Here is a 71644-nt window from a genome sequence, read left to right as displayed (position 1 = left end):
TCTTTCCCTCCACTTGTCAACCTAATTGTTTGGTCACTGCCTCAGTGATTAAAGACAAAATAGGAATTCAATTCTATGCCTCTCCTGGATTGGGACTGATGGGAAGTTAACAAACAGCCCCATCTTGAAATGTCATAATGACCTTTTTAAGGAAGGGAATTGAGTCACACATGCATGCGTTCTCACTGGAGTAATAAGAATTTTAAACTCTTGGGAACTGGAAGCAAACCCTGCACCCCCCCCCCCCCCCCCAGTCTGCGGCCTATCTCTACAGATCAGCCAGGAGTTGGAAACTCTGCTCCATTTGTTCCTGTGGCTCTGTGTCTCCTGATATAGCCACAGGGAACCTGATGGGAATCCCCACTTTGCTGCTGGTCAGCTTGTGCTCAGAAGGGATCCAGTGGAGGGTCTTTCAGGCAGGTGATTTCTCCTGTAGCCTTAATAACAACTAGCCTCAGACAGAGATTAGCTCTGGGGAAAGTAGATTTTTCCCCCCCAGATCCAAAAAGCAAAGAATGAGGTAACAGACTGCCGCAGGCATCTATTTTAGCCTCAGAGCTCTGAACAATTTGCAGTTGCAGATGTTAAAATAACCAGAATCCACGGAGAATAGAACAGATGACATTATTCCGCCCGCCTCTGCAGCTCGGGGGGCCTCCTGCAATTCACAGCATTTGATGACTCATGTGGGGAGCAACCCTGCATATGCTCCCAGCCCACAGACAATTCACTTCAGCTTATAAAATCTTTTACAGAGAATCACTGCAGGGCCAGACTTCTGCTCTGGGGATATACAAAGATGAATAAGCTCCAGGGACCCTCGGGAGCTCACAGCAGAGAAGACAGGTGGGGAAGTGCTGCACATGGTCCAGCAGGCTCTGTCCTGCACACGGGTGCCCGGGGAGGACGAGTGGGCTGAAACCCAGCCTGGGCTCCCATTGCCAAGCCACGTGCCTGGGCCTGGAGGAAGGGGTGCCTTTTTCTAACACACACAAAGGAGCAATGTATGTTCCTGGCAGCCCTGGACTGAGTTACAGACCTAGAACTTAATCACACAGGAACATAAGTCCTCTGATAGAGACAGGGATCAGTAACTGTGACAAGGGAGGAGAGAGAAAGGAATTAAGGAGAGAGACAGAGAGGGAGGAACGTTTCCAGAAGGTCTTGGAGGAGAACAGGAAGAGTAGGAATTCACCCCATAGAATCGGTGAAAGAAAGGCCAACAGGCAGGGGAAACAGAGTGAGTGAAGATGCAGAAGCTTGACAATATAAGACCTGTTTCTGGAACAGAGAGTGGTTCAACCTGGCACATGGAGGTGAGGCCAGAGGGTGGGCAGTGTTCCAAATCACACTGAGGACGCTGAGCCTCAGCCGGTAGGCTGGCTGGTGGTTCTCCATTCCACGGGTTCATTAATCTCCATTCTATAGGTTAGGAAATGATGATTGAAGGAAGTAATTTGTTTATAATCATGTGACCATCAAGGGGCATAGAGAAGGGATTTCAACTCAGGCCCTTCTAGTGCCAAAGTCTATGCTCTATTTCCCAGAGCTCACTTAACAGCCCACACAGAACGAATAACTATCAGTGACCGGTGTTTTCCTTACAGAGAAGAGCCAGTGGTTCCGAGGCCAGGCCAGGCTTCCTAGTGGAAGGACCTTAGAGGGAAGCTGAAGTCAGTTGTCTGTGTTTCCCACTAAGTTTCGGAAATTCATTCAGAATGTGCCATGAGAATAAAATCTTAAAAAAAGGGGGGGTGGTGGTGCCTGAGTGGCTCAGTCGTTAAGTGTTTACCTTCAGCTCAGGTCGTGATCCCAGGGTCCTGGGATCGAGCCCCGAATCCGGCTGCCTGCTCAGCGGGAAGCCTGCTTCTACCTCTCCCACTCCCCCCTCCTTGTGTTCCCTGTCTCTCTCTGTCAAATAAATAAATACAATCTTAAAAAAAAGAAAAGAAAAAGAAATGTTCCATGAGAACTTGTGTGTGTGCCAGGCTTACAGGAAGGACCTAAGCATACAATAGTGAGCAGACTGACCCCGGCTCTCATGGAACCTAGAGACTAGTAGGGAAGATGGATTTTTGTCAAATAATCACACTCATAGATGTGTAATTAATAATGAAGGTAATTGCTCTTAAGGAAAGAAACATGGTTAATGAAACTTAAAATAAGGAGACTTGTCCTAGATTGGGGGTCCTCAAGGGACCCTTCCTCAGGAAGTGCCGTCTGAACTGTGATCATCAGGTGGATGGAGGGGAGCAGAGGAGGAAGCCGTGAGGTTCATATGACCACAGGCAGAGAGGGTTGAACAGGAGGAGGGATCAGGATGAGGCAGCAGAGGCAGGCAGGGGCCAAGAGAAGCGTTTTGAATTTCAGCCTAAGAGTGAAGGGTCAGACTTGGGTGCTGAAACCATCATTCAAGTTTGAGCACGGATAACAGATTTTAGGTGAGGAGAGGGCGGAACTGGTGCAGAGAGAGCACTTAGGAGAAGGCTCTCCAGGTAACAAAGGCCAGACACGAATGTGACTTGGCCACTGTGGTGGCCACGGAGAAGAAAAGTGATTGGTTCTTTGTGGAAATTTGGAGGTAAAATCCATGAGGGCATGGTGAGAGTTTGAATATGAAGGCAAAGAGTGGAAGATTTCAAAGAGGAAATGATGCTTAATGGTTTACATAAACTCCATCTAGCTGCCCTACTGTTTACATTCAATTGCAGTGAAAGACTGTTGAAAGGACAAAATGCCGGCTCTTGTGTATTTTATGAGAGGCCTGATGAGAACAGCTGTCTTGCATGTGAGAGGGCTGCACATCCTCGTGAACCTCAGACATGACCATGGTGGTGGCCTCCCGAAGAAGTTTACATACCCCGGTTCAAGCCCTTGGGTGGCCAACATGGTTACCACTTTTCCCGTCAGAACCCCCTAGGAGTCTCCATCGTAGGGGGAGGGGCTGTCTCTAAACAGAACCATCAGCCAGAGCCTGCTGACCTCAGAGTGAGAGGCTTACAATAAATCGGAGCATTCTGGGAATCCAACCCCAAGAATGCTGGCCCCCTTCCCCACTTGTGACTGTCTTTCGAACTTTAGGATTTGGCAGTTGTTCAAACCAAATAACTCCGGGGTGCAAAAGGCAGTGGAGTCCAAAACAATCTCTGCCACATTGTTTCACATTAAATGTCTCAGAATCCTTGCCCTTTTCCCTTTTCAGTTAGAGTTATCCTCTGGTATAATGAGAATTTCCATAAACATTTTTTTTCTCAATATGCTTTCCGCTAACGAGGCATTTGGTTGCTTCACTGGGAGAGAATTTCTGAGATTTCAAACTTGAGTGTCTGGTCCTAAGTATTCTGGTGGCACCACCTGGACGTCCCGATTAAAGTGTAAAGTGAAGGTCACTTGTTAAAGACAGTGGGTACCTTTGGAGCAAACATGTTGTCATGTTCTACTATCCAAGAATCAGAGACCAGCCTCCCAGCTCAGCAGAGAGGCAGTGGGGGACAGGACTGTGTCCCCTGGGATGAACCTGAAGGCTCCCAAACAGGGACCACGGCCAGTGGGCTTGGATCGGGGCCATTACTTGTGTTCAATTACACGTCAGGAGAAGGGGAAGAAATAAGAAAAGCAAATTAATACTTAATAACCAGTGCACCCAACACATAACTAAGGCTCTAAAATGTTATAGCTGGGATCTATGCACACCTGAGCCCTGATTCCCACCAAACCCCCTACTTCATCATCAGCATCTGTGATTCTCAACCTGCCCTTTGAATCATGCGGACTAGGGTTAGGGGTGGAGATGAGAGTGTTAAAAAACAAACTAAGGCCTTTGGTAATGATTTCATGCATTACTGCACAATATGTAAGTCACCCAACTCACTCTATTTGGGGCCTCCATCTTACCTGATGGCCTAAAAGGCAAGCTGTGGCCACTTCTGTTCTGTCATTTCTTCTGCCTGTCCAGCACACTCCTTCCCCCAAAAGGCACACACCTCTGTTTCCTATTTGAACTCGGTCCCTGTATCATATGTTAGCATTGAAACCTTGTACTGTTAAGAACATGAACATTCACTTATCCCTCTGGCTCTCTCCTTTCTGGCCTCCTCTAATTCTGGCATCTCTGAACCAGATCTTGGTTCTGACCTGCTTGGTCAGTGCCTACCCCCCGGCCTTGGGGAATGTGGGGCAGATACTTAGATTCACATAAGCAATTTGTGAACTGGAAACTAATACATTCCTCATTTTACAGCTGGGGAAATAAACCTCAACCAGGAAGGTTAAATGATCCATGTGATACCAACCGGCTCTGGACTTCACTGCTTTTGAGTCTGTAATCCAAATAATCTATTATTCTAGTTTTAGCTGTAAAACAGGAAAAAAAAATTATGACCCACTTACTTGGATGGTGAGGATTAAAGAGATAGAGATGTAAAATTAGTGAGACTGGCATACATAAGACTCGGGTCATTGGGAGCCAACTGAATAAACTGTGGGCGTACGCACCAAATACCCAATATTTTGTATTAGTCAGCTCTGGCTTCCATAACAGAATGTCATAGACTGGATGGCTTAAACAATAGAAATTTGTTTTTTCATAGTTCTGGAATCTGAAGTCTGAGATCAATGTAGCAGCCAGGTCAGGATCTTGTGACGACCCTCTCCCTGCCTTGATCACATGGTGAGCACGAGGATACCAACCCCGTAGTATCAGATCCTCACCCCTGTGACCTCGGTTAATCGTAATTATGGCCTTACGAGCCCTATCTCCAAGGACAGTCACATTGGGGATTTAAACCTCAACTTACAAATTTTGGGGGACAGAATTTAGTCCATAGCAGGTTCCTCTAGGACTCACTAAAACTTGGAAATCACACAAAGTCTTTCTTTTCTTGCACATTCCTTCCTAGTAACTCATGGATTTGCTCAACCTTCTTTCCTGTAGTAGGGTGGAGGGAGGGGTACCTTTTGTTTAGATTCTACCCTTAGGCTCCAGGAAAGGTTATCCAAACAGATTTTAATTGTTTCTTTCAAAGGTTTTTCCTGGCCTCGGGTTACTTAGTCACACAAATATATCAGGGATTCCCAGAGAAAGTCACCTGAATTCTCAGAGGCTGGCTTCTACCCTGGATTCAATGATTTGTTCCCTTGCTCACTCAGCCAATCTTTCCATGTTAAGGAAAGAGAAAAATTAAACTGCACGTCAACTTTTCATATCCCCAGAGTCATTTTACGCTTTAGGTAAAGAGGATGTTGGAAATCAGTCCCAAGTGCAGGCCGGAAGGACTCATCCCAATGATAGTATTGGCCTCCAAAAGCATCCTCTGTAGGGCAAGGGCAAGCTTCATTCTGTAAGGTCGTACCTTCCCATTTGTGTCCTAAGAGGCTTTTTCTTATTAAGTTGTTAGAAGCTGTTAGAACCTGGGCTCACTGAGAAAATCTGAAGAGGCTCTTACTATGATACTCACAAGAAGCTTAAGTGAAGCTCTATCAGCAGGCACTCCTGTGAGAGGGAAGCTAGAACACATTACTATGTCAGGGACTTCAATCACACTTAGGAAAATCACAGTTGGGAAATTTCCAGAATGGGTGGGGACCTCTCTCAGAGATCTGTACTTTCAGAATGCAGTTAAGGGGTAAGGACCCAGGAAAGAAGCCCCAAGGTCCTTCCACTTCAGAGGATCCGCTCAGGCTTCAACTGACCGACCAGAGGGTAAACCCTGTCTCTGTGGTCTACCATTTTGTTGCCAAGTCCCCCTAGTCAGTCTCCTTTTTCCTGAGCATAAGCCTAGGACGGAGTGCCTCCTTAAATTTGCGTTAAATGAAAAAAAAAAAAAAAAAAAAGAAAGAAAAAGAAAAAAAATGGTGTTAAATGTGACTCCTTAATTTTGAACCCCAAGTGCCTTGCTTCTCTCACCCTAGCCCCGCTGTGGATAATCACATCTGCCTTGCAGGGCTTTGTGAAGATGAAATTATGGAATGTATGGAAGTGCCTGGCAGGAGGTGTACATCGACTAAATGCTAACTTTCTTTCTTGTTCTTCTTCTAAAAATATCATTGTAGGAGGGACTCTACCCTTAGTCATCACCTAAAATCTGACTAATAATAACTGCCATTCATTGAGCTCCTACATGCCAAGCATTATGCTAAGAATGATCACTTATTGAGTTCTTTCTAGGTGTCAAGAGCTTTATAAGCATGATTCTAAACAGTCCATTCAATGAGGTAGAGATTGTAATCACCTCCAATCTACAGATGAGGAGTCTGAAGCGAGAGGCTGGATAATTTAAGTTCCTCTCTCTAGGGTGGAACTAGCACTCAGGAACTGGGCTCCAGCGCCAGTCCTGAGAACAAAGTTAGGAAATAAGGCAGTTCTTGAAAGGGGAGAGAGAAGAATCAAAGAGTGAAATGCTTTTTAACATTTTCTTTTAGAAACCAAAAATGGCTGCAAACTTTCATCTCTAAGTGAATCCCTATAATAATACTGTGAGATAGGTAGATACACTCCTATTTTATGGAGGAACTTGAAGAAGTAAAATTTCTTGTCTAGGGGCACCTAAAATTTCTCAGCAGGTGGACACACGTCCGTGTGGGTTTTCCACTGATAACGAAGACATTGTCAGCATCTCTGGGCTCATGAATATTGTACCACTCTCAGCCACTAGTCAAGGGCTAATTTTCTGCTCACACTTGTCTTTTTTGAGTCAGGAATGCTTCACAGTCCTGCAGAGACAGGGATGTATTACCTGGGTTTTGTGACTCTGTACATATTCAATAGAAACCTATTGTATCTGTGGCCGTGTAACTGTTAAAAGCACAAGGAGTGTATATGTAATTCTATACTATCATATATTTAAATAGCATTCAAATAAAATTAATTTTGGCAAGCCTAGAGGTCTATAAGATACTGCCCTTTAAAGGTATATAACCGTGAACCCCAAATAACTCAAATCAACAACATCAGTTTAAAGATGTTTTGCTAGGGATGCCTGGATGGCACAATCAGTTAAGCGTCTGACTCTTGGTTTTGGCTGAGGTTGTGATTTCAGTGTCATGAGACTGAGCCCTGCGTCAAGCCCCATGTCGAGCCCCATATTGGGCTCAGGCTTAGCACCTAGTCTGAGATTCTCTCTCCCTTTTCCTCTGCTTCCCCCACCTCCTTCTCTCTCCCTACCTCTATTTAAAAAAAAGAAAGAAAAAAAAAAAAGAAAGAAACTACCATTTGTCGAATTTTGGTGTAATACCAAAGAAGAATGTCCATAACTACCTGAAAGTCTATTAAAATACTCTTTCCTTTCCAATAACATATATGTGTGAGGTCATATTTTGCTCATAAATTCAACCAAAACAATGTATCAAAATGGGTTGAATACATAAGCAAATATCAGAATGCAGCTGTCTTCTGGCTAGCCAGACACTAAATGGATTTGCAAAAATGTAAAATAATGCTACTCTTCTCACTAAAATTTTATTTTGCAAAATATATCTTCATTAAAAATGTTATGTTAACATATGAGTTATTATTGTCATTAAAAATAAATTAGTAAACAAATCCCAATTTTAATACATAATACATAAATACTGATTGATACAACTCATAAGCAAGAGGTCTTTAGGGGAGACTGAGAGGGGGTAGGGAGAAGGTGATGGAGTTGTGGACATTGGGGAGGGTATGTGCTATGGTGAGTGCTGTGAAGTGTGCAAACCTGGCGATTCACAGACCTGTAACCCTGGGGCTAATAATGCATTATATGTTAATAAAAAATTTTAAAAAAAATTTTAAAAAGCTCTTTGGGATTCTCAATAATTTTTAAGAGCGTAAATGGATTCTGAAACCCAAATCCCTGTGTGGGCCTTTGTCCCTATATGCCCTGGAAGGGAAACGCTGCTCACCTTTTTTGGGTATCTTCTCTTGACAGGGCTCTCATGTACTTGTTATGTCTGTACCCCATGAGCTGTTTGGTAACTTTGCATAACCACCAGTTTTCTGGTTGAATGACTGGGAAAGTTTTCCTCATTCTATCACAATGTTATGTGATGTCTTTGGCCTCTACTTCTTGACACTACATATATCTCTATTCTTTTTTCCTCTAGTTGTGATAATTCACACAGCATTTTTGGCCCCAATACGATCTAACGCAGTGTCTGTGGAGACACTGAAATCGTGTGGCCCAGAACCTGCAGACATTAATATTATTTTAAATAGGCATCAAATGACAGGATAAAATCTGAAAGTCCTCACAGAGCATTCACAGACACCTGAAGGGGGAGTCTGTAGCTCCCAGCTGGTGAACCCCCTGCTAGCTGGCCCAAGCACAGTGGCCAGAGCCCTGTGTTGAATGAACCTCAGAGATACTGGAAATGCTGCTGTTCTTAGCACCAATTACATAGTTACTTAGTAGTTTCTTAAAAGCTGTGCCTAAATACCATCTTAAGAACTGTTCTTATTTCTATGCCCTGGGACTCAGTTTGAAATGCTTTCCTCTCAGCCTCCTGGGTCACCAATGCACCAAGTTCTACGTCCAAGTCTGCACTTAGTTCTTCCTCCCGCAGTTTCCATCAGACACATCATATGCCTTGTCTCTCTCACAGATGCCTCCTTGTGTGCGTACAGATGTCCTGAGTCATCTTCCTTCAACCATTCCATACCCTGGCTTCCCCACCTTGCTGTTAAGCTCTCCAACAGTGTTTCCCAGGTACACTAAACCAAAACCTTCCTTTCCTCCCCAAAAGTCAATCAATATTTCCTCCATAATCCCTATACTCCACAGTTGCATGCAGCTCTTATGTCAAACGGTTCTCAAGTGTTCGGTTCCAGCTCTTCCACTTACTAGCTGGGTGAACTGGGCAAGTCACTTAGCTCTCTGAGTCTCAGTGTCCCCATCTGTAAAGTGCTCACAATACCACAGGCACTGCCTCTTGTATGGAGTTGTTATGGAACTAAATGTGATCATCTGAAGGGTGTGAAAGTAGTTTGAAAACTGTAAAGTGCTAGTCAAAGGCAGGTTGGTATAAAGACAGACACTGACAAAGTTAATAGCCACTTTATGATTCCTCTCATTGAGGCTGGACAAGAATGTCATCTCAGCACAATTGAGGTACTGAAGATTTAAGAACAAGAGATTCTTTTTTTTTAAAGATTTTATTTATTTATTTGACAGACAGAGATCACAAGTAGCCAGAGAGGCAGGAAGAGAGAGATGGGGAAGCAGGCTCCCTGCTGAGCAGAGAGCCCAATGTGGGACTCGATCCCAGGACCCTGGGATTGTGACCTGAGCTGAAGGCAGAGGCTTTAACCCATTGAGCCAACCAGGTGGTTAAAGCCCCAGAACATTAGATTCTTAAAGAGAAGATTTCTTCCCCCCGCATAGTATCTGCTTCTTATAATTGCAGTATATCGTGTTTGAATGTTGTAATGCTTGATGACATTTTTTGGCAACCTGTTACTGATGGAAATGAGAAATCATTTGCCTCTCCAAACAGATTGTAACCGCCTCCTTGTTCTAAAAAGAGGTGCTCTGTAGAGTAACTAGGTTCAATTTAGAAATAGAATATCTGCACCCTGAAAGGCCAGGTTTCTTTTTATAATGTAACCATATTTAAGACTAGTTGGAAATAAAGAAATAAAAATAACCCAGAATCCTACTCTCTGAGTACATCTTTTTGTATACTTGCCCATTACTGCCCAGTTATCACCCATAAGCACAGACAGCTTAAGATAGCTGTAATTATAATGTACACACCATTTAGTATTCTACGTTTTTTTCCTCCTTCAACATTGTAGCAAACATTTCTCCCCATTTGTACATAGTCTCCATGTTTATTACTATAATGGCAAAATAGTATTCCATGAACTTGATCCCCTTTGGGTTAATCATAATCCCCTTCTGGTCAGGATTTAGGTTGTTTCAGGTCTTTCTTTTACTACTATTAATGATGCACAATGGATAGCTTCCTAAACATAGCTTTTTGCCTTACTGAAAGATAAACTCTCAAGGGTAGAATTATTCTATTCAAAGGGTATGAAAAATCTTTAGTTTTTATATTTGCACTGCTTTCCAAAAGGATTTACCAAATTACAGTGCTATTAGGTGTATTTAACTTTTGAAAATTTCATTGCAAACATTCCACAATTGATCAATTTGTTGTAAAATTTTATGGAGTAGGTGTAAAATGCTCTCTTAGAATTGATTTGTTTTTATCTCTATAAAGGAAAGACAGCTTCCAAGGGCTACTTTTTAGAGGAGAAAGTTTGGGCACCAAGAAGAGAAATCCAGGCAGCAGACAGTATCTTCATTTAACAGTTTGTCTACTGCAAGAAGGCAGAGCGTGAGCTGGTCCCCAGTCTCTGTTTCAGAGGATGAGAACAACCAGACCTGCCCTGGAACCCACATGGCACCCAGGCCTAGAGTATGCAGCAGAGGAAGAGCCCTGCAGTAGTCTAGACATATTTGCTGGAACTCACCAATAGAGATTTTCAGTTTTGCTGAACTTCAAAACCAGCAATGCAAGTTGTTAACTATTCCAGGAAGGGATATTACATTGGCAACATGAAAGTTGATCATCACCCAACTACTGGCATCTAGACCCAGTCAGAAGGAATTTTCAGGCAAACAGAATCTGGTGTGATGTTTATTGCTACTTGGAGGGAGCCAGGCCTCTTTGCTTTGCTAGTTGGACAAATTCTGAGGGGAACTTGGGTGGCAAAAGCCCACTCTAGTTTTCTCAGTTTCATGTTCCCCATTTGCTAGATGCTTTGCCTGAAAGAAGTGCTATGAGATGTGTGAACTGGAATCTTGGAAATAACTCTGAGAGTTTCAGAAGCTACAATTTTAATTATGAAAGCTGGTTCCATTAAAGAAAAATCAGCCAACACCAAAGAAATACAAACAATTATAAGAACACATTATGAGAAACTATATACCAACAAATTAGGCAATCTGGAAGAAATGGATGCATTCCTAGAGACGTATAAACCACCAAAACTGAAACAGGAAGAAAGAGAAAACTTGAACAGATCCATAACCAGCAAGTATATTGAAGCAGACATCAAAAATCTCCCAAAAACAAGAGCCCAGGGCCAGATGGCTTCCCAGAGTAATTCTACCAAACATTTAAGGAAGAACTAATACCTATTCTTCTGAAGCTGTTTCAAAAAATCAGAATGGAAGGAAAACGCCCAAACTCTTTCTATGAGGTCAGAATTACCTTGATTCCAAAACAAGACAAAGACCCCACCAAAAAGGAGAATTACAGACCAATATCCCTGATGAACAGGGATGCAAAAATTCTCACCAAAAAACTAGCCAATAGGATCCAACAATACAGTAAAAGGATTATTCACTGCAACCAAGTGGGATTTATTCTTGGCTGCAAGGTTGGTTCAACATCCGCAAATCAATCAATGTGATACATGACATCAATAAAAGAAAGGACAAGAACCATATAATCCTCTCAACAGATGCTGAAAAAGTATTTGAAAAGGTACAGCATCCTTCCTTTATTAAAACTCTGCACAGTGTAGTGATAGTGGGAATGTACCTCAGTATCATAAAAGCCACATACAAGAAGCCCACAGTGAGTATCATTCGCCACTGGGAAAAACTAAGAGCTTTCCCTCTAAGGTCAGGAACATGACAGGGACATCTACTATCATCCCTGTTGTTCAACATAGTACTAGAAGTCCTCAGCAATCAGACAGCAAAAAGAAATAAAAGGCATCTGAATTGGCAAAGAAGAAATCAAACTTTTACTCTTTGCAGATGACAAAATACTTTATGTGGAAAACCTGAAAGACTCCACCCAAAATTGCTAGAACTCATATAGGAATTCAGAAAAGTGGCAGGATATAAAGTCAATGCACACAAACTAGTTACATTTCTATACACCAACAATGAGAAAAAAAAAAGAGAAATTAAGGAGTTGATCCCATTTATACTTGTACCAAAAACCATAAGATACTTAGAAATAAACCTAACCAAAGAGGCAAAGGATCTGTATTCAGAAAACTACAGAACACTCATGAAAGAAATTGAGGAAGACACAAAGAAATGGAAAAACATTCCATGCTCATGGATTGAAAGACCAAATATTGTTAAGACATCTATGCTACCTAGAGCAATGTAGACATTCAGTGAAACCCCTATAAAATACCATCAACTTTTTAAACAAAATTGGAACAAATAATCCTAAAATTTGTATGGATCCAGAAAGGACCTGAATAGCCAAAGGAATGTTGAAAAAGAAAACCAAAGTTGGCATCACAATTCCAGGCTTCAAGCTCTATTACAAAGCTGTCATCATCAAGACAGTATGGTACTGGCACACAAACAAAACAAAACAAAACAAAACACACATAGATCAATGGAACGGAATAGAGAGCCCGGAAATAGACCCTCAACTCTATGGTCACCTAATCTTCGACAAAGCAGGAAAGAATATCCAATGGAAAACAGTCAGTCTCTTGAACAAATGGTGTTGGGAAAAGTGGACAGCCACATGCAGAAGAATGAAACTGGACCATTTTCTTACACCACACAGAAAAATAGACTCAAAATGGATGAAAGACCTAAATGCGACACAGGAATCCATCAAAATCATTGAGGAGAATACAGGCAGCAACCTCTTTGACCTCAGCCACAGCAACTTCTTGCGAGACACATTTCCAAAGGCAAGGGAAGCAAGGGCAAAAATGAACTACTAGGACTTCATCAAGATAAAAAAGGAAAGAGCTGACAAAACCAAAAGACAACCGAAAGAATGGGAAAAGCTATTTTAAATGTCTTATCAGATAAAGGGCTAGTATCCAAAATCTATAAAGAACTTAACAAACTCAACACCCAAAGAACAAATAATTGAATTAAGAAATGGGCAGAAAACATGAACAGACATTTCTGCAAAGAAGACATCCAAATGGCCAACAGACGCATGAAAAAGTGCTCAGCGACATTTGGCATCAGGGAAATACAAATCAAAACCACAATGAGATACCACTTCACAGCAGTCAGAATGGCTAAAATTAACAAGTCAGGAAACACCAGATGTAGGCAAGGATGCAGAGAAAGGGGAACCCTCCTACACTGTTGGTGGGAATGCAAGCTGGTGCAGCCACTTTGAAAACAGTATGGAAGTTCCTCAAAAAGTTGAAAATAGAGCTACCCTACAACCCAGCGATTGCACACTAGGTATTTACCCCAGAGATACAAGCGTAGTGATCCAAAGGGGCACCTGCTCCCCAGTGTTTATAGCAGCAATGTCCATAATAGTCAACATCCATCAACAGATGAATGGATAAAGAAGATGTGGAATTTATACACATACACATAACAGAATATTACTCAGCCATCCAGAAAATGAAATCTTCCCATTTGCAATGACGTGGATGGAACTAGAGAGTATTACCCTAAGCGAAATGAGTCAATCAGAGAAAGATAATTATATGATTTCACTCATATGTGGAATTTAAGAAACAAGACAGAGGAGCATAGGGGAAAGGAGGGGAAAAATAAAACAAGACAAAATCAGAGAGGGAGACGAACCATAAGAGACTTTTTTTCATAAGAGACTCTTAATCATAGGAAACAAATGGAGGGTTGCTGGAGGGCTGGGGGTGGGGTATGGAGTAACTGGGTGATGGACATTAAGGAGGGCATGAGATGTAAGAAGCACTGGGTACTATATAGGACTGATGAATCACTGACCTCTACCTCTGAAACAAATTATACACGATATGTTAATTGATTGAAATTTAAAGAAAATTTTAAAGAAAAATCAGACACCCCTTTTCACTATTTCATATTCTGGTTCAGATATTCTTTTTAATTTTTAATTTTTTTTTTTTAAAGAGAGGGAGAGAAAGAGGTCGGGGAGGGAGCAGCAGACAGAGAGGGAGAGAGACAATCTTAAGCCCATGCTGGGCATGGAGCCCAAGGTGGGGCTCAATCTCAGGACCCTGACATCATGACCTGAGTTAATATCAAGGGTTAGACACTCAACCGACTGAGCCACGCAGGAGCCCTGGTTCAGATATTCTTTTTAATTTTTTATTTTTTAGATTTTTAAAAAACTATTGTTTTTCTGATTTAAATTCAGGTTAGTTAACAAAGAGTGTATTTTTGGTTATAGGGAGAGAATTTAGTGATTCATCAGTTGCATAGAACACCCAGTGCTCATTACATCAAGTGCCCTCCTTAATGCCCATCACCCAGTTACCCTATTCCCCAGTCACTTACCTGGTTTTCAGATATTTTTTTTTTAAGATTTTATTTATTTATTTGAGAGAGAGGGACAGAGCATGAGCAGGGGCAGGGGAGAAGGAGAAGCAGGCTCCCCACTGAGCAGGGATCCTGACATGGGGCTCCACCCCAGGACCCTGAGATCATAACCCAAGCAGAAGACAGATGCTTAACCAACTGAGCCCCCCAGGTGCCCTGTTTTTATACATTCTTTTTTTTTTTTTTAAAGATTTTATTTATTTATTTGACAGAGAGAGACATACAGAGAGACATAGAGGCAACACAAGTAGTGAGAATGGGAGAGGGAGAAGGAGGCTTCCTGCTGAGCAGGGAGACAGAACCCAGGACTCTGGGTTCCTGACCTGAGCTGAAGGCAGATGCTTAACCTAGGTGCCACCCAGGTGCCCCCATTTTCACATATTCTTAATAAAACACAGAAAATGACTTGAGCCTTAATTTTGAAAAATTCAAAAGTAGTAGCAAAATATAAAAGGGAACGCTCTATTAGAAAGAATTTTCTTTTTTGTCTTATTTTATTATTCTTAAATATTTTTATTTATTTGAGAGAGAGAAAGCGAGAGCGAGCACAAGCAGGAGGAGGGGCTGAGGCAGAGGGAGAAGCAAACTCCCCACTGAGCAGAGAGCCCAACACGGGGCTTTATCCCAGGACCCTGGAATCATGACCTGAACTAACGGCAGACGCTTCACTGACTGAGGCATGATGGTGCCCCAGAAAATGCATTTTTTCATTGTTAAAAATGTTAATGTAAGCAGAGGTGACTTCAGGCTTGTACACATGTTTACTTGTTCCCTATCCTGGCTGGTCTTTTACAGATCTAACTTTTTGTTTCTGGTAAGTAGGTAGAATGTAGAGTGGAAAAAAATCTTATCTCATCTTAAAAACAATTGTATGAAGCAGATATTACTGTTGTTTTCATTTTCAGATGAAGACACAGACTCAAAGAAGCCAAGAGCCTGATCTCCAAGGTCACACGGCTCAGAGCGCATCTCTGCTCTCCTCTTCCAGCCCTTCTACTTGGGCTAAGAGTTCACTCTTCCTGTATCTGAAATTGAGCAAAGTTTGATCTTCTACCCAGGTGCTAGAAGGGGTCTAGGAAAAGACAGTGATGAGGATCCTGAGAAGCCCTTGGACAGAGAACGTGCGAACAGCAGGTGGCAGCAGTGTCCTTGGAGTCGTGGTTATCCCCCAGTGCCTGGAAAGCAAGGATAAGCGCGCACAGAGCGGTGGCAGGTGGGAGGGCGTGGATCTGATGCCTGACTTCTGTTCTCTGACTGTCTCCCACCCTCCATCCACCTCCTCCGGAGCCAACTGGACTATCTGACACCTAGGATGTCTGACAGAGAAAGAGTTTCCCTTTCTCTGCAGTAGGTATCCCTGAGGAACCTGTGCAGAAGATTGGGGAAAATGACCCAGAAGTCATTTACACTGGAAAGTCTCCATCTAGATAATTAATGTCATGTACAGTTATGTGATCATGGCATGTTGCCCTCTCTGTTCCTTGATATCCTGTTCTGTAAAATGGGGATCATAATGGCCACCTGCTTCTCAGGGCCATTGAGATGATTGAAGAAACATGATCTATGCAAAGCCTTTAGAATAGCTACTCGTCAGTACTATCTTTTGTAGAGGGCTTTATCATTTGCAGTGGGCTTTCATACCTATCATCTCAGCCCATCCTCCCTCCATATTTTGAGATGCAGATATTATGTCCATTTAACAGAGAAGGACTCTTTGGTTGAGTCAGAAGAAATAAAACTTAACGTGAACTTTGAGGTCAGACGGAGGAAGTCAGATTCCCCTGAGGCATGGGCACACATGCAAGTTAATCCGTGGATCAGAGCCTCAGTTTCTTTGCAAAATGGTGAGAATCCTACCTATCTTGTGTGCTTGTTGTGAGGATTAAATAAAACAATGTACATGAAGCTGTGTGGTGTAGTTCCTCTTACATAAGGAACACTTAACATTATTAAAACTACATCTTAAAAATCAAACATACAGAAAAGTCATATGGAAGGCAAATTACTCATGGTCCCACCACTCAGAAATAACTCTGTTATTACTGTGGTGTGTTTTTTCCCTCGGCGTTAACGTGTAATGTGGCTGAGATTGCATCACGTGTGTAGAAATAACCCGACCAAAGTGCGGCCCCCAAGAAGGGGCAGCGCTGGGCTGGTGCACCAGACAGGCTGGCTCCAGGCTGGCACTGTCCTATGTAACCTCTTCTCTACCCTGTCTCTACAGAGTTAAAGGCTTACATGACTTTTGAGAAACTGAGGGAAAAATGTTGAACTGCTTCAAGTCTGAAAATACATACTCACATTCAAAAGCATGTAAAGGAACCAGAAGCAGCCAAAACAATCCTATTGTATAGTTAAAGGCTGGAATTTTGCCTGGAAAAAGGGTTTCGTGTGGGAAAATTTTTAAAATTTCTGCCCATTTCTATTTAGTCAACATTTTAGTAGTTAAAATATTACTGTTCAGGCTGTTGTAATTGCAATGAGTAAATTTGGCAAAACCGGTAAACTAGTCATCTGACAGATTGATTAAATTGACAAACTGCATTATTGATCATTCAGCAGACTAGGTTCTGGGGTGCACTGATCTTTGGCTAATTGGCTTGCATCTATTGGACATGGAGTTCAATATATAAACTTGTTGAGTAAACGAATACATGTAGGAATGAATGCACTGAATCTTGCTATAAACAAGATGATGTTTCTTTCTAAAATTCAACAACTTTTCAATCTACAGATTCAAAACAATCCCTCTCAAACCACCAAGAGCATTTTTTACAAAACTAGAGCAAATAATACTAAAATTTGTATGGAACCACAGAAGAGCCTGAATAGCCAAAGAAACCTTAGAAAGAACAAAGCTGGAGGTATCATAATTCCAGACTTCAAGCTATACTACCGGCTGTAGTAATCAAAACGGTATGGTATTGGCAAAGAAAGAGACACAGATCAATACAGCAGAGAGACCCCAAATATAAACCCACAATTACATGGTCAATTAATTTATGACAAAGGAGATGAGAATATAAATGGGGAAAAGACATTCTTTTTTTTAAGATTTTATTTATCAGAGCAAGAGCAAGAACAAGCAGGCAGAGGGAGAAGCAGGCTCCCTGCGGAGCACGGAGCCAGATGCGGGGCTTGATCCCAGGACCTTGGGATCATGACCTGAGTGGAAGGCAGTGGCTTAACCAGCTGAGCCACTCAGGTGCCCCAAGACAGTCTTTTCAATAAACAATGCTGGGAAAACTGGACAGCTACAAGCAAAAGAATGAAACAGGACCACTTTCTTATACCATACACAAAAATATACTCAAGATGGATTAAAGATCTAAATGTGAGACCTGACACTGTAAAAATCCTGGAAGAGAACACAGGCAGTAATTTCTCTAACATTGGCTGTAGCAAATTTCCTAAATACATCTCCTGAGGTAAGGGAAACAAAACAATGAACTATTGGGACTACATCAAAATAAAAAGCTTTGGGGTGCCTGGGTGGCTCAGTGGGTTGGGCCTCTACCTTTGGCTCAGGTCATGATCCCAGGGGCCTGGGATCGAGTCCCGCATGGGGCTCTCTGCTCAGAGGGGAGCCTGCTTCTCCTCATCTCTCTCTCTGTCTGTCTCTCTGCCTATTTGTGATCTCTCTCTCTGTCAAATAAATAAATAAAATCTTTAAAAAAAAAAATAAAAAGCTTTTGCATAGCCAAGGAAACCATCAACAAAACAAAGACAACCTACTGAATGGGAGAAGATATTTGCTAATGATTTTTCTGAGAAGGAATCAAATACCCAAAATATATAAAGAACTTACACAACTCAACACCAAAAAGCAATCCTATTAAAAGATGGGCACAGGGGACTCCTGGGTGGCTCAGTTGGATGAGCAGCTGCCTTCGGCTCAGGTCATGATCCCAGCGTCCTGGGATCGAGTCCCACATCAGGCTCCTTGCTCCGCAGGGGGTCTGCTTCTCCCTCTGACTCTGCCTGCCATTCTGTCTGCCTGTGCTCGCTCTTGCTCTCTCTCTCTCTCTGACAAATAAATAAATAAAATCTTAAAAAAAAAAAAAAAGATGGGCACAGGATCTGAATAGACATTTTTCTAAAGAAGACATACACATGGCCAACAGACACACGAAAAGATGCTCAACATCATTAATCATCAGGGAAATAAAAATCAAAACCACAGCGAGATCTCACCTTACACCAGTTAAAATGGTTAAAATAAAAAAGATAAGAAATAACAAGTGTTGGTGTGGATGTGGAAAGGAACTCATGTGTACTGTTTTGGGGAATGTAAATTGGTGCAGCTATTGTGGAAAACAGAATGGAAATTCCTCAAAAAATTACAAATAGAACTATCATATGATCTGATAATTCCACTACTGGGTATTTATTCAGGGAAACCAGAAACACGGACTCAAAGAGATGTGTGCACCCCTATGATATAGCACTATTTACAATAGCCAAGACATGGAAGCAGCCCAAGTGTCCATCAAGAGATGAATGGATAAGGAAAATGTAGTGTGTATGTATATATATATATAGAGAGAGAGATAGATAGATAGATATAGATATAGATATACAATGGAATATTACACAGCCATAAAAGGATAAGATCATGCCATTTGAGACAACATGGATGGACCTAAAGGGTATCATGCTAAGTGAAATATGTAAGACTGAGAAAGACAAATACCAACGATTCTACTCATAAGTAAAATCTAAGTTTAAAAAAAGCCAAATGAATAAACAAATAAAAAGCAGAATCAGAGAACAAACTGATGGTTCCCAGAGGGGAGGGTGCCGAGGGTTGGGCAAAATGGGTGAAGGGGAGTGGGAGGCACAGTTTTCCAGTTATGGAATGAGTAAGGAATCCATAGGACCGGCATCAGGAACACAGTCAATGATCCCGTAACAGTGATGTGATGGGACGGATGGTACTGCACCTGTGGTGAGCAGAGCATACCGTGTTATGGAATCACCGTGTGGTACACCTGAAACTAATGTAACACTGTATGTCCACTAGACTCATATCAAAGAGGGAGCGAGAGAGAGGGATCAGATTTGTGGTTACCAGAGGCAGAAGAAGGAGAGAGAGAAGTAGGACGGGGGTCAGAAGGTACAAACTCCCAGTGATCAGTAAGGTAGTACTGGAGATATCCTGTCCAACACGAGGACGAGAACTAACACTGCCCATATGAGGGACAGGGAAGTTGTTAAGAGAATCAATCCTTAGAGTTCTCATCATAAGGAGGACATTCTTTTTTCCCTTTTCCTTCTCTTCTTATTATATCTATATGAGATGGTGGAGGCTAGCCGAACCTACTGTGGTCCTCATGTCACAATATATGAGAATCACACCATCACGCTGTATGCCTTAAATATATTCAGTGATGTATGTCGATTATTTCTCTATAAAACCAGAAAACAAAAATAAGATAAAATAAAATAACACACACATGCATACACACACACTCAATAATTTTACATGATGTCAGCATTTTAAGAGACTTGCAAGTTTCGTGAGACAGAAATTCGGGTTCTAGAATCACGTTCAGTATACTCCTACTCCAAATTCATGCTTGGGGCCTGGATGGCTGCTTAGCGATGGCCAGTGCATCCCGGTGGTTCAGGGTCAAAGCCCACACACTTTGGAGTCAGAAGAACCAGGTTCCAACTTCACTCAGCTCTCCCACTTACCAACTCCAGAACGCTGGCCAGCTGGTTCACCCTTGAACTGTTTCCTCATCGATCAAATGAGCATAGTTCTGATGTCTGCCCCCTCCCTTGTTTCTGGCATCACTGTCAAAATCAAACAAAATATGTAAATGTTTGCTGGGAGCGGGGGAGTGCTAGATGAATGTGAGTTCATTATTGTGACGCCATTAGACCTCAGCACATGACGCCAAAGGGCACATGTTGGTGACGAAGGGGTAGGGGTTGCTCTGGGGAAGGATAGCCTGGTCTATTCCTGAGGACGGCCACTCCCCCACTTTGCTCTTCGGCCTCTGCCCTTCTGGTCACTGACACCAGAGGCAGAGAGACCCACGGACCTCTTAAACTGCCCCATGTAGGTCACCTGCCAGGAAAGAGTAGACAAACAGCAGCGGCCTCAGAACCAGCGCCTCCTGCCTGAACACGTTGGCCTGAGGTTGTCGGTGCAGAGCCACTGAAGGCAGGGTGAGGAGAGCAGCCTGGCCTCTCCCACAGTCACTCCCAGGCCCATGAGGCCCAGCTGCAGATATCCCCCTGGTCTGGCCTCTCCCTCTCAGCCATGCACAGCTCTGAAGCTAGCCTCCCAGTGTTTGGATGTTTGGAGCCAGTGTCTGCAGGCCACCTTTGCTGACTCGCAGGAAGAAAGCTATCGTCAATGAAAGCTAGCTGCAGAGGGCTGAGGACAGGACAGAACACAGCTGCATGGGACAAGACAGCCTGGGAATACCAAAGACAGAAAATTGGTGGGAGACTGGGGAGAAGGCTGGAGAGCACTGTTTCTTTTCTCCTCCTTTTTCTCAAGTGTAAGGGTGAATAACGGGAGGGGAAGGGCATTTTTCAAGGGAGAACCAGCAACCAGTGTCAGCGTCCAGAGCTTATATGGGTGTCTGTCCTGCACTGTCAGGAGTCCTACCACCACTCAGTGATGCTGCAGGCCAGCTGGTCCAGGGCCAGACACCTCCCTACAGCTCCTGGCCTCACACCCAGGCCATGGGACCTGTGCAGGTCTCCTGCCACTAGCCAAGCAGTAACGTGTCACCTCCTCACTCTGGCTGACTTTCTCTTTCATGACTTAGATTAGCCCTGCTAGAGACTAAGCCTAGCAGTTCACTATACCTGTCAGGTACTTCTTTCCAGAAAACTTCACTTCCGCCATCTAAAACTCACACACTGGAACAGCCCTACAGGGTTTTAAGCTTTTAAGCAGTTGTGTACAGATGGACTTGCATGGAAAGGTTCTGAGCGTCTCAACGCATTTATTATCTCATATCAGCTGGGGCCTCCATCTTACCCCTCAGAGATCCGGTTTAAGTCAGCCCGAACCCCAATTCCAGGACCTGTGACGAGGGCTGGTTTTAGACGGTAACAGGCCCCAGGGCCTTTCAATTAATTATGGCATTCACATTCCACACCATATCAAACACATTGGAATATACCCATCTTTCACATTAAATATAACATTTTTGGATAGCAAAAGAAATAAAAATGAGTTTTGCTTTTGAAATTATGTAGCTACTAGTCATCCATTTACTATATGATCGTGAGTTCTGAGCCGTCATCACACATGCACAGGAAATTTTACGAAGTGAGGAAAGTCAAACCATAGCATTATTTCCAAATATGAAGGATTACAAATACAAAATTTTAAATTGCAGTTGACAGAATCGTAAGTTTTATAGATGTTTAATTAAAATGCTCTACTTTCAATTTTATACTTTTCTCCTTGTTTCAGATCCAGTCATTGTTTTTCTCATCTCACGAGTTTTCACAGGCCTTTGAAAACGGCTCCTCTGCCAGAGGCCCTGTGCCAGTGGGGCCTGCGCACCAGACAGCCCTGTCTGAGGTTGCTAAAAGCCCTTCCTAAGATTCTGGCCTGTCCCTCACCTCCTTTCTAGTCTCTTTCTGCTCCCTTACTCCTGCACATCTGCTCATTCTTCAGCTTTAGCTTGTACCCAAACTGGTCACAAGGCTCCGTTCCTTCCCTGTTTCCTATAAAAGACCACCAAAAGGTACTTTTGGTGGAGTCTGGATCAGGGCTGGTCACCAGGAAGACCGAGGACAATCGGGAGCTTAGAACTTTCAGCCTCAACCCCCTTTCTCTGGAGAGGATAGGGGGCTAGAAATGGGTGTTAATAAACAACCATGCCCACATGATGAAGCCTCCATAACAATCCCAACAATACTGGGTTGGGGGCTTCTGTGTGGCTGAGCACACCTGCATGCTGGGATGGTGGCTGACTTCACCTGCACAGGCTTGGGAGGTCCTGGGCTCCGGACGCTTCCGGATCTTGTCCTACGTAGCTCTTCATCTGCCTGTTCAATTCATCACCTTTACTCTGTCCTTTGTAATAAACTGGTAAGACCTAACTGTTTCCCTGATTTCTGTGAGCCATTCTAGGGAATTATTGACGCCAAGGAGGGGATCATGGGAACTCTGACTACAAGCGGTTGGTGAGAAGTACCCGTGACAGCCTTGACTTGTGATTGGCTCCTGAAGTGGGGGCAGTCTCTCTTGTGGGATTGAGCCCTGAACCTGTGAGATCTGATGCCAACTCAGGTACACAGTGTCAGGACTGAACTGAACCACAGGACGCTTGGGCCGGGGAGGTGTGAGCGTTGGGGAAATGCCTGAAGTGTGGAAAAGCCACACATCTGGTGTCAGAAGTGTTACGAGTATGGTAGTACTTTGATTTCATGATTCTGGGCAAATTCAAAGTTTCTTCACATCAGGAAAAGATTGAGGATTCTTTGTTTAAAGGTATTTCATAACATCTAACACATTACACTATGAAAACAGGGAGATGGAAAAATTCACCGGTGCAGGCGGAATGGAAGCCTGCTGTTTTCCATTAACTCCCTTCAGTTCATGTCCTGAAGGTGGAGCTGACTTTTAAATTGCTCCCCGGCAATCCAGAGTGTGGCTCCAACACTCCCATGCTGCTACTGCTCTGTGAATTCTCACAGTACTCGGCTGAGACCTTCTAAGGTAAGAAGGGAAAATGGAGCTTCAAGGCTCATACTGGTGAGAACAACAGAATCCCTCCAGCAAATCCAGGAAAATGTAGAATTCCAGAAAGCCACGGGAAATCACAACTTTCAGACTGGAATCAAACTTCATCAACTCTCCTAACTGGGAGGTGACGTCTAGCTTAAAAATCCTTGTGCTGCCAGCTCAACCCAAGTCCACTTTCCTTGAAGCTGAGCAGCTGCAAAACTGGAAGTTGGGGAGAGAGCACTTGTGGGGATGTGGGGGACAAAGTACAATCCCTTCTTGACGGAGAAGCTTGAGGGTGGAGTGGGGAGACAATGGAAGAAATACTAATTCTGGAATTCCTGTCCTTGTTTTGTTCCTGTCCTGTCCTCCCCACATTTCGCTCCCTGCCCCCCATCCCAGCCTCCTAACACATACACACACACACTCTCTCTCCTTACAGAATGGAAACCATTTAGCCACAGACATGATTTCCCAGGCGTATTGCTGGGAGTACCTGGAGTAAATCACTTCCTTTTCTACCCCTGGGAAAGGTCTCCCTCTTGCTTGAATCACAATTCAGACAGACTGCCTCCAGTGAGCTGAGACTCAGATGAAGTATGGGGTGCATCAGCACCAATGGCCCGAGCTCCAAGAATTAGGAGCAGAGAAAAGATAAGATAAAGAGAGAGTGCCTCTGGGAAAACACAGTGCCTGCTTCAGACAAACCTGACTGACAAAACTCAGAACATTTTCATTTCTCTAAACCAAAATAATTATTTTGAGTAGAAATATAAGAAATATTCTCAAATATGATTCTAGGGGCACCTGGGTGGCTCAGTCATTAAGTGTCTGCCTTCGGCTCAAGTCATGATCCCCAGGTCCTGGGATGGAGCCTCCATCAGGCTCCCTGCTCAGTGGAGAGCCTGCTTTTCCCTCTCCCTCTGCCCCTCCCCCTGCTTATTCTCTCTCTCTCTCTCTCTAAAATAAATAAATGAAATCTTTAAAAAAATAGTTTTATTCATAAGATTTCTATTTGTACACTACTTTCCAGGAATCTAAAATGAGTGTCACTTCCTCACTAGATTATATCTTGTGATTTTGTAAAAACTATTGGAACAAGCTGATGGGGTAAGTAGACGAGCCTCCCTTTAGAGTAGACAATCAGCAAAAAGCCAGTAAAAAGCCGTAAAAAGCCAGACAGTAAATATTTGAGACATTTGGACCATATGTCTCTGTTATGACTACTCAGCTCCGTAGCTGTAGCACAAAAGCAGCCCTAGACATCACATAAACGAATGGATGTGAGTGTTCCAATAAAACTTTATAAACAATGAAGTGTGAGCCTCATATACTTTTTACATATCATCAACTATAATTCTTCTTTTGAATTTTTTCCAGCCATTAAAAAAAACTGAAAACCAAGCTTAGCTCTCAGGTTGTACAAAAACAGGTGGTGGGTTGAATTTGACTCATAGATAATAGTCTGTCTAGTATATAAAATTTCCAGGACAAAGACACGTAAAGGTAAAGTTTTGGTTTTGGTTAATGTAATCCTTCCCTTGCGGTTCTGGTATTTCATTTTACTTTATTATTTATTTATAAATGAGATTTATTTATTTATTAGAGAGAGAGAGAGCACACATGCGCACGCAAGCACACAGTTGGGGGGAAGGGCAGAGGTAGAAAGAGAATCTCAAACCGACTCCCTGCTGAGCGTGGAGCCCAGTGGGGCCCCATCTCACGACCTGGAGATCACAGCCTGAGCCTAAACTAAGAGTTGGACCCTTAACCAACTGAGCCACCCAGGCACCCCTGGTTCTAGTATTTTATTTTATTTTAAAGATTTTATTTATTTATTTATTTTAGAGAAAGAGGATTGTGGGGGAGGCGCAGAGGGAGAAAGCATCTCAAGCAGACTCCTTGCTGAGTGCAGAGCCTGCCGCGTCGTGATCTCCTGACCCCAAGATTACGACCTGAAGTGAAACCAAGAGATCAGTCATCTAACTGACTGCAACACCCAGGCACCCTGGTTCTGGTATTTTAAAATAAGACAAGTGGGTAAGGAAAATGAAAGTCAAAGGAATACGTTATTAATACAGGAATTCAAGAATAGAGAAATATTTTGGAGGTCTCTCATTTCACACTTTGCAAAACAAGTACTGACTGTACCTTCAGACAGAATGGGTTTCGCCTCTATCAAAGTCACACTCTTACTGACCTCTGTTATTTTCTAGGAACATACTAAGTGCAAAGACCATGTGAAAACAGCCCCTGCCTTTTGACAGGGGCAACTGCTCATCAGAGGTCCTTTCCATTTAGTAACAGTATCCAATCATTCACAGAACACCAACTTCATGCTAGGTCCTGGGTTAGGTGTCACACCTTCCAAGATAAGTAAATTCTGAAGAAGTTTATGGTAAGTGACTTTCTTCCCTGCTTTCATTTAGTTTTTATCTTATTTTTTTGAGGGAAAACCAAAGGCACAGAGGATCTAGCTGGCTGTCTCACATGGACTGTCAAAGTGGGAAACCAGAGCACGACTAGTCCTGGCCTTAGCAGGGCTGGCACTAGGGTGAGGTGAGTGAAGCCTCAAGGGCACAGAGGTCAAGGAGGCCTCACACACAAGTACTACATGACCTTGAGAGTGAGCACCTCCTTAAATTTTTCACCTGGTGCCTCACTTGCCTCATGCTAGTCCTGGCTGGTGCCTTAGCTCGCCAAAGGCCAGCTGTGGTCCTGGAAGGGCTGGAATGGGCTTGGATGAACCTCATGTTCATATCCCCATTCTGAGATGCCCTAACTTCCTGGTGAGGAATTCCTTCTTTCTCATGGTGTAGTCTTGTGGAACTCCTTGTTGGCCTCACGCCCAGAGTGTAGGCTAATGTGAGGCCCTGAGCACAGTGTGGGCATCGTGTCTAGACTGTGACTTCTGAGCTGAATGAGTTGTTTTCTGTTTCTTCTCACGACCCGCAGGACATCTACAGTCTCTCTGAGTAATGCCCATGTTACGTTCCAGGGCCCACCTGAGAGCCCTGCTCTTCCAACCGTGGTCCACAGACCAGCGGCACTGGCATTGTCTGGAGCCGGTGAGAAATACAGATTCTCCAGCCTGCCTCAGACCACAGCCAGAATCTGCATTTGGACTAGGTTCCAGGTGATTCCTGTGCTCATTTAGATGTGGGAAGTGCTAATGTACACTTTCCCCACACCGTCCCACCAGAGTCCCCTCGGGCTTCACAGCCACAGGGGCCTGGGGAAGGGCCTTCATGGGAAATGTATAATTTGCTGAAAGTCTAGAAGGTGCAGGGCTGGCCCTCCCTTTCCCAGATGGGCTTGCTACCTGAAGAATCCTCGGCCCAGGGCTCCTTAGACAGACTCCTATGGTCTCCAGTTGATGGCTGACGCCAAAAGAAAAAAATAGGCACTGACCTCAGAAAATGGTGACAGCATCACCCTTTGAATAAGCCCCTCTCAAGGGAAGCTCCTCCCCTTTAAAAGTTTGGGGGGTGGAAGCAGGAGATTCAGGAAACTATTTCAAAGGGTGACATTTCCCTATAAAGTCCCTTGGGCTAACACGGGGTGGTGGGGGAGGGTGGTGGCCCTCTCAGAGAAGAGACCTGTTCTATCTACCTTTCAGGATGAGTGAAGAAAGGGCATCAGTGGTCCTACGATGATTGACAGCCTGTCATGCGGCCAGGACACATTTTACCTTTTATTTTTTAACATAACCATCAAGGACAGGCTTTCACAGAGGAGAAACTGAAATTCAGAGAGGTCAAGTAACTTGCCTCAAGTTCCCCAGTTGTTTGCTGGGAAGAACCAGGGACAGAACCAGGTTTTGTCAGTGGTGCAGATTCACAAAACACATGAAACATAACACCTAAGATGTAACCATGGTTGGCGTTTGTCCCACGTGGGTAGTGGTGGCGGCAGTGATGACGGCTCAGGTGTGGGTGTGTGTGAGCATACGTTGGATGATGGCGGGATGGAGTCCTTGGGAGAGTCAAGGGCACAAGTGAGAAGTGAGAAGTTGGCAGAGCTTCTCTGTGGTGGACGGCGATGAGATATGTGATCCGCCACTTATGACACCATTTACACATTTGTAATTCGAAATAAAGCATCATTATAGAATAAGTGGAAGTAGATCGAAGATATACAGATGTTTCCGATGATGACTTTTATCAGTGCTCTTTTTTTGGGGGGGTATAAAATATTAAATTCGGTCTCCTTTTCTTTTGGGTGCTCTTCTTTTGCTGATACACTCAGGACCCATCCCTGTAGGCCCCATCTTAACTGCAGCACTGAGGCCGAGAGATGCTCACCCAGCATCTCACCCGGCTTTTCTGGAGGTGGTGCTGACATCCTCCTCTTGGAAGACCGGAGGCGTGCCTCATTGTTAGAGAGGTGGGGACACAGCAAACCTGAGTGAGTCACTGCTCTGAGGATTTCTGGAGTGCCTGCTCTCCCCATTCCTGGGCTCTGAGTCAAGAATGTAACTGAAGCCCCGGACAATAGGGTGTGAAAGAAAAGATGTTCCCAAGTGTCAGATACCCGGGCCAACCAGACCCAAAAGCACAGAGCAGGTGCTTGGCGTTAGTTTCTGGTGCTGGCTGGGTCCCTGTGCCCTGCCCCACACCCTACACCTCTCTAGACAAAAGCCACAGCTAAGAAGCTTGTACCCCTGCCTCCTCCCACATATCTAGGAACCGCTCCAATGAGAACAGCCTGCTTCCTCTGGCCAACCCCTTTTTCAAGGCTAAAGATATAGAAGGCAGGAACTGCGTCCCAAGAGGGGAAGGCATGAAGCAGGGCCTTAGACGTGAAGGACTTCACCAGAGGAGGATGAGGGTATTTTACCGTCTGAAGAAAACTTTCAAGTGCCCTTCTAGTGTCTGAGAATAAGATCAACAACAGGTGGGCTGGGTTTTCTGAGTGTTACTGAGAAGTCCCCAGGAAACCAAACCCTGGAGGCAGACCCCCATCATTTCTGGTGGAGACACAGGACCTAGGCACGCTTTTCTGGAAGAGGGGACTCCCTGAGCGCTGGTCACCGAGGGTCTACTCAGGCCCCTCTCCTCCCCACTGCAGAAGGGCTGTTCTGCAGAACGACCATGAAACCTTGCCACCTTGTGACTTCAGCGGGGAGAACCCACTGAACTTTCTGGTCCTGTACCGGCCCGATGGGCATTCGAGGCAGCCTTACAGGTGAGTATGGAAGGGACAAGGGCAGCCTTTCCTTTGTAGCCTGGGGAGAATGGCTATAAGAGTGGGTTGCAAGGAGACGAGACTCAGGGGTGTTTCAGGGATGATAACACAACAGAAGTTGTCTGTCATGGAGTTTTGTATCAGGTACTGTACTAACAACTTCCCAGGCACTATCTTCTTTAGTCATGACCTTAGTGCAGGTATTATTAGTTACCTCCCCGTTTTATAGAGAGAAAAGTTAAGTAGCTTCCTCAAAGTCACCCAACCACAGGAGGCCTTCCAATTCTGCTCTAACTTCCGCACCTGGGATTGTAACCACCGTTCTAGGCTGTCTCTTCTGAATTCACTTTCATTGCTGCTGCTCCCCTCCATCACTGTTCATTATCCTTAAGGAAGGGGCTTCCTAAAGCTAAAGCAAGAATGGCCAAAGATGCACCTCTGAGCCCACACACCGTTATTCACTTTTATCAGTTCTGGGTCTAGACATGGGGTAAGAGCAGGGAACTGCTGTGAGAGTATTGCTCAAAGTTCAAGTTTCTGTGTTTTTGTTGGCAGGAGGAGATTGGGGAGAAACCGAGATCACATTTCTCAAAGTCTCTATTTCAACCAGTTTGGGAAGTGTTTGTTTTGTTTCTTTTTTAAGAACCCAAAGCCTGGAACCCAAATGGGCTGTTTAGTTCTGGCTTGGGCGTTATATTTAGGGTAGGCCTGTACCTAAGAAGAAAAAGATTTTTTTAAATTTTTTTTTATTTTTTTACTGTATGTTTTTATGTCCCATCAGTCAGGAAATATCCAAATTATAATGAATCCCTTATCAGTTCTAGTTACGAAAGCAAAAAAAAAAAAAAAAAAAAAAAAAAATCAGAAACATTCCAAATGATCAAAACTAGAGTAACGAATTATGAATTATGGCACATTAGCCAGATGGAAGAGCATATAGTAATACCAGGAAGGCTAGTGTAGCACCACAGAAGGTAGATACCTATGCAAAATTTTTTGGATAAAAAATAATGAAGTTTTGAATAAAAAGACTTAAATATACACACAGGCAAAACATCAAAAATAATTATTTTTAAAAGTGGTGGTGAGGTTATGAATGACTTTTTCTTTACTGATTTTCTCTATGGTGTTAATAACATGTGACAAATGAAACACTCAAAGTGTATAATTATATGATGGCATGCACCTTATGTATACATCCTGGCTTATTTACTGTAGAACCTTGTATCCAAATATGGCAGAGCTTTTCAGTTGAACTTGCAAATCACTGCTTGAAATTTACATGTTCCTTTAAATACATAATACACGTTCACCGCTATTAAACAAATTGGGATTAATTCTTTGGGCTAGAGTCTTTGTCACCCAAATTTAATTACGCCATATTGATCCCTAGCACTTGCCTTTTTGAGTAGGATCCAAAACTAGAAACGCACAAAAAGCGCCCCCAAACCCCAGCAGTTCCTACTAATGCAGTAGCGAAACTCCGTTTTCTCTCACACACCACCTTGTTTTTCATCTTTCCATGAAAGCTGGAAAATGAATTATCTGGAGTCACCCAGGGCCCCTAATCTATTAGGAAGGTTAAAGTCTGAAGGTTGAAGACCAGCAGATCAGGTCATTGTCTTCTCTAAGGGCTACAAAAGGAGTGCTGCGGAATCTTTCCACAGAAGGGAGTGTTCATGGCATCTCCCATCCATTTGGTTTTCCAGAAATCCCTGCAAATCTCCCTACTGGCATAGAATGCTGAGTTTATTGTCTCTAAAAAGTCTATGTAATAATTTATTTATACTCTACTGTTTGCTCTAAAGATTGAGAGATGCTCTCAGATAAAAGCAAAGGTATGGTAAGACCAAAACAAAGATTAATTTAAAACAAGTTAAATAGCATAAAACGAAGACCAGGAAGGTGGGAAAGAAGGTAGAATTTTTCAGTTAGAGTCTGGTAGAAGAAAACTATAGTGAAGAACAAAACACCTGGTGGCCTGAGTAAAGAGTAAAACCAAGGTATTTGTAAATGAGCAGAGGTCTTGTTTCTAAGGTTTGAGAGGTCATGGTGAGTCGTGAACTGCCTGTGATGGGAGAACTTCTAGGAAAATGATCCAGCAGGCCCAGGAGGGCCTCTTCCACTGGTTTTAGGTGGTTAACAATCTTCCAGGAGGAAAGAGGTATGATGCCTGATTTCAACACACTCCTATATCATTTACGCTCAATTTGCTATGTAATCACATCCTATTGTTTGTAAACATGTGTGCACTGCTTCTATACACTGTGAGCGCAAGAAGTCTATTTTATGCTTTTTCTATATTGTCCTATAACCCCTAACCTATAGTTCCTAAAATGATGTGTATGCTTCTTAAGTGAAAGTGGAATTTCTTAGTCCCATAGGCCAAGTCATGTATAATCTTAATTTACTAGAAGACAATATAGGAGTCCCTTCTGTGTTTAAGAGAAAGTGAGCACTACTGCATATTTACCCTAATGATACAAATGTAGCGACCCAAAGGGGCACATGCACCCAATGTTTATAGTAACAATGTCCACAATAGCCAAACTATGGAAAGAGTCTAAATGTCCATCAACAGATGAATAGATAAAGAAGATGTGGTATATATATACAATGGAATATTACCCAGCCATCATAAAACTGAAATCTTGCCATTTGCAACAACATGGATGGAACCAGACGGTATTATACTAAGCGAAATAAGTCAATCGGAGAAAGACAATTATCATATGATCTCCCTGATATGAAGAATTTGAGAAATAAGACAGAGGATCATAGGGGAAGGGAGGGAAAAATGAAACAAGACAAAACCAGAGAGGGAGACAAACCATAAGAGACTCTTACTGTCAGGAAACAGACTGAGGGTTGCTGGGGGGGTGGGGAGGGTGGGAAGGATGGGGTGGCTGGGGGATGCATGGGGGAGGGTAGTGTTGTGCTGAGTGCTGTGAGTTGTGTAAGAGTGATGAACCAAGTATCTGAAACAAGTAATACATTATATGTTTAATTAAATAATTAAATTTATTAGATTTATTAAAATAAACATGGGGGGAAAAGTTAGCAGAACAAGAGATGATAGAGTAGTAAAAAAAATGGTAACTGGAGAGGGGAGATCACATGCCAGAAACAGACATGAGCTTTCAAGGATGGGATTAGTAACTGAAGAGATGTGATGGGGTTTGCCAGGATTTGAGTCTGGAAACACTTCACGGAGGCACATTTTCTTTACATTTATTATATTCTTATGTTATAAGAATCATGTAATTTCTTACAGGATTTGTTCCTTTTTAATTTCTTGGCAAGGTACTAAGGCAGGTAATCCTGGAGTATTCTGGAAAGGAGTACTTTGTGAGAACACAGGAGGAAGACAAATCATGGGAATGGCCGTCTTCAAGCTGAATAAATCAGCAATTCATCACTTTCAGCCTGGGTTCTGAGATGTAATATGTAGCAGTCCCTTAAGAGCAAAAATGAAATACCCTATTGCCCAGGGGGCTGGCTCATACTTCTAATATACTGTCTGAGCTTTTAGCACCAGTACTAAACCCTTTTGGGATAGTGACAGGGCTTGCTTCAGAGAACGGTGTCCTTGACCACAGCATGATGCAAGTAGTTATTTGGCAAACTGTTTTAGTGTGAAAAATGGTTTTCATAGAAGAAGTTGGCTTGGGACAGAATGGAGGGTTGGGGATGCTGAGGGAGATTGTGGTCAGCCCATCAAAACCTAGCTTACTGGAAGGCCAAAAGGCTACACTATCCTACTGCGTGTACCTGGAAGTTTAATACCCCATCTGTGAGTCAAAGGAACAAGAATTCCAGTTCCTGAGGATCCAAAGTTGAAAACAGATCAGGACTCACCATCAGGACGTGTGCTTCCCTCTTACACCCTCCTCCCCCACCGTCCTTCGGCATCCTCCCAGGAGGCCCCCTGGGAGACAGAGCAATCCTGGGCCACACACAAAGGGCTTGTTTGGCCGTCACTATCTTTCCTCTGGAGATGTGGGTGGGTTCTGCAGTGGTCCTGCCCAGTGGCTGCTCAAGAATGCACCAGGGCTGCCTGCTTCAGGGCCCCTGGGCTGTATTCATGCATTCCTACTGTCCTCTTCACTCCCTAGCATGTCCAAATGCAGTTTGAGAACCCAGCAACAGAAAACTTATTTCCAAAGGCCAGTGTTTTGCCTTAAAAAAGAAAATCTGAATCTATTGCTTCGAAACATTCTTTACCTTCTGTGCGCTGTTGGTACCACTCCGGAAATGTTATTTGAGTGCGCTGTTGGTACCACTCCGGAATTGTTACTTGAGTGTTTGTGTCTGGGCCATTTGTCCCATCGACGACCGTACTATGTGTGGTACGGAGGCCATGAGACGGATGGCCTCCACAGGAACAGCTCTGAAGATCTGTCACTCCAAAAGGAACAGAGTGACTATCAGTCTCCCTAAGGATTCCTAAGGAAGCGGGGTAGAAGGCTCAGGCTGAGGAGCAGCAAAAGGCCTGGAGGTGGTGGGGGCATCAACACACAGCACTTTGTTGAGATCCTGGGCTTGTGAGAATCGCAGGACATGCGAAGAGGCAAACCCTGTCCCTCAAGGCTGAAGAAACTGCTGCTCAAAATGGTACCATGAACCGAGGTCACACAGTGAATGGTGGACAGGTTTCCAGCTTGCTGCTCTGCTTTCCAGGGGAGCTGAGCTTCACCAGCAGAGTGACCTTGAGCAAGCCACTGAACCTCTCTAGGCCTGGATTAGAAGCCTCCTTCCAGCAGGGCTCTGAATCAGCATTTCGGTGAAGGCATCAGCCTTGGCAGGCTCTGATAAGGCCTTGACTTGACTCTTTGTTCTCCATGGCCTTGGAAACAGATGGAAATAAGCTCTCACAGGCAGCAGGAACCAGTCTTATCCTCTAGGTCGATGCCCATTTGTCAAAAACTTGGCAAAAATTGCATTCATATTACTGAACCCTCAACACAGCTTCATTCATTGTTTGACACACAAAATTTATGACATCTGTTGGAGGAATGTGGCTCTGAACACTCTCAATGTCAAAAAGTATATATAATGGAACACTCCTTGCACTGCCTAACATTTCTGATTTTTTCCCAAACCCCTGTCTCCAATTCTGGAAATGATGGCTCCCTGAGCACCCCAGAGCTTTTTTGTTTTGATTAGAGAATTCAGATTTTTTTTTTCTTTCTGTTGTGTACATTTGACTGCAGATTTGAAAACAAAATCACATCCACAAATAGTGTTGACAAGTTGAAAAAATGGTTAACATACACTCAAATATTTGTTCAAGCAAAAAGACATTCCCCACCCCCACCCCCGGAGGGGAAAAAAAATCAGGCCAAAAGTATTATGCCCTGGAGTATACATACCAGCATACACAAAAATTAGATTTTCTTTCTGCTAATGACCTCTCCAGGAACAATAAGGAGGGGAACTGCTCTACTCAATGCCAGTCTTAAAAAGTTAAGAATGTATCCAGAAAGTGCTTTTCTTTTTTTCCCTCAGCAACAGATCATCATAAATTTAAACATTTTGGGGAGATGCTGATTTCTTACTTGTACCCTTTCTCCGCAGAGAGCCACAGTGTTTTACTCTGAACATGACAATTCTCCAGTTGCTCATCCTGAAATCCAGGCCTGCTAATGGAATTTAGGGTATGAATCTTGAACTATTTCTCTGTACTTCATGGTTTTCTAAATGGTGACCGTTATCAGCTTCCAGCCTTGGTGCTCCCACTTGAAGAGCCCTTATCTTCCTCCTGACCTCACAGGGGCAGCCTGTTCAGAGATTATCACATTGGAACAGAACCAAGGTGTGTGCGGAGACTGGCTGTTCCCTCCTATCTATCAGAAAGATCAGGGAAGAATTCTTGGAATTGCCCTGGTGCTTCATAAATTGGTGATTTCACCAGACCCCTGGAAGTTAGGCGGTAAAGCACTCACTAGTGGTCATGGCAGCCCCGAAGCTGACTCCACATCTTCCCTGTCTCCTCCCCCAACTGTGTTTCTGGCTTCATCTGTTTCTAGCTATGTCCAGCAGTGGCTTTTCTTCTGCTACACAACACCTGAAACAAGTGAGAGGATCCGCACAGGTCTCTGGATTCACATGGACCTAAAACCTGAAGCCCAACCCCATTTCCCGGGAGCCGTGAGACTGTGAGTAGTTTCAGGGACTGTCTGAGCCTTGGAGTCTGTGTTAATGAAACAGGGACTGATGGGAAGCGGAAAGAACCCTCGTGAGGTACTTCTGACAGGTTCTGGCAATGATATCTGAGCACAGTATTGATAACCATCGTCACGTGGGGTGAGGTCAGTGTTGTCCCAGTTTGACCAAGTCAGGTAGTCAATCCCCTCCAGGGTGGTCGCTGGAGCACATGTGGCATGAGGAGGAAAAGGCAGGTGCTGGTTATCAAGCATATCCCAGGTGCTGTGCTGTGTACTTTATGACAAGGGTGCTCCATTCCAGTCCCCATAGAAATACCCCGGGAGCTACGTGCTACTCTTGTCCCATTTCACAGATGAAGAATCTCTGATTCAGGGACTTGACCGGCTAGGCAGCTAGTAAAGAGGAGGCCAGAACTGGCTCCTAAAGTGAACAGGTACTGGGTTCAGGAAAGGCCTCTGTGACTACAGTGAGCAGTGTTCTTGGTCTAGCTGAGGACGGGCAGCGGGGAGCCTAGGGGTGGTGAAGACGAGCCAAGACCCAGAGCATTTCCTTGCTTCGAGCAAGGGGACAGTTTTGAAGAAGGAGGAACCCGCAGCCCAGCCTCCAGGCTTCTTGCTGGGTTCTTTGTCTTATGTGCCCTTCCTTTCTGTGGAGAGAAAATACCTGATCAAAGGGCTTAGAGGAATAGCTACAGATATATTTTCTTTCTTTCTTTCTTTTTTTATTATGTTAGTCACCATCTAGTACATCATTCATTATTTAATACTTTTCAGTGAAAACATGATCTGTCATCCAAATGAGTTTTCGTTCATTTTCATGCTACTGAGTTCGCTTTTCAAGAGAACATCCTTTTCTGCCCCGCAGCCCAAATTTGGCCAAATTAGATTGTTTGTAATCTCCTTTCGTTTGCCTGAAGTTTCAAGAGGGACCTATGATATTTTCAGTTTCCGTGTCGGAGAAAATGAAGATGTACTGGAATTTAGAACTCAGCATGAGTGAGAAAGCAGAAAATCACAAAGACCCCTTAGTGTGATACTTTTAAGTAGAGTCCCATGGTTGGGGGATGAGAGCTCCGTTGGTGCATTCATTCACGACCTGATGTGTGTGTGTGCTGCTGCTAAAGACTTAACTGAGACTTGAGAAAAAAATCCCCCAAACCGTACGACCATGGCAAAAGCCTTTATGTATGTGCAGACATGCACCCGTAACACGGAGAAAGGCTCTTGGAGGGGGTCTTTCCTGCTGGGTTATAACTGTATCGGACCAAAGAGATGCTACCTTGAGTGCTTGGGGGAGGATGATGCACAAAATGTAGCTTCCCCCGATCTCGGAATTACTGTTCTAAGAAACCATTCATGAGTGAAGGTAGGTCAACCACACCATCTGAAGTTCACCAAGGAAAAATGTACAAATGACAGGACCACCAAGTTTAGAAAATGTCCTACAGTGTGCATTTTATTCCATACCATCATACAATGTTTACATATAGTTAAAACTCTTAAATGTTTTTCCTTTACCAATTGTACATAGTGCCTAAATCTTTCATTTTAACATGGAGAAATGGAGAGTGGAAAACCACATTGAATGCTATCCTACAAGTTGTAATGAGCCGCAAGTGTGCCAATGAGGAGGAGACAGAAGTCTTACAAGAGCAGCGTGCCTTACACATCCCTGGCTTTAGTGAATTCAGGCATACAGGACCCACAGCCTCACCTCGTAGTAAAACTCAAGACAAAATAAATTAGTGTTGGACAGAATTCTAAATTGTACAATATTGAACGAAAGACCACAGTGGGGCTTTTTGTTTAAAGTAGCACCAATCCACACCTGATTGTGTTTTCAACATTAATCTGCCTGTTGAATACATCGTTGGCACTTTTGAGTGGAAATCTTTCTGCTTTCGTGAGGATTCCTGGGCTGGCTGAGTACCCTGTGTTGCAAAACTCTCTATGAAGTGTGGCAATGGCAACCTGGGAAATGGCACTTTTAAGTCACTATGGCCCTGCCACGGGCTCGCCTGTGTATGTGTGTGTGTGTGTGTGTTTTCCCCATCCCCTGATCTAGCTGGTATTTCGTGGATGTTTACTGTGACAGTGTAAAAGTAAATAAAAATGCATTTAAGGGGTTTCATGGTAAGCATGGTGTTTCAAAACAAAACAAAACAAAACAAAACAAAACAAAACAAAACAACAGAGCAACATTTAAGAATGTGGTCGCAGCTAAGGAGGTTTTCACATGTTGTTTAACTCCAGTAAAGTCTGATCCAGCATCTGATGCATACTAAGGTTTTCTTCTTTGGCATGAGCCACTTTCTCTGCGGTGGGATTAGAAAATTAAGTCATGAATAGCTGCACTTCAGACACAGCGGCGGTTTGCTCGTTTACGCAGGCAAACATCAGTCACAAACAAAGATGAGAGGATTAGGACAAGGCATGCTGGTAAGATATTACTCAATTCCAGACAAGGACCTACAAAGGGGGAAGACGGCTTTGACCCAAAGGAACCACAGGCACAGCAGGCTCTCAGAGAGCAGAGCGGACAGGGGAACCTTCGCCAAGGGTCCACTCAGAATACAGTGCAGGTGGGGCTTGGCGGAGGTCCACCGGCCGTGCACCGTGGGGCCGGGCAGGGGTGCTTGCCACGCTGAAGTTAATACAGCAGACATTTCTGAGTTACAGGCAGTTAAAGGTCTGGGAGCTGTGTTGTAACACAATCTCACAGAAGACAAGGATGACATAAGTGGGTTTTCTGACAACTTTTAGAATGATTTATTTCTCTTGCTCATTAAAAAAAAAATATCAACATATTTCATGCACACTTCAGTAGAACATTCTCTTACTATTCTTATAGTGTTCTATTTATTAATAGCATGACATTCTCACCAGATTCCAACAACACCATTAGAATAAAAGCATACCTTTCAGACAATCAGGGACTTCTGACATGAGCTCCTGTTTTCAAAAGCTATTTTGCCCAAGCATAGGTACATTTAATCAAACACTATACCAGATATTACGAAATTAGGAATATGAGTATGTAATAGCTATATATATATTATATATATTGTACCCTAATTTATATATAATATATATATATGTATATGTATGTATAGTTACTCCTCTGCTTTGGCTTTCTAATTAAAAGCAGGACTCAGTTCTCTGTAGGAAACAGAAAACAATTTTTGGTCCTCTTTATATATCAGTTCAAACAAGAGGACTGGCAATTCCTGAATTGTTATAAATATTTAATCCATATACATAATTTTACGACAAGAGTGGTTTCGGGGTTTAGAGAGAACTTAGTTATTCCAGATAGAAGAGGAAAATGCAGGTGAAGCCAGCTTTTTAGCTAATTCCTTCCATGTACAATTCTGCAGAAAGCAAGTGTTGTCATCCCTATCAGTTGAAGGTACGGCAGTCTTAGATTTCCTGCCCATGGGCTCCATTCCTAGAAATCAGCCCAAGCTCCTTCCCACTTAGAGTCTAATCCTCATTCAGAGCCAGCTTTAGTTGGTTAGTTAGGCGGCGGTTTTGCTCAAGTTGCTGGTAGAGTTGATCTGTACAGGTCAGCAAGCAGGTTAGCAGAAGAGAGGAAGGAGGCAGAAGGAAGAGAGAGGTTAGCCAGACTTGGTGAAGAAGTTAACAGACAGCACACAGAGATACCTCGGTCACCAGCCAGGCAGCTCACCCTTCCTCGGTGGTCATCTGTCCCATGCCCAGGAAGGGGAGGCGGTAAAGGCCTGGCAGATTGAGGAGGAGCCAGGATTTCTCACTTGGTGGCCAGGGAGGAAAAGGGAGCGACAGGGGTGAGGGGGTGAGGGAGGGAGAGAGGGAGAGAGAGGGGAGATATTCCTTTTGCACCTTATTAAAACCACTGTGTGAACGAGCCACCTGCAGCTCTTGGCAACAGCCCGAGGAACCACAGCAGAGCGACAGATTGGAGATTTTACAGTGAAACCTCAACCGGACCATTTTGCCCACCTCTTCCCAGAACCCCTTTCACCTGCACTCCTGGGGCTGGCTCTCCTTTCAGGAAGTACCAAGATGGGCCCCAGGGGCTGCTATATTATTCACAGTTTCTGAAATGCAGAGCGAAGTTCCCTATCCCTCCCCTAGTCAGCACCATACAGGGTGCTACCCTATTCAAATAACAAAACCAACCAGCACTCATCTCCATGCCAGACTTAAAATTCATTTGCTTACTTCTTGAAGAGAACGGCATTCATGTGTGGTGCGGGATGGAGGCACAGAGACAAACACCCATAGGGAGAGGAGTGCAACGTCAATTTTACACAAGGGCCTATAATCTGCTCACACGGCAGAGAGGCCAACCACAGCTGTCAGGCTGCATGATGACCCAGGGGATGCTGCCAAAATGACAAGAACCTGGCACTCACCACGAAATGCTGGAGGATACACAACTGGTTCAAATGACTGTGACAACCTGGACCCAGAAATTCTACTTACTGATCTTGAAAAGCTGACAATCCTACTCCTGGGAGAATGCAACCATCCAGCCTCTGGCTCCCAGCTGTGCTGGGAAATTAACCAGTCTTATTTCAGCTTCCTCTCCTAAGTGGTAGGAGATGGGGAAAGAGGTCCTGTGCACTAGGCTTTCTAGCTTAAAGTATCTGCTACCCTGTCCTCTTTCAAAACCCTAGTCAAACATCACCTTCTCCATGTAGCTCCAAATGTACACCATCTAGGAGTTCAGACACGCTTCACTCCTCTGCCTTTCAGCAAAATGGCCAGCTCATCAGGCCAAAGAACATTTCAGGCTCATCTCTTCACACCTCCACTGCCTTCCACAATGTCTTGGGTAAGGGACGTGGCTCTGAGGTTGCAAATCTAAACCCCATCTGCACATTCACATGAACACATGCCGGTAGGCAGATATGATATCTCAGTTTGCTGAGCCCATGTCTGGCCAAACAGGAATGAAAGAACTTTAGAGAAACCCTAGAGAGTCCCAAGAGTCAATGAGAACTCAGCTTAAATGACAGCCGTCCCTACCACATCCCCTTGTGGACCTGTTCCACTGCAGCTGTCATGGAGCTGTCTGGCCGGGTGGGCTGAGGGCAGGGACCAGAAACAGTTACACATTTGGAAGGGTTTCCCCCTCCTGTCCTACCTCCCAGATGTCTGGAGCCTCTAGTGCTCAGAGTCAGCAATGCTTTCTGTTTGGTCCTACCAGGCTCTTGCAGCAGCAGCAGCTATGGTCTGGCCCTGTGAACTGGAAACCTGGGCTCTGACAATTTCTGGACAGAATCGAGTTGCTACTTAGCCTCCTGTGAACCTGTACGTTCGTGGGCTATTGTAGAGCTGCCTTCCTGAACCATCAGTTTCCCATTTCCCCTTGCAGAATGTACTCACAGATAGTGTGAGACTCTCTGGAAGGGTTTCCAAAGAAAAAAAGAAAAAAGAAAAAAAAGACGTGCCTCCAGAATTAACAGTACATCTGCTCAGCAGAACTTTAAGACTCTTCATTTGGTCTATAAGCAGGAAGCAGGGTTCACTCAGAGAAGGACCCACTTCTATCACAAGGAGTTAAAAAGAAAAGAAAAAAAGGCAGGAGTCATAGTCAAAAGCAGACCCAAGGAGGCCTGGGAAAAAATCCATGAAATTATAGAAGTCTGCTCTCCCAAGGGACAGACAAAGACTCTAGATTCTAAATTTTAGACGTCTACTATACCGCTATTAAAATGCCTTAATATGTGGTCCTCTTAAAGAGTATTTTTCTTCTGCTCTAAATTCTTTGGTGAGTGATTGACATTATCTTCAGTTTGTCTATATTTATTTGAGTATAGTGGTATATAGCAACCCTCTTAGGCTAACAAAAACACATGAAAATCACCCACATTTAAAACACAGGAGAAGTAGAGCCAGACTGTTGAGGATGCAGAAATGTTGGGAATTAAGAAACAAAAGTCCACACCATTTGAAAGTTCTAATTTTGCAATGTGTTCCTCTTTGAAAATCACTTCACTGCTGTTTTTGAAGTGAACTAGTAAAGCTTAAATATAACTGTATTCTGAATAATTTCTAACGCTTTTAGAAAAAAAAAATCAACTCTAATGGCTATACTTCAAAAATGTCTACAAATGAAAGAAAAAAACCCAGCCATTATCACAAATATCATATACATACAAACCCTCCTAAAAAAAAAAAAATACATGATGTCCTTGAGGGCACAAAAAGGAACCTTGACTTAAATCTTACCATACTTAGAAAACTTAAGGGGCACCTGGGTGGATCAGTCAGTTAAGTGTCTGCCTTTGGCTCAGGCCATGATCCTGGGGTCCTGAGATCAAGTCCTACGTCAGGCTCCCTGCTCAGTGGGGAGTCTGCTTCTCCCTCTGCCCCTCCCCACAGCTCGTGCTCTTGCTCTCTCTCAAATAAATAAAATCTTAAAAAACAAAAACGCCAAAAAAAACCCTTATGGAGCCATGTCATGATCAAAATGAAGGTGGCCGAGTAATCAATCAGAGCTTTAACCGTTCTTTGGGCTGTGAAAGGAACATCAACAATAACCTCAACTACGACTGCCTGGATCTAAGTTCTTGTCCGAGATGCTGGTACATGAATTCCTGGCAGCATGGGCTGCTAGTTAGTCAGCCACGTCCCTGCAAGCAGGGCCACCTCAGCATCCACGCAAGGGGCTCACCACATCCCACACCAAACCTCTGGCAGAACGAGACACTGCTCAAGGCACGTCTTCTCACTCCTGCAAGCAACGTCCCCTGTGTGGACGTTCTCAATGAGGACTACATACCAGAACCATCACCTTCTCAAAAACACAGGACAAACACTCCCCCACCACCACCCCGCGGATGCCCAGGCCTCACTCTAACCCCTGCAAACTACAACTCTCAGGGGGACCCACGCAGGAGTATTTTTTAAAAGTTCCGTAAGGAACTACCACTTTAGAAACTTAATATTAATGTTCAGCATGGGAAAAAAAAAAAAAAAGAGAGCAGCCACTTCACATACTCATATATGTGAAGTAGACTTGTAGTTTCATTCAGTGTTGAAATGAAAAAATGTCAATAAATAAGGAGTAAAAAGAAGAGCAAACAGAAACAGCTTGCACAGTGTTTATTTGACACTGAAACGAGGAGCTTCTGTACAATGGAAAGCAGTGTGCCTGGCCCTTAGGCCGGAGGCTAAAGGAACGAGCCAGGTCAGCTGGAGAAGAGACAGACTGCAGAGCTCAGAGAGGTGGGACAGCCAGCTTGATGAAGGGGTCTCGGGAGAAGTGAAGCAAAGAAACTTATCTGCATGAGGAGAAAAGGTGGGAGAAAAAGAAAACAAGTGGCACAATGGTAAAAGGAAAACCAAACTAATAGAGGCAAGCAGCACTTGACACACACGCCAGAAGCAGACATGCAAACCCGCTGCCAGCCGCACCTGCAGGAGGATGTCCATCCTCACCCACCAGCGTCGGGACCCAAGGCCAGCACGCGCCCCTCCACTTCAGGGGCCATTGCCGAGAAGGCCCAAGAACAGAGTTTAAGGCTTTAAGCTAACCCACCTTTCAGAATAGTTAATCATATGCCGTGATTCCCCTCTAGAATCACATTTTAGCATTGGAAGAGACCTTACAGACAGAGGTTCTGACTCACTCCCACATTTATAAATGAGGGAAGGGAGGATGGAATTCTCTCTGCTTTCCACAGAGACAGTTAATCTCCCTCATGGTGATGTGGAGGTTCTAAAACCTGTAAGGTGGCAGGCATGGGCCATACCCTTCAGGCGACCATTTTCCTGCATGGGTGGGTCTGGAAATTTCCAGGTTAGATGGAATTCAGTGCCATATTATTAGAATGAAGGGAACCTTCTACGGAAAGCTCCAGGTTAGAGTTTAAAGAGGCAGAAGTATGATGCTTGGGTCTGGTTAGCAATATGCGGATTAGTTGTGTGTGCTCAGAGTTCTCATGAGAACACGGGATCTACTTCAATTCTCACTGCCTCACACAGTTAAGTTGGGTCACGAACTCCCAACTCATACCAGGCAATCAGGGTTTTATTTCCCAATTCTTTGACACCAGCTGTGGTGCTCATTGTGAATATTTCAATTTCTTTTATCTAAACATGGAAAATTAAAGGCTCTGGTATTCAGCAGATGAACCATTTCTCTCCAGAATCCTTAAAATCGAGGAAGACATGATCTCTCACAGCACCATTCCTTAGGCTGTACCAGATCAATTTCCTCTCAGTTCATCAGTAACCGGACACTTTGGGGTTCCTTTTTGATATCTCTGGGAAGTTCCTCACAATTATACGTATGGCCTTCTAATTTTACTTGAGCCTAGTTTAATTTCCTAAAATGGCAGCCCTCGAGTCCCTCCTATTTTAGTTCACTGCTTGGTGGGAACCATCTAGCTCAGAGATTGTAAAAGAAACAGATTCTAAAAGGAAAATGATTTGTACAGACAGACTGAATCTGCTTGGCTTTTCTATTAGTAGAATGTAAGCAAAAACCAACTATCCTAGGTGATGCAGAGAGTAAACAGAAAGGCATGAAGACAGAGCTTCTGGAAGTAGAGAAGGGAGCAGTGGTGAGTTTATCATATTAGCATGAGGGCACGGATGTGAGCAGGCAGGGTGGATGAACATTTACATGGAAGTCATATCGTTGAGAGCGTGGTCCAGCTCCTCGCTGATGGCTTTGTACTTCAGTTTCTGAGCGTACAGCTCGTCTATGACCACGAAGTGGAAGGCAGAGGTGCAAGGGCATGGAGAGTGATCAAGAGATGGAGGGTGAGCGGGGGTGGCGTGGAGGCCATCCCGACACAGCAGCAAGAAAGGGGCAGTGCATGAAGGAAGCGGTATCGCAGCAGGTGGCCAATGCAGGAGGCGTGCGTTTTGGTTTTAAATGAATTGAAACAAAAACAAAAAGAACAAAAGCCATTAGAAAATAAAACAAGAGAGACCCAATATGAAAATCATCACAAATATGGTTTGGTCTAGCAGTAAACCAGGTTAAACCCTAAATGAAACCACAGAAGGCTATCTGCTGGGTGGGTGACCGGACACCTCTCCCATCTATAGCCCTGTTGTCATGGTGCTGGAGCAGGGAGCCACCTGTGACTATAAACAGTGGGGAAAATATCCAAGGGCAGTGTTTTGGAAGAACAATTTGTGACTCTGGTCTGTCATCCGGATCTGGCTCCACCCTCCAACAACTGATTTCCTGACCAAACTAGACTCCTGCGAATATCGGTTTCTGAGGACCCTGGGATATGCTCCTGGGGGTCTTGCTAAGCTACCCAGCTCCCGGTCCAGGGGAGCGAGGGGAGCCACACATTGGAGGGTGGTGCTGGGCCAAGTCTGCAGTGCAGTCTCTGTAATGATGAGGGTTTCATTCTTTGCTGCACTCTGGCAGGCTGTTTTGCAACCATCTGTCACCCTCTCTTCCCCACCAGCTTGGTTCTCATCGGCACCAACATCTGGTGCCTTTGCCAGCCCCTTCTGCCTTTCTTGTCCATTTTAAATATTTCCCTTTCTATTCTTTTTCACAGTTGACCCTCCACAAGCCTCAGAGTTCAACATTCAGGATTTCTGTGAGATAAAGGTGGATGTTAAACAAAACCTACATACCTTAGGGTAAAAGGGCTTAAATATAATCTCAAAAAACAATGTCCTATTATCCCCACACCCTTTCCAGAATGTGAAGCATCTGCCAAGATATGAAGGACTTAAACCCCACCCTTACATTGGATTCTTACTTGGAAGACGAGTTGTGTCTAAAAACAAATCCATGCCGCTCTGACAAATAGGAGGGATCACTAAGCAGAAAATACGCTAGTTGCTCTCACCTACAATCACCTTACCCACAGTGACAAATAAACCTGCCACACTTCTCAGAGTGTGAAGTCAAAGCTGGATGGCAGCTGCCGTTACAGAGGGACGGACCTCATCTGCTGGCTAGCAGTCATCTGGTGAGCAGAGGACTCAGGTCCAAGAGTTTAAGAGCCACAGAATGAAAACCCCAGAGGGCAGACAGGAAGAATGTGCAAAAGCAAGGAAGTGTATCAATGAGGGTGCACTTGGATTGGAAAACTGCTTTGGGAGTTCAGTAATCAATTGTAAGAACGGAATTAAAACTCAAGATCTTACCTTCTAAGTCATCAATGCTTTTCTCCAATTTAGTTACTGACCTCTCTGCAAACTCAGCCCGAGTCTCGGCCTGTAATGATTTCATTTATTTCAGTCAAACTTGGGAAGTTTTACATTGCTAGTAGCTACACATACAGGGAGAACTAGAGAATGAAAATCAAGGACAGCACCCATGAAACGGGTCTGGAACCGCCTGTCAGTCAGTCACGAGCACGGCACATTAACCCTGGGACCACCTCTAAATATCCCTGACTGGGCTCCACCATACTTTTGAGATGGAGGACCCCTGACCAGACCCATTAAAAACGGGACTCAGTTAAAATCCAGTTGGCGTCATCTGAAACACTCATAGTATTACCTCCTTCAGCTTGTCAGAAAGGACCTTGATCTCTTCCTCATATTTGTCTTCCTTCTGCGAGTACTGTAATTAGAAAGAGCATTCCAGATGTCAGGCCCCCGTTCACTCTAGACTCTGGTCTTCTAATACAAAGAAAGTGCCAGCCCAGCCAACAGATGTTGAGGATCTCTTAGGAGGTAATGGAGCCTCAGGTATCAAATGGCACGCTACAATACATACTCTGTTTTCCTGCCTATTGTTTTACATGGGGTAAGAATGAGATAACTCGGCCATGTGGCGCTTGGTTTAAATTAAATTGTTACAGACGACTCACATGCTCAACATAAAATACGTTCTCTACTAAAGAAAAAAAAAAGACTGTTATCCAATACCCATCAGGAAATCACCTCAAAATGATGCCATTTGCTAAGGAAAATGCCTAAGGGACAGTTGCTTTCATCGGCGAGGCCTCAGATGAGGGAGAGCGAGCCTGTGCTGAGCAGCTCTGAGGAGACGCCTTTCCCCCACACCGTGCTCCTGGCCTACCTTCTCAGCCTGAGCCTCCAGTGACTTCAGGTTGTTCGTCACAGTTTTCAATTCTTCTTCAAGCTCGGCACATTTGCTAACGTTTTCGATCAGAGGCAGAAAGGGTGGGAGACAAGCCCAAGGAGGGAGGAGAGAAAAAGGAGAGGGATGGGAAAAAGTGAGAACTGAGTCCTAGAGAACAAAGGGCTGCCTTAAAGTAGCCAAATCGTCAGGTATTAAAACACTCCATTTTGCCAAGGACACTGTCCCCAACCTCGCAACAGTACAAAGGCAGGGTGACAAAATCCAACAACTCTGAAGGGTGATAATTTGGCTTCTTTTTTGGCTGCACCGAAGAGCATTTATGAAGGAAAAACAAAGAAGTATAAAGGGCCCAAAGAAAGCACTTAAAGCAGGACAGAAGACAGCAGCGGGTGTCGTTATACCAAACGAACCAGGAGACACTGGAAGCTGAAAGACGTCTGGGTTGCAGTTAAACCTAAAACCACACATGAGCCATCAGTACCTTATCCTCTGCAGCCATTAATGCTTTCAAGGTCTGATCCATTATTCTTAATTGTTCTTCCAGCTGTCGGACTTGGCTGTTAGTGGACACAGGAAATGCACAAGGCCATTCTCAACATCAGTGTGCAGGTAAGGCATGCAGTGACACACGCATTCACACAGACGCCCCACGCGAGTCCTCCGTGTTCCGTACTGGCATCCCCGGCAGATGAGTGCCAGAGGAGCCGGGAGCCGGAACAGGGCAATGTGCAGCTGCCAGCAGGTCATGCCGTTTAGTCACCGCTCCGGAGTACGCCACGTACAGCAGGCTGGCACCGGGCCCGCTTACCTTTCTGAGAGTTCGGCCCGCTCCTCCGCGCGTTCCAGGTCACTCTCAATGATGACCAGCTTACGGGCCACCTGCAGCACGAGACACAACATGCACACATACACACCATGGGGCTGACAAGCTCTGAGGAAGAGGGCAGGCCACGGAAGCGGGTCCTGGATCTCCCAGATTTTAGATGTTCCTACAGACCAATAAGATGACCCTCTTTCCCCTGGACTGGAGAGAAGCCACCCTCTACCAGAAGAACCAATGGAGGGTAGACCAGAGGCTTCTGCCCACAAAGATCCAGAATGGTTGGTTTTGAGTAGGCAGTGTCATTTTAAGTCTGACCCAGGTGAAGTCCATATAATTACACAGCAGCCAGCCAAAGTGTGGAAGGAGGGAGAGAGAAAAGCCACCATCTCAAAAATAGCTGCATGATGAGACAGGATGCGTTTGATGCCGTCAAGGTAGGGACTGACAAAAAACACTGAAAATAATTCTGAAAACCCTATCAATTTAGAGCTCTGTACCTCAACCTCCTCTTTGTGGAGGAGGTTAAAAATGACAACAGAAGAGCAACAGAAGCTAACAAGAGATGAGCTGGTAAGATGACTAATGAAGTCAACTTGGTGTTCAGTGGAGGAAAGAAACTGAGAGAACGGATCCTCTGAAGCATTTCTGGAAGTAGCAGTAATAATAATAATAATAATGGTGGTTGTAATAATACAGTGGTCTTAATAATACAGTGATAATAATATTACTGGAAGTAGTAGGAATAATAATAATAATGGTGGTCGTAATAATAATAATTATAATGGAAAAAAAGGAATGTAGTACCATTTCAAGATAGCTATGATACATTAAGGGAAAACAAATACAAGTCATATTAGTTTTGTTACCACAGGAGGTTGTTCTCATGGAGACATGACCAGAAGCTGATCCACCTGTGAACCTCTCTTGACAGTGGAATTCTACCATCTTGAAAAGGGAGGAAAGATTGAAAAGGGCCTCTTGAATCTACATGGCCTTCAGTGCATGGACTTGTCTTTATGCTGCCTGAATGGGATGGTACTAGGCAAATCACACCAGGAAGAGCGGCCTACATGGTGACAGCATGAGAGGCTTTTTCCACAAGGACAAGAGGCCCAACTCTCCCTTCTCCTGGCCAAAGTTCTCTTGTCCTGGTCTGGGGGTTGCAAAGGTAGGGGATCATGAGGAAAGCCTCAGTCCTTCTCAGTGCTATGGACTGGCTTCATGATAAAGCCTGGGATCCCCTAGGAGGATCAAATCACAACTGTTTTCTGGAGACAAAGGAACTCTGCTTCTCAAAACCATCCATTTCCACCAACAAAGCAGACTGTTTCCCTAAAGAGCACAAGGCTGTAAGCACTGCTCCCGGCCCCCACCGAGGCCACTGCTAGGGAGTCCACGAGGCTTTGGTCCCCAAGATCTGACCTCTTCATACTTGCGGTCGGCATCTTCAGCGATGTGCTTGGCCTCTTTCAGTTGGATCTCCTGAATTTCCATTTTCTCCTCATCTTTTTGGGCTCGACTTTCAATGACTTTCATGCCCCTGAAAACGAAGACAAGCAGGAAGACCCAAGGTTTAGAGACGACCAACATAAACCCACACTGCACTGCATGGGTTTGTGTGGCCTGGTGTAACTGGCAGACCAAAACAGAGCACAGAGCCACTTTTACTTTCCAAATCATGAGGCAAAAGTTTCCAGAGCTGAAGGCAGAAAAAGCCATACACTTCTCTATTTATTGTGAATGAAACCTCACTTTCAATACTGGTGAAACTGTCCAGGGATCTAATGCTAAATGAAAGGTACCATGTCAGGATCCTGTTAGAAATTAGGAGGCATGGAAACAGGAAAAGCCAACATACTTGACTTGCTATATAAATAATGGGATTTCTTCCTTTTACTGGTGGGAAGCTTCAGCCTGAAAGTGGACCAAAGTTATAACAAAAACATACTTGTCTTCATGTACTTCTTCCTACAAAGAAGGTAGCTGTTCTCATCCCATTAGCTACAAATGTAAATATCAGATTGAACCATATGAGACTGGTGATACTTAAGGATGTTAGACCTGTAAAAATGGCAATTTCATATGGGTCAACCTATATTTTAGGTAAGAAACTATGAATTTTGCCTTTAATAGAATTCTTTCATAATAGGCATGTTGAGAAACAAACTGATACCAATGTCTACGCTGATATGTAAGTTTGAATCCCACAGTGTTAAGTTTTGGAAAATGTTAATTGTTCTGTGATATACTACAGTTTTATGGAATAAGTCATGTTAAAATGGGATTCATTTAGCAAAATCTAAGCAGGGAGTTCAGATAAATAAATCACTATTTCTTTGATGAAGCACTACGGTATATATTAGAAAACTGAGATTCAAGCCTTGGCTTGGCCATAAATTCACTGTCAGATTTGGGAAGGCTGTATCAACTGCTAAGCCCTTGTTTCTCATTTATAAAATGAGGGGGCTGGGGTAAACAACCCCTAAATTCCTTTTTACTAAAAAGTCTAACATTGCCAGATTGCCTTTTAGGTTCACTAAGAAGTATATTTCAGGAAGAATAGGCCACAGAACCACTGGGATGTGTGCACTGTAAGAGATGATGAGTCATCCTAAGGAATTCCAAAACTCTTGGTCTGGGAAGAAACAATAAGCAGCAGTGAATAATGAGCTGGGAACTTCAACTCAAAAGCTTCTTGAATCTTGAAGTCTGAAATCACTCCTTATCTCTGGCAGCAGGGAGGAGAAACTCACTTTTATCGAAGACAGAAGAGAAATGCAAAGAATGGCTGAGTGCATTCACCTGCCCAGATCCTAGCACAGAGCCACTCACCCAGGGTTCTGAGCTACCGGAGAACTCTCTCTCATCTTGTGGAGCTGTGCTGGGATGCTTCTGGGCAACATGAATACATGAGCCTGAGCAGCTGAGCGGAGGAGAAAAATGCTTTTTAGCATGCACGGAGCTGTGCTGGTCTCTATGGCTCTATGGTCTCTATAATTCTCCTTTCCTACCCCCAAGCTGAATCTTGGAGCAGTCAGGCAGAACCAGGTTACAGGGAGCAGGCTCAGAATCCACAGGTAGCTGACTGTCTACGTGTGCACGAGTGCCTTACCAGCATTACTAAGTCCAAAATAATTTACTGTCGCTGATCATATTTCTGTTTTATTGGTGCTTCCTCTTCTACTTATCTGTTGGGTTAGTTGACCACTGAGAGTCCCCGGTTCATTTATCCAGGCACAGTCTCTTTTGAGTATTTTAAAATAAAGTGTATTGGGGCGCCTGGGTGGCTCAGTGGGTTAGAGCCTCTGCCTTCGGCTCAGGTCATGATCCCAGGGTCCTGGGATCGAGCCCCACATTGGGCTCTCTGCTCTTCGGGGAGCCTGCTTTCTCCTCTCTCTCTCTGCCTGCCTCTCTGCCTACTTGTGATCTCTGTCTGTCAAATAAAAATAAAATAAAATAAAATAAAAATAAAGTGTATCTTTTCAAAAATGCCTAACTTCTCTGCGGTCAGCAGGAATGAAAGAACCAGCAGGCATCCCTGGAATATCTCATTTAAATGTCCATGTCCCTCACTGGACAGTGAGCTCTAGGAGGGCAGGAATAGGGTCTTTTTCTTCCTTGTAACCTCAGGGTTTAAAAGAGTACTTGGCACACAGGCGCCCCACTAACATTAAACAAACAAACCCAGTAAAATTATACCTGGCATTGACTGAGGAAACGATCCCACCAAGGGACTGTAAAAGTCTTAAGCCCTGTCGGGGAAGCCCTCCTGTCACAGCTGGGAAAGGTGGGCTGGGAGAGGCGCGCTCACCTCTCGCTCTCGTCTGCTGCCTTCTCAGCCTCCTCCAGCTTCTGCAAAGCTGTTGCCAGTCGCTCTTGGGCACGATCCAACTCTTCCTCAACCAGCTGGATGCGTCTGTTCAGAGAAGCTACATCGGCTTCAGCCTAGGCAGAGAGAGGGAAAGGCCTCTCAGACCCGGAGAGAAGGCAAGCGCGGTGTCTTCAGGAAGTGGCAGAGCCCGAAACACCTGTCTCAGATGGGAAGCCTGGCCCTGTGGGGAGCTACCTTCAAGTGCAGCCGGTGCCCGGGGCCACTCTGGAGCTGGAGGAGGCGGGGCTGCGTTGATCCAATACCGTGAACACACACACTGGTGTGTTTACACACGCACCATCACAGGGACTGTAAGCAAGTGCGCTCTTGCTGGGTTCCCTCCACAGAACTGGCCCTACCTGACCGCCCTACCTGACCGCCACCTCACTCATGGGGGCCCGAGGGCAGGCTCGGCTACACACCATAAGAGGAGGACAGTCAGAAACCAGATTCAGGGGTCTGCATTCTCCTTTCTCCTGACCACTTGCTCCAAGGGTTCTCATAAAGGAACTAAAATGTTTGAGAATTCAGCCGTTCTAAAATATACACCATAAAGATGCCACAAAATCCAGTAACTGCCCCTCCCCCACCCTCTTCTCAGTAACCCCTGCAGGACTGGGTCAGATGGAACAGGGCCAAGACAAATTTCCCATGTGTTTCTGAGATAAGCTTACTGGCATTTCTTACGAGGCTGCTACAAGAAAAGTTTCAAACTCCTTAAAAGAAAAGCAGTATAGAGACAATTTTTATTGGTATCTGTATCTGAATTAAGAAGTTTCTTTTTTGGGGATGCAACGATTACCTACTATTGCAGGCGCTTGCTACTGGGAGCCTCAGAACACTTGGAAGGCTGTGACGGTCCCTCATACACACTGGCATTGGGGTCTGTTTAAATACCACACATGGAAGTCAAAGCCAGCACTTACCAATCAGATACCACTTTCTTGTTTGCATCCACTTTTATGTGCTTATCACGGGGTGACAAGGTTTTCAGGACACTTGAGAGTTTTCTAAAGATTACAATACATACTTAGGCACCCATGCGAGTTCTATCTACATTCCTATCTTCTTTACTCAACAGGAAGCTTCTTACATGTAGGGAGTCACAGCTTTCTGCACAGGATACAGGCTCAGTGAATGTCTACTGAATAAAACAAGTAAAATCAACCTAATTTAAACAAAACCAACTTTCTTAGCTCATGGACCCATGATGTACACGATCTGAAAGGCACATGTAGTTAGAGAGAGGCTGTGATTATGGCCTTAAATGAAATGAATGTGAGAACATCCAGCTCTTTGCTCATCAGGATTTATAAAATTTTAAATACCAAGTTTTGTCTGGGAAAGAGGTGATTAGGGCATCTCCAACTGTGGTGAAGGACTCGCTCCATAAAACATTGAGATACACTTTCATCTCGTTAAAAATTAGCTATGTAGTAAAAATCAGCTAACGGAGACAGGGAGTAGGGCAAAAGGGAAACAGAATCTGAGGACAGTTTACAACCACACTGGCTACAAGGTAAATCCTTACTGGGTTCTGCTAAGTCTGACCAGCTGGTGAGTATGGTTTTTTCTAAAGGACGGGTAAGGGCAATAGGGACAATTTCTTATGTACAAGAAACTGTCTTTTAGCTCTATTTTTTAAAAAACTGGAAGGAAGTATACATGAAGGGTATACTTTGGGTCAGGTCTGCTTTGTTCACTTTTCTGCATTTCCATTCCTAAATTCTAATCCCTTTATGAAGGTGGGGGAGGGGGGAGATAAGCAAGCAAGTTGCAAAGTTGAAAACAAAAATGAAGAACAAAAACAAAAATACTGTAGTACAATGTCTACGTCAGGTATTCAAAAGTATTTCTCTCCCCCACCTTCTTTCATTATTATTTCTTTTAATATGAAGGCAAGTATCTTTGTTACAGGTGCTGGGGCCAGAGAAATGTCAGCAACATTTTCCAAATGTTTTCTTGTAGCCACTACCTGCTAAGTTTCTGCTTTGTGTTTCATCTGGGCCCCAAACTTGAGAACTTTTGTAGTCACAGAAAAAGACGACTATTTCTGCTCTAGGGAAAGGACCTTCTGGGTGACAGGGCAATCTAGGTCCTCAGCTCCTCATGTGGCTGAGGCACAAGAGAATAAGGAAACCGTATCCCATGCTCGTTCCTGTCTCTGTACGCAAGATCTCCCTGAGAAGTCCCCCCAACAATCTGTATCTTCCCCCTTATTGCCTCCCACTCTAACATTCCCTCCTTTAGTTCTGGACCCAGTTTTACAAATGTCACTAACTCTTTCCATGGGAGCATGTTGTAAAAACTTAAGACTTCCTGACATTATGAGTTGTGTCCTATAGGAACACCAGCCCATATAGCTTCACATAGGGCACCCAAGCAACAATTGGGAATGGAAGTCTGTTTTTGGAGCTAGGACTGTACGCACACAGAGAACACACCTGTGGGTGGCTCACAAAATGGGGTCTCAACTGATTAGCTGAGAGAGTCCCTAGGCATCATTTAGCAGTTCCCACAGCTGGCTGAGTGTCAGAATCCACAGGAGGTGTGCATTAATAATGCAAAGTTCCAGGCCCCATTCCTAGAGATTCTGATTCAGCAGATCAAAGGGGAGGGCAGGCTCTGCAATATAAATAAGCAACCAGTTCCATTCCTGCACCTTCTCCATCCCACCACCCACAGAAGCTGGCTAATCCTGTGCAAACCACTCTCTGAGGTCTCTGTTCAATAGAGAGGAGAGGGATCTTTGATTCAGAGGGATGACTATGCTAGGGCCATCACGGCGAGACAAGACTAAAACCCCAGTGGCCTGGGTCCTCATGTGTGGGCTCTGTCACTTCTCATGGTCTCCAAGGATGTCACAGCAGCCCTGGAACTAGACGTTCTCACTCCTGGCACTTTCTCTCTTCCTATATCAGAGTGGGAGGTCCTCCACAGCTTCCCCTACCACAACTCCCCTTTAGAAGAAAGGCTTCTGTGACAGAGGCCAGCCAGGACTAGAGAGTTCTGTATTGAATACCATCCACTAAACAAGTCTTCTCAGTCCTTTCTGAAATAAGGTATATGGTATTACATTAAAAAACTTCAACACACAGCACCCATGTGTGACACCTCCCTTATGGACACAGAGCATTTGCTCTCAAGCCAGGAAGCCAATGCCTGCTGCCCCTGAGGTGTCCAGGATAGGCACAGGTGCTTGTAGGCTACCACTGGGACCTGAGAGCAGTGTCTGGGGTAAGTCTATCCCCACGAAAGCTTTCCCTGGGAAAAACCTGGATTCTCACTGGCTTCTCAGGTCCTACCATACTGGTATGATTACAGTGCTGTCTGGGTCCCCAGAATTCAAATTAAGTTTAATTCCACAAATGAATTAAGAACACTTCCTTCTCTTATTTTTACTTGCACGTGCATTGTCTGTGTGCGTGCATGCACACGTGTATGTGTGTATTTGGGGTTATGCCTTGTGTTAAAAGGCCCCTATCTCTCACCTTCACTAGCTTTTATTTCTGGTGTTTTCTAAATTCTGAGGTTTATTGAGGTATTCTCTATGGCTCCGTTCATCACAGAACCTGGGCAGTCTACTTAAGATCTAACCTGAGATTACATTTGCCAGTCCAAGCCCATAGCCACATGAGTATCTGCTACTTTAAAAGCACATACAAATAACAAGGCGTTTGGGAAGGGGCAAGACCCCCGAAGCAGATTATTTCCAGACATGGAAGTCACCCTGATTGTGCTGGGTTAGCTTCTTCTAACAACGGGCCCATGTTTTTCCCACTGCTGGTGGAGTCTTTCAGTTTGGGATGCTGGTTTCTTTTATTTCAAAAGTGCTATTGTGTCTCAATATGTAATGAGCTCCTCAGAAAAGAGACTGCTATATTAGCAAAGGCTACCAATTATCTTCCTGCAAGATCTGTTGTTAACCACCAGACACTTTGCAGTTATGCCTGCCCTGTCCCCTCACCCAACCCAAAAGTACAAGCTACCTACACAGAAACCAAGGGCAGGCACACCACTCCCCCGACCCAACACAGTACCACATGGAAATCAACGGTATGGCCCCCTCAATACAGCAAAATATTACTCCAAATCAGATTTGAAAGAAAACTTTTACAAGGCCTAGATTTTCGTGAAATCCAGATGTTTTAGCCAAAACAACAACAAAAAACAACCAAAAAAACCCCACAAAAAACCCCAAAAGTAATGATTTTTACATTTAAAAAAAAGTATTATAGTTAAGATTATTAAGAAAAAAAATATCTGTAGGAAAATAACACGATATCCTAAAAAGTGATCCTCCAGAATACATCTTCAAAGTCCTGCCTGAACCAGAGTGGAACATGAGATGATCAAAGGTCAGGCATTTTTATTTCACGCAAACTGTAGTTATACAGAGAAGGTTTCACTCAACTTGCTGTGTAAGACCAAGTGACTACGGCCAAGTTAAACTTCTGCCCTTATATGGTAAGCAGAGGGGGAAAAAAAACCACTGATGACATTAAGGGGCACTCCCATGGATAACAGATAAACACAACCTCCTCTATCTGTGCCAAAGCCTGTAATTTATGAGGCATATTTGTATAATGAGGGAGAACGGACATGAACAGGGCATTGTAGTGCCCTTGCCTTGCCTACATATGAAAACAGAAATCATGAGTGTATATTCCAGTTACTGCCAGTAACTGGGGGTGCCAATGTGAGCACGAAGCACACCCTCGAGCCTCCTGGTCTCAGAGATATTTACCAACTCAAAAGTGAGAGATGGCAGGAGATTTCTGTAAATTGGCTACTTCCCACGATTTAATAAAATGACCAGTTAAAAACCTACAGGCTACAACTTTAAGTCTCCTTGTTTGCTGGATACCAGAAAGGAGGAAAGACTGGCTCCTTCCTGCTACTTTTTCCTTTGATAATGACAAAAAAACCATGCAAAACCCTAGTGGGTCACAAGATCCAGAGTCAATCATTATATCAAGCAAAGTATCCTCATTCCAACACTTTGAAGGGCCCACACACCTTGGAAAAACAAACCAGTAGGAAATAAGCGATAGCCAATTTTTCCAAGGTAAGTGCTGGCATAATAGGGCCAATTAACTACAGCATGTCTGAACTCTCGAGAATCAGAATTTAGGGCCAACTCTGAAAACATTTTTTGCAGTGGCTCATGATTCTGTCACTAACCCTGTATCTTTGCTGCCAAGAGAAAATGACTAAGCTTAACTCACAGCTCTGACCACTACCAAGAGACTGCCGTCAATAAGCTACCTCTTAGGTTCCAGATGCAGAAGTCAGGAGCAACTCTCAATCTGAAATGGTCTCTTCAATGGTCGGATTCAGCCCTCAAATCGCTACCTTTAAAGGTTCTGTGTCCAGTCACCTGGATAGAGTGTTTTCCAAATTACTTACAAAAAACAGAACCAATTAAACCACTTAAGGGACACCTGGGTGGCTCAGTTGGTTAAGCGCCTGCCTTGGGCTCAGGTCATGATCCCAGGGTCCTGGGATACAGTCTCACATTGGGCTCCTTGCTCAGCAGGGTGCCTGCTTCTGCCTCTGCCTGCGGTTCTCCCTGCTTGTGCTCACTCTCTTGATCTCTCTCTCTATCACATAAATAAATAAAATCTTAAAAAAAAAAAACCACTTTAAATACAAAACTCTGAAAAGAACAAAAGCATCTTTAGCCAACGGGCAAAAGTAGGAAGACTACTGTTACAAAAACGATGCACAAAAGAGAAGATGCATGGAAGAGTAACAACGTGCCCCTCATGAAGTTAATCTGCTTCGAACATCAGTTGCTGGGGTAGGAGTCGATATAAGGCGCCTCTGGATAGGGCCACACATTCCCTTTCTTAGGAGGGTGAGGGGAGTTCTACCGACTTCCACCAATGATACCATTTCAACCAAACATCTTCCCCAGTCTGCCCATGTCCTCTCTCCAAGTTCCAAAAGAAAAAAAATTATTGACTAAAAGCATGTATATGGAGTGTTTTCAGATGTAGTGAAACGAGCAGGCCATTTTTAAAGACCCTCTGATAGGTGGTGAACCAAAGGCAAAGCGGCAACGAGCAAAGCCAAGTGCTGTGCAGTTTTAACACCAGCTGACACTTAGCACTTACTCTGCTGTGCCCAACAGCACTGTGACTTCTTTACGTAAACTAAATCCCTTCGCCACCTAAACAGGCAAGAACTACTAGGATTATGCACATTGTAAAGTTAGGGATCTGAGAGACTGAAAAGTTTATTTGCCCAGTGTCTCACAGATAGTAAGTAGCAGAAACCAGAATTCAAATTCTGCCAGTCTGGGTCGAGTTCTCATTCTTATCCATCATGTTCTATTAGTTTTAAAGGTTAAAGGACAGTAGTTAGCCAATAAGAGAGGAAACTGCAATCAGTTTATTGCCCTGTCAAATTCAGACACATCTATGCAATCCCTGCTGACTCGGTCTCAAGAAAATTATCTTTTCCTTATTCACTTCCTGACTCCTGTCTGCATTTTATCTGAAATTTCCTCTAGTTAGGGCTTCCTAAGTGAACCCATTTGCTTCTATGTATTTCATGCCAAACAGGTCTTGAAGTTCCCGCAGCCATATTGCCATTACCAACACCTAACCAATAGGATTTGCTCAACTCAGAATGGGTCCATATTAAGCACAGCTGGACACCATATTATGCTTGCCATAATATTCCCAAGGTGTTTGAGTATGCTGATTTGAAACACACACTCAAAAACCAACAAATAGCAAATGCCTGGACTACCTCTGTTCCTGTCTGTTGGATACATTTATTTGCCTTAGAAGAAAGGAAGGAAGCCACCAGGTATTACACTCAGCATGGGGGAGGGGGAAGCCGGCAAGAGAATACACCCAATAATTGTTGGCATTTGGCCAACTTTTTTTCAATACTCGGTAACAAAGGAATGGCTGTATAAGACCGCTAGGAAGGAGAGATGGTTAATACAAAGGGAAAGGTGAACAGGTCTTATACTGTGTAAGTCAGAATCTGGCGCTATCAATGTCTCAACCACCACAAAGAAATAGGCTTCCAGAAAACCGATGATCAACGGGGATGGTGGAGTTTAGCATCCCCAGGCCCTAAAGTCTGGCAGTACCCCAGACTTGCCCTGTCAGCGTCCCTTTCCAAAGGAACGGATTTCCAAAAGGATTTCCCTCTTCCCTCCCCACCCTTCGAGTAAATACGGCTAACAGCGCAAAGTGCACATCCCGGGGGACCCAAGACACCCGGACCGAAAGCAAATAACCCCAAAATAGAGCCCTTTCTGGGAAACTGGTGCTTCCAGAACCTTCTCAACACCACTCCTGCTCCCCCTCCGGGCTTTTACTTTAAACCAGCGAAGATGGAAAAAAAGGGCTGAGAAGAACAGGCAAGGCCGCTCCCTAGAACCAGGCGCCAGCTGCCCCAGGTGCGCCAGGTGCATTCCCGGAGGCGTTGAGGGCAGGGGCAGGTAGACTATGGAGGGCCCTGCACCTCGCAGTGGGCCCGACTGCGGGGGAGGCCCTCTGGGTCGGGGTGGGTGGGCGATGGGTGGGTCCCTTACGGTCTCCCTCAGCTTCCTCTCGTAGTCCAGCTCGCGCTGCAGACTGCCCGCGCGCTCCTCCGCGGCGTCCGCCTGCTCCTGCAAGCTCCGGATTTTCCTCCGCACCGCCTCCAGCGAGCTGCTCCCGGCCATCACTCCGGGCGGCGGCGGCGGGCTGGCGGGCAGGCTGCGGTGCGAGAGGCCGGCTGCTGCGCTCCAGCCGCCGCTGCCGCACTCCTGAGCGCCCGGCCGCCCCGCCCAGGCCGCGCCGCGCAACGGCGGCGCCCCCAGCGGCCCAGGACCAGCCCGGAAGTCGCGGTCTCCCGGGCGGCGCAGGCGAACCGCAGGCGGGTGCGCGAGCGCCGGGGGCGGGCACAGCGGCCGGGGCGGGGCACGCGCCACGGACCCCGGGAATTTGCAAACCTCGGGAGATACTGCGCATGCTCGCGGCAGCCGGGCGGGCGGAGGCGGTGGGCACGCTGGGGGACACCTGGAGAGCAGAGCACCGCCCGGCGGCCAGCGTGCCAGGAATTTTACTTGGACTCCCAGCGGCTTGCCTTGGTTCCCCGGTGACCCGGGGTAACGGACCTGGCTGCTAAGGGCGACGGTGCCGCCTACTGGCGGCGGGAGTTACAGATTCCCAAGCCAAGAGGGAGAGAAGCTGAGAGAAGGGTTTGGGGCCTGAATGTGTCCCCAGAGGGACAATTCCTCGTTGCAGAAAACCCCAGCACGCAAGATCCTAACCACAACAACCTTCCTCCCTCACCAAACTTGCAAAGTGAAAGCCACTAACATACTGCATTGTGATTAAATCTTCTTCTAAATACATCCTTTCTAGGTTCGAATCCAGCTCCTAGACCTCTCCAGGCTGTTGACTTGGGCCAAATAACTTGACTTTTCTAGGCTTCATCTATAAAAGTGGGGTTAATAGTAGTACTTTCCTCACAGGGCTGTGGCGAGGATTATGAAATCATACAAAGCACTCAGCACCACACATTGTGCATAAATGATCGCTTTCGCGATAAAGATGCAGGCACTGTCTTAAGGTTCAGGCGGGGGCGCATAACCAGCTGTGTTCTCAGAGCCCCGAGCCTCTTGGGGACTCACTTTCCTTTCCATAAAGACAATCATCTGGAGGGTCTCTTACACTTCCGAACGTCTTTGGTTTGAGTTCAGCCTCAGATCTTTTGGAATCTGACCAATTCTGGGTTGGACTGGGATGCCTTTCAAAGGCACAGCCGTGAAGGCTACAGAACCCTATGAGAGCCTCTGACTACAGCTGGATGAAAACCCAATCTCTGGGAACGGTCCTCTGCCAATCCTCCCTCTGGGGTGCATTTTTAGATGCCTTCTAGATCTCATGGCTTTCTTCCTCACCTTTCTCACAGGAGGTCCTTCATGTCAGTTTCTGATTAAGTATGGGAATAATGAAGAAAAAAAAATACAATCCCCCCTCAAAGCCCTAACAACAACCCTCCTCTTTTGCTCCACTCCCCCCCCCCCCCAATTTTCTTCGGACTCTGTCACAGTCTCCCTGGAGACTCTCACAAACCTCAGCATGTGCCCTCACGTCCTGTAGGTGGAGCCTCTCGCTTTGTTTCCATACAGTTCATCTGGTCAGGCAGGAGTTACAACTCCTCCCCTAGAGGAGTACCAGACCGTGAGTGGGCCTCCAACTTTGAAGGTGGAGGAAGGGGGTGTCTCGGGGCCTCCAGGAGAAGCCAGGGAAACTGCTGGACATTTGCAAGTGCTCTCGGCAGCCAACTAATGACTTAATGTCCTGCTTTTCAAACACCTGGGAAAGACAGTTTCAGGTGAGTTCATTTTCATGCTGATGTCATTATACAAGAGTTTAGGACAGTTCTCAACCTTGGCTGCACATTTAAAAAATACTAATGCGTGGGTTCCACTCCCAGAGATTCTGATTTAATTGACCTGGGATGCAACCTGGATTCGGGGTTTTAAAACCACCCTAGGAAAATTCTGTTTACATAAGGTTGAGAATTACTGATTTAGGAAGCAAAAACCTACAGGGAATAAAGACTCACATACTGCAAATATTATATACATCACAATTATTGGGGAAGGGTTGAGGGGCTGGTGAGAAAATGGAGTCCTGGATCCCCTTTAGGCTCATTTAGGCGGAACACCAAAAATTTCACACCAAAAGCTACCTTGTGAATTACAACTGTTTATGCCAGGAAGCCCCCTCCTTGTGGAATAAGATTTGAAAAGTATGTTGGTAAATAAGCAGAAAAATATTTTTAATAGCAGGAAAAAAATGAAAATGTTTTTACACTGGTGAGTAATGACAGTGAAGTATCCCAATTCCAAATGTAGTATGATTCTACCTCAGGAAGCTGACCTGCTACCTCCCTCTTTTTCCAGTGTTATCAGTCTCTTCCTCCTGAAGTCTTGCCTATTTTTACTAGTTAGGAATCACTTTAAATATAGCTTTTCTCGGGTGCCTGGGTGGCTCAGTGGGTTAAAGCCTTTGCCTTCGGCTCAGGTCATGATCCCAGGGTCCTGGGATCAAGCCCCACGTCGGGCTCTCTGCTCAGCTGGGAGCCTGCTCCCTCCTCTCTCTCTGCCTGCCTTTCTGCCTACTTGTAATCTCTGCCTGTCAAATAAATAAAATCTTTATGAAAAAAATATATAGCTTTTCTTCGCAAATGTCCTTCAACATCCCTACAGGTTCCAGACAACCTAAAATGTCTTAAAAGGGAAGACAATCAATATATTACCAAAAGAAAGAAAGAAAGAAAAGTACCATATTAGGGATAGTTTTCCGGTAGGGAAAAAAAAAAGGAACCAAAACTGTTTCAGCCCCTGCTAACCACGCCTCCCCAGGTGGCTTTAAATACCCTCATTTTCACTGCAGCCCCACCTCATTCCAGCATTCCCTGAAACAAGACTTTTCCATAAAGACATGATAGCACCACATAGTTAAAATAATTATGATCTTTTTTCCCTTTAAGAGTTGTAGTAGCTTTTTTCTCTTTCTCTTGCCTTCAGTCTTACTGGGCTATTTTCAAATTCTCTGCATTCTTTTCCTTATAAGGAATATCTCTCCTTGATCTATCAGCGGCTCTTTTGAAAAAAGCTAAATAAACGTCCTGCTGGAGAATTTGGGGGAGACAGACATCCTCCATTTAACCTTATACGGAGCAGACATCTGATCTATATTATACAGAGCAGGCGCAGAGTTATGTGTATTTTTTGGCTCGGTTTCTGAAGCCAGGTAGTTTGTAACTTTAATGTTTTAGCTAAGTTGGTGCTTCTGTGAACCCCCTTTCCAGTAATCTTGACGGCCATTGATTTGTCGATTCTCAAGGTTTTATGTCTGGATTTCTCATTTACAAAGCATGCTTGGAGATCACACTTTAAGCCTTTCAAGCCACAAAAAGCTGTTACTGGTTTCAAGACCCAAGACCCTCCAGCAATTTGCATTTCACACTCATACAAGAAATTCTGCCATTGTGCTTGGTAGTTCAGCTTCTGGGCACAGCTTTCCCTGGTGCTCATACATTCTTGGAATTGTTACTAACTTCCCAAGGAATTCTTTCCTAATTGGGCCTCTAGCCTTAATGAGCTTCTACAATGGAATCCAACAGTGTGAAAAGAAGTCTTTCCTTTGGAAGTCTAATGCTTGGCTTGACTTATGGGGCAGAAGAGGGAGGCTCTTCAGCGAAAAAAGATTCCAAAGCGCAGTGGGCAAAGAGCTGGTAGTTTTTGCAGTGTGTGTATCACCGCTGAAACTATGTGGTGGTTGTCAGAAGGCTGACAGGTGGGGGTGGGGCAAGCAGGAGGGGCAGGGGGCAGTTAGCTCACTATACCATATAAAGCACTGAGCTATATATAACTCTCGGGGTACTTTCAGGATCAGCGCTGTCAGACTGCAGACCCAAGCAAGTATCATCTTCCCAGGCAGATCTTAAGGGCTGGATTAAGGCTTCCCTAGTAAGAAAGGAGGACTCAAGGGCCGCTGCACCCCAACATCGAGCTCAGCCTTCTAAGTCAAAGTAGCACCATGCCATTCCTTCCCTTTAGAGCCAGGCTCTCTGTATCCTGACTAGACTCACCATGGAAAACCAGGCATTCCCACCCACCAGATACATACAGCAAAGGAAAGAAGGCAAAGAAAACCAGGCATTCTGTTTGCACCAACCTTGGTGATGACACCTCAGAGGTTTTCTGCCACGGGGGAGGCAAGGTTCACCTCCAGCATCCAATTTCAGCCACTCCACTGCCCAGCCTGTCACCCACCCACCTCCACCCCCAGGAGTGGGAAAGAAGGAGAAAAAGAGGAGTGGATGAAATATAAATGAATGTGTGCAACAGAAGTCTGAGGCAGCATCCAGTGCTCTGAGCCATGTCAGGGCTGTGTGCGGGTGTCCAGCAGGAGGAGGTGACCCTCTTCCATTGCTCTTTGGCTACTGTGGTGACCATAGGGTAGGCACTAGGCAGGAGGGGAGGGAGGTAGTGTGTGCATGCACTTACGTCCGTGGCCTTTTTTTCTGCCAGCTCCAACTTCTCCTGGGCATCTTTGAGAGCCTCGGAGTATTTGTCCAGTTCATCTTCAGTGGCCTTGAGTTTCTTTTGCAGCGACACCAGCTCATCTTCCAGCTGGGAGTTGGCCGTGGGGGACGGGGAGGGGTGGGGGTGGGGTGCAGCAGGCAGCGTGATCCCGCAGGGGAGGGGTGTGGGTGCACAGAACCAGAAGGACAGGGACAGCGGGAGAGAGAGGGAAGGACAGGGAAGGAGAGAGAAAGAGAGAGAGAGAGAGTTAGCCATTCGTGCGCCGCGCTACGCCGCGCGCCCTCGGTACCTTGGCGGCGGCCTCATCCGCGGCCAGGAGGCTGTCCTCCGCCTTGTGCAGCTCCTCCAGCACCCGGTCCCGCTCGTCCTCCGACGCCCGCAGCAGCTTCTCCTTCGCCGCGATGTCCTCCTCGAGCTGGGGGGCAGCGGCGGGCGGGCGCGGGTGGCCGGCACGGACCGGGTGTTAGACACACACAACACACGGGCGCCTGGTTGGCTGGGGCCCCTGGCTTGGGGCGCCGCCGACTTGGAGTTCAAGGGGCTCTAGGTAACCTCTTCTCTCCTGAAGCTGGAACCGCACGGTGGCCCACCCTGCACCCCCACCTCCCCGCGGGACGAGTCTCCCGCCGACGTCTCAGCGGGCTCAAGTCGACAAGTGGGGTGCAGAAAAACGCCCCTGCGTCCCTGGCCTTCGGGCCGTACTCTCTATTCTGTCCCATCTTTGTTCCTAAGAAAAAACTTCATGACTCCCCCCACCCCCGCCCCCCGCCCAGTCTCTATCCCTGTTGAAGCTTTCATTCTTTCCAGTCAAAAGTCCAGAAAAATGTCTAACACCTTCTGGACTCGATTTCCCTCAACACCCCCCCAATCCAACATTGATCCCCAACCCTGAGAATCAAGTGCCTCTAGGACTTGAGATGACTTCGCGGGCTCTGGAAAGCAGAGGAGGGAAATAAATGTCCCCAGACGAGACCAAAAAGTTAGAATTAGCCCGAGTCTTGCTCTTCCCCTCCCCCTTCTCAGCTGCGCGCCCCTGGCCGCCCAGGAGTAGGGGGGTGGCTCCCCCCATCCTCGAGGTGAGCGGCCCGGAAGGGGTGCCAGGCGCCCAGGGCTCGGGGGCACCCGGGCGGGCGCAGGACTGGGGACGCGCAGACCTGCTTGCTCCTGTCCTCCGCCGCCTTCTTATCGGCTTCGGCTTGCTCGGCTCGATCCAAGGCGTTCTCCTTGTCGAGCTTGAGCATCTGCATCTTTTTCTTGATGGCGTCCATGGTGGCGGTGGCGAGGGGCCCTGGGGCTGCGGCGGGAGCTGCGAGGCGAGTGCACGGTGGGGCGGCCGAGCCGGAGTGCGAGCGCGGAGCCGCCTGCTGCTCCCAGATATGTACTTTCCCAAGGGGGCGACCGCATTCCTCGAGACAGCCAATACTTTTTTGGAAAAGCTTTTTTCTCCTGCCCCCTTCCCCCCTCTCCTCCCTCCGCCCCCTGCCCCCTCCCCCGCTCCTTCCCGCGGGGGCCGCGCGCCCATTCGCTGCCGCCTGCCGGCCTCCCAGTTGACGGTGGATATGACTATATATGGGGACCCGAGCCGCCGAGGCGGCCGCCGGGCGAGGCCGCCTTGTTTCCAAACCTGCGCGCCAGGGAGAGGTTGCCGAGGCCTCGCTGGGGCTGAGCCGGGCCGAGGCGCTGACCTCTGCCATGTGCCCTCCGCGCCCTTTCCTCCCGGGGCCCACGCCCCGCCATCGGGGTCCCCAGCCCGGCCTTCCCGAGCACCCCCCTCCGCCCCGGGAGGCCGGGGGAGTGGAGCAGGTAGTGGGTGCGCTTCGCCCTGGGGGGGTCGCCGGACCCCGGCGCTCTCAGCATCCCGCCCAGGGGGCCTTCTAGCGGCCGCCGCGCCCGGCCCCCGGCCTGCGCTTTCCCCGCACCCGCCCCCAGCTTACCCCCTACGCGGCTCTCAGCTTGCCAGGTGTCATCTGGGAGATCCCTCTCTAGTGGAGGGAAGGGAGAGTTGAGAGGAAGACCTGGGGGAAGGCCTCCTGAGACTTTCCTGCTGGTGAGGGTAGGATGTCTGGGAATCTCTCTTCTGTGCGCTGTTCTCCCCAGAGGAAGGACAAAGACTTTAGGGACAGGGGACCCAGTTGGCTTAGGTGCATGTTCATGTGCCTGTGTGTGGTGGTAGAGCAAAGGGTAGGCTGTGTGTGTCTGTGTGTAGGTGGGTGGGTGGGACAGGGGGTGGATGATCCCTGAGGTGCTTCCAGATCTAACTTTGTCATTATTCCTGCACTGATTTTAGGGAGTCAGCCTTTTTCCATGTTCAGATGCTCAGATACTAGGTTGCCGCAAGGCTGGCCAAGCGTTATCCCAGCTAAGTCATTGTATCCACAGCCATAGCCCCGAGGAGGGATCAGGTCCAGGTGTGTATAGTGAGCTCTGCTTGGAGGCAGGAGGAGTTCCCCTCCATCTCTCACTTTTTCCCAAGGGGGAAAAGCCCATTCTTTTTAGAGCTTTGGTGGCAGGGGAAGAAAGGGGGCTTCCCTAGGACCCTGTCTGACACTGGCTGACACAGAGTTGGTGAGGGTCTTGTTAACAGTCCCTACAGAGTAATTCACAACCTGTACTACATGGATACTGAATATTCCCCAGACGGTGTCTGAGTGGATTAGGCAGGCCAAACAACTTGTAAGTCCTTCAGAGAATGATCAAGTTCCTCTCCAGGATTTTATCAGGTTTCTTCCACTAACCCAACTGCCCAGGCAGGAAAAAAATACCCTGACCTAACGGTCAGAACATTAGACCTGTGTGCATAGGAGCTGCCTGGCACAGAAATTCACCAGGACCCTTTAATCACCATATGTCCGCCCAGTGAATGGAGCACAGAAAAGGTTCAAGGCCTCTGGGCAGTAGACAGATGAATGGACCACAGGGAGCTGACTCCCTAGCTTGGAGCTCAGCAGAGAGGGCAAGAGTAGGGACTCAGGAGATAGACTACAGATTCCAAAGCTGGCCTGGCTACCTCCTTGCAATGCAAAGGGGCTCTTTAAGCCCCTGTTTTCTCTTCTGTAAAAGTAGGTCTTTAAAAGTCTTCCTCCTTAGGGTTGTCACAAGGATGAAAATGAGACCAAGAGTGAAAAGCATTTGTCTAGCACATAGCAAAGTGCTCCATTGATAGTGGCTCTTCGGGTGGCAAACAGCATTTCTCCTCTCTGGGACTCCATTTTCTCATCTATGAAACTAGACAGCTGAACTAGAGAAACTCCTGGAGAGATCATATATATTACTGACTTTCCCCCATTGTGCCTAATAGAGCAGAGAAACTCGTTAAAGTTTCCTTAAATGTCTGGTGCTACAGATAATTCATCGAACACACTGTTGGTGAGTGCCTTCTATGTACTAGGCAGGCACTAAGCTCTGGGAATCCAAAGTGAGTAAGACATGTTCATGCTCTCCAGGTGTTCAGCATGAACAGGGGTAGAAGAATTCAGAGGAAGAAGACCTAGAAATCACCAGGGGTCATAGCAGACAGAAAAAAAACTTCTGAAACGTGGTGATTTTTAAACCCATTTTAGAGGGGCACATGGGGGGCTCAGCTTGTTAAGCATCTGCCTTTGGCTTCAGGTCATGATCTCAGGGTCCTGAGATCCAGGACCTGCTCAACAGGGAGCTTCTCCCTCTCCGTTTGCTGCTCCCCCTGCTTGTGCTTTCTTGCTCTCTCTCTCTCTCTCAAATAAATAAATTTTTTTTTAACTGATTTTAGAGGAAGGGTAGCAGTTAGGGAGAAGAGTATTGTATGAGCCAAGAGAAAAACAAGGAATGTTTGATGGTGGCTGGACAGTAGGTTTATTTGGGGGGTGAACTGGGACATGAGACTGGAAAGATCATTGGGGGGGCATATGGGACTTGAATCTCAAAGTTCACATGTTCAGCTCTTCTTGTGTGGGTTGAAGCCATCCACTTCTGTTCCCCTTCCTTCACCTCTGTGTTTGGAAGAGGAAAACCGTGGTGTCCAAGTGTAGAAATAGAGCTGCATAGAGCCAATTTTTAAAAAATCCCATACTACCGTGTCATTGACCGATAGACTGATGGGTTAACTTAGCAGGTCCCTGGACTCCATAATTTCCATTTCACCCCTGTTGAGAGTTTCCTCCATAAATAGCCTGACAGCCAAACCCCACCCAGCTTGATGGACTGCACATCCGTGACTTGTCATGCAGACCCAGGACAAGCAAACATCATGACTTAACTCAAACAATTTCTTCCATATGGGACAAGTCTTCTGGTGGTTGGAGAGGATCAAGAGGGCTGGGCTGGACAGCAGCATGCTACAGTGTCTATCCCTGTTCCCAGCAGACTGGCCATGACTCGGGGACAGACTATAGGCTAAGCAGGGACTAGGTTGCAGCCTCTCAGACAGAAGGACTGGGCTACTCAGCTTCTCTCTCACTGCACTTTGAATGAAGGAACATGGAAAATATGAATCATTAGCCGTGGCTGCTGAAACAAAAGGGGTTTGCAGTCTTGGGCTGAGATGTCTTGAATGAGGGTAATTAAGGCCATTCATGCATATTTGGGCTTTCTCTCCAATCACAGTCTTGGTAGGATTGCTCATCCCCACCCAGCTAAGTTAGTTGTGGTCAATGACTTGTTTTGGCTCAGGAAATGTGAGCAGAAGTGACATATGGTGGACACGTTAAGAGCACATGCCTCCTCCTGTTTCTTTTACTAGACAGTCGCTGCTCTGTCATTTGGGGTTCCCAAGTAGCTATGGTAAGAGGAATTAACCTTCTCCCCCAACTAAATCTTGGTGGACATGTAGCCAGAGTGAGATATAAACTTTGGCTATTTTAGGCCACTGAGATTAGGGGTTACTTCTCTTGACTAATACACTAGAATAGGCCGTGTATCCTCTAAGTTATGAGGAAGTAGAGAAATTCGGTTATGGAGAAAGAATGGAACAGACTTACCAAGATAAACACAAAGACCATGGAGAGAAAGAGATTGGGAGAATCTGATCATATTTCAGTTCCAAAGGTCCTTATAATAACTCTCTTTTTTTCCTGGGGTAACATGAGAGAGTCTGTGTTCTTTGAAAGTAAAAAGCCAACCAAATCATGCTGGTGGAGAAGCCTGCACAACAAACTTGGCTCCAAGCTTTTGTGTGGACACTAAAAGCGTCTGTGGAATTTCCAGATTACTCCAGGTCTTGGTATCAGTCATTTCTCAATAAATGTTTGTTGAATGACGGTTTATTGGCTATTAGTCATACGAGTAAGTAGGAGAAACAATACCCGGAAGGAAAGATAACAAAGTGAGGTGCAAAAGTTTCATCTCCATTGGAAATAAGGACTCCATGGTTTATTTTCTGAAGAATAAATGTAAGTATTGTGCTAGGGTAGCACAAACGTCCCTCAAATATTTTGCACACCTTTGGTGTGCAAGGGGTTTAACTAGAGTTTGTGAGGCTAAAGCAGGTGAAAAGAAACATGGATCTTTTCCTCCAGGAAAATATGTATGTTGCTGATAAAACCCTCTCTCTGGGGGTCATTTAATGTCCATTTCCCACAGTGTTATGACCATTGTCCCAAATGCTGTCTGGGCCCCCTCTAGCTATGAGGATCACATATCTCAGGTTTTCTTGGAAAGCTTTAATATTAAATATACTGTTCCTTTACCCCCATAAGAGCACCCATACGTGCCATACAACATTTCCCAATATTTGGTTAGAAAAGAGAGTTAACATGAGCAAAGCTTGTTACCAGGACACCATTAATAGGAACACTTACTTGAATATGTCCGTGAGGGGTTGTTTGTCTAAAAACATAAAACAAAAACAAAACCTCATTACCTGGTAGTTACACCTTCTTTCACAGCAATGGCTTTGTGTACGGGGACTGTCCCAGAGTCAACAGTGCTGACTCAAGCAATTGAGGGAAAGTGAAGAATCTATAATTAAATCGAGAGACAATTGCTTCTTCTACTGGGTTTTGGAATGCAGAGTGTTATTATGCTCATGGCTCATTGTCTCACGGAACAAGATATGGCATGTTCTCTTCATCCACAGGGAGTTTTCTTTCTCATGGGCTTAGGATGCCACCACCACAAAGGACCCAAGGATAATAGGCTCTGCTTCCAGGAAGAGTTCAGAGCTCTGAGAAAAGTCTTCAGGCCCCGTGGCTGGCCCCGACTCCGCGGAGAGGCCCCCGAGTGCGGGCACTACCTAGATGGCAATGTGGTTCTCCCAGTACAAAGAAGACCAAAAAAAAGGGCTTTTCCTGCCCTATATCTTCTCTTCTTACAGCAGCACCAACTGTGTAAAGGATTGATCAAGACTGACTTGCAGGATTTAGCAGTCTCAAGAACGGCAATATTCCATATATATGTGCAGTTTATTCTTGTTTATTATCTCCTCCTTGCTGGTTATGACAGCATCAGGATGAGAACTATTATTCCCACTCTACAGATTGGAATATCAAGGGCAGTGGAGGTCACCAAGCTGGGAGGTCGCAGTGCAGGGACATGAACGTGGGTGTCCCAGCTTCCAGCAATGGTGCTCTTTCCACTAACCCTGCCCCAGACTGTGTTTATATTAATATTTGATCTCATATTTAAAAGCAACACATGACAAGGTGAAGAAGAGAGAACAGAGGACCACCAGAGGTCATTTCTACATACGAATGTGGTTGACAGTAGTGAGGCTGGGACTGAAAGTGTGTGTTATCTTGTATGGGCCCAGTTCTGTACTGCAACCCTGGGCTCCTAGATCCCGCCCTCAGCTGTTGGGAGAACCTGGGCCAAGGAGACCTTTCCCTCCTCTCTCATAGATGGCTCAAGATGGGACAGGAAGGACATCTTCATGAAGAAAGGCAGGTGCATGAATTTTGTTCCTAGTACTTTCAAGGGAGAGTTCAAAGTAATTGCTAAAAATCTACACCTGCTTCTCTCAAAACCTATGGGTTGGGAAAGGAAGAGCCACCAGTCAATCCAGGTAGTGCGTTTGCGGGGGAAACAAAGACATAATATGTGGTCAGCATAGCAGCTAATGGCTCTTCAAGACTCCAGCTGTGCCAAATGAAAGCGTCCACAGACTCTGCAGTCCAGAGACTCGAGCCAGCCTCAGGGGGCCATGTTCCAGCTTTGGAATGGTTTTAATCATCACTTCCCAGCAAAGCCCGCATTCTTTTCATATTGGATGCCACCTGTTCATTTTTATATTTTTATACTTGGTTCTCAAATTTCCACTGATGTCCTTAACAGGAACATATGTGAGAGTGACCTTTTCTGGCGGGCAGAACTCCACTCTCGCTCTGTAGACTATGAAATTGGATGCAAAAGGGACCGTGGAGGTGGGGACGCCGGAGCCCCTAGCTCTAGCTGACATCTAGCTACTGCTCGCCCAGGCTCTCGGAGGGCTGCTGCGTTAGGTGGGCTCCAACTTGGGATTTCCAAAATTTTTGTTCTTGCGACTCTGCCATAGCCACGGCCAACAGCTTAATTTTCAGTTGAGATTATTTGGTTTAGAGGCCTATGGGTAAGCCCAGATGCCTGAAAAGAAGCAGTGGACTTTGGTGTTTTTGTAAAGACCCTTTCTTGGCTGACTAGCAAAACCCTTCTCCCCAAGCACTTTCTGCTGGGACTCTGGCTTCTCCTTAAGAGAGCCCATTTCCTTGACTAAACAGAAATCCCTATTCTTCAGTAGAAATGCTTCCTTGAGTGTGTGTTCTCCGGAGGACCATTTCCACCTCAATAACTTCAGTGGAGGAAAGAGCCAGACCTTTCTAACTTCTCTAGGTGGAGGAGACTCTGTTCTTTTTCTGAGGTGCTGCTGCTTGAGGATGGAGTTCCCAGCTGGAGGCAGGGTTCCAGAAGAGGCTGGTTATTTTTAACATGGCCTTCTTTCCTTCCCAGCACCTGCTGTGATCTGTAACCCAAGGGGCTACTTAAATGCTAGTTGAGATGACTGAGGACAAGACAGCCTGAGCTAATGTCCTAAAATACCACCCAAGGGAGGCTTTTCTTACAAGAGCCAGATCATTTCTAGCTCTCTTCCTCTTCTTGTCCCTCCCCCAAACTGTGGGGCTGTTGCAGATCCTGGCTGAGATGTGTGGCTTCTGCCTTGGGAAGGGGTTGGAGAAAACCACTGGATCTGTCAACCTTGATGGCAGCTAGTTTAGTTATAATGATTCTACTCTTGGCTCCCATCTTCAGTTTTTCTCTCTACCGTTTATGCCAGACAGACACACGAAGAGGCTCTCAACACATATTTCCCTGAAGTAAAACGCTCATTTGATATCCATGAAAATATGTGAAGAGGAGAGACAAAGTCCAGTCAATGCTCTAGATCAACAATGATCATGGGGATGCAAACATCTTTCTCACTGCAGATAGAACTCGTTGAATTCGTTATCCCCTAAAAAGGGTGCAAGCCGGAAATAGAAATATGTTCTCAAGGAGTCTGATACATTTGTGGAGGACAGATGCTTCATGGGTCATGAGGGACAATGAGAGAGTCTTAGGAGGTCTCTAATCCTGGAGTCTGACGTCAGCCCATGTTATCTACCACATTCCTCAGGGCCTGTCACGTGTGCAGGGCTGTGCTGATAAATTCTAGGGTTAGCCCATGAGGAAATTCTTACGTGCATCTGCTGACGTCTTGGCCTCCTCTAAATTCTCCCAAATGCTGTGGAGGGCCTGGTTATGAAGTCAGGAGCTTATTTCCAAAGGAAGTGAACCAGAACTTAAATATTTAAATGGGTTTTGTCCCTTGTAAAGTGGTCAGTTTTAATTTACTTGGCTGAAAAATGTAAGCAGTGAATCATACAGAGAGTGCTACAATTTAGTAAAAAATGATAGGTATACTTAAGATCATATATAAACACACAAACACAGAATAATTGGAAAGTCGCCTATCAATCTCTTAGCTGAATTCATTTCCTCTGAGGAGCTTGGGGGTGGATAGGATTGAAAATGGTGGTAAAAAATATAGCCATGTATTTAATGTTCCATTTGTATAAGTGGAATATTTTTATGACTTATATAATTAATGTGTTAACAATCTCTTATTTTCCCTTTACCGTTCTTTCAAAATATATATATTTGTGACTATATTATGGAAACTTCTGGAGGGTTTATAATTGCCTGAGACTCTTAGAGGAAGGACTGGTAGCCAAAGCCACACAGCAATTAAAAATCAATTAAAAAATAAAGGGGCCCATCTCCATCAGGGCACACAACTGTTTTAAGTGCCTGTTATTTGTCAGGGGTAACACTGGGCACCGGAAATTAAAAATGAACAACCCAGCATTGTGACCTTTCTTGAGATCTCTTATTTTTAAGTTGCTCCTTGTGGCCAGTTCAAATTTCAAGCTTTTCACTGAAACTCTTGTTAGTATTATTTTACAAGGCCCGTAATAAAATTAGTTTCATTACTCTATCATTTTGTGTTTGGACCCAAAGCAATGTGCCCTTGGCTTGATCACATCAAATTTGCCGCACCTGGTTTCTGATGACTTACGAATGTTCGAGAAATGCAGCCTCCCTA

General features: G+C 45.2%; 1 protein-coding gene and 1 long non-coding RNA gene across 24 annotated transcripts; one reads left to right on the top strand and one right to left on the bottom strand.

The window, feature by feature from the left end:
* Window positions 1-27676: 27676 nt before the first annotated feature.
* LOC132029163 (uncharacterized) lies at window positions 27677-34614 on the top strand. Its single transcript, XR_009407731.1, has 3 exons — window positions 27677-28152; window positions 33730-33809; window positions 34182-34614. It is a non-coding gene; the product is annotated as an uncharacterized LOC132029163 (long non-coding RNA).
* A 1134-nt stretch (window positions 34615-35748) lies between these two features.
* TPM1 (tropomyosin 1) lies at window positions 35749-63546 on the bottom strand. 23 transcript variants are annotated; one of them, XM_059372204.1, is made up of 10 exons: window positions 63270-63543; window positions 62405-62530; window positions 62077-62202; window positions 49980-50113; window positions 47591-47708; window positions 46154-46224; window positions 45322-45397; window positions 44797-44859; window positions 44439-44508; window positions 35749-36634 (listed from the first exon to the last, which is right to left on the bottom strand). In XM_059372204.1, exons 1-10 carry the CDS (start codon window positions 63381-63383, stop codon window positions 36552-36554), a joined length of 981 nt encoding a protein of 326 aa, XP_059228187.1. In that variant the 5' UTR covers window positions 63384-63543; the 3' UTR covers window positions 35749-36551. The 23 variants fall into 23 exon arrangements, with proteins under 23 accessions (XP_059228187.1, XP_059228170.1, XP_059228171.1 ...); XM_059372193.1 differs by lacking the exons at window positions 35749-36634; window positions 45322-45397; window positions 62405-62530 and adding exons at window positions 41504-41593; window positions 42940-43018; window positions 45827-45902; XM_059372205.1 differs by lacking the exons at window positions 35749-36634; window positions 45322-45397 and adding exons at window positions 41600-43018; window positions 45827-45902 and having other exon boundaries at window positions 63270-63546.
* Window positions 63547-71644: the final 8098 nt, after the last annotated feature.

This window comes from Mustela nigripes, chromosome 13, assembly GCF_022355385.1.
Source record: "Mustela nigripes isolate SB6536 chromosome 13, MUSNIG.SB6536, whole genome shotgun sequence".
Taxonomy (NCBI): domain Eukaryota; kingdom Metazoa; phylum Chordata; class Mammalia; order Carnivora; family Mustelidae; genus Mustela; species Mustela nigripes.
Note: the sequence above shows the minus strand (reverse complement) of the source record. Positions and strands in the feature narration are given on the sequence as shown.

What these genes read in the sequence shown, in the direction of transcription:
- TPM1 (XM_059372205.1), bottom strand. Translation starts at nt 63,383, where the DNA reads ATGGACGCCATCAAGAAAAAGATGCAGATGCTCAAGCTCGACAAGGAG. An exon ending in GCAGCAGACGAGAGCGAGAG is followed by an intron (nt 47,709 to 49,979) that starts GTGAGCGCGCCT and finishes CTTCGTTTTCAG; the next exon opens with GGGCATGAAAGTCATTGAAA. An exon ending in TAATGGCTGCAGAGGATAAG is followed by an intron (nt 44,860 to 45,826) that starts GTACTGATGGCT and finishes TTCTAATTACAG; the next exon opens with TACTCGCAGAAGGAAGACAA.